Source organism: Nelumbo nucifera, chromosome 1 (assembly GCF_055504915.1).
Source record: "Nelumbo nucifera cultivar China Antique chromosome 1, China Antique-T2T, whole genome shotgun sequence".
Lineage (NCBI taxonomy): Eukaryota > Viridiplantae > Streptophyta > Magnoliopsida > Proteales > Nelumbonaceae > Nelumbo > Nelumbo nucifera.
The window spans coordinates 107578258-107650346 of record NC_142649.1 but is presented as its reverse complement, the minus strand read 5'-3'; the positions used below and the strand labels follow the sequence as shown (position 1 = coordinate 107650346).

Here is a 72089-nt window from a genome sequence, read left to right as displayed (position 1 = left end):
CGCTACATTGGGAAGAACCAATGATACTTTTTTCTGAGGAAGAGATTCAGAAATCTATGGATCTGATGGAGGGTGAGTTGACCCGACCTCATTATGAGGGGACACGTGGACGTGACTTGACATAAGTGATAGCTCAGCGTAACGAGCTCACTCCAACTCAGCGTAACGAGCTCGCTATAACCCAGCCTGACAGCTCGCCGTGAATGGCAACTCGCTACAAGATAATACTCCGTTGCCCTGAGCTAAGATTCTCTCAAGTAGGGAGCACCCCAAGCTAAGATTCTTCCAAGTCTGGAGCATCCCGAGCTAAGATTCTCCCAAGTAGGGAGCATCCCGAACTGAAGACACTTCGGGTTAAGCTCGTCAGCTCCCTTAGCTAGAATAAGCTCGCTCCTGTCCAAACCTAAGTAAGCCACCTCGAAGACCTGCCTCGGATAGAAGCACCTCGGCATATCACTAGCAGCTTGGTGTAAGGTAGCTCGCTGTAGAGCAACTCGACGTATCGCAGGGGGTTTTCTTCCTAACAACCGTACCTGCCAAACCTAGACACTATACCCACATCTCTCGCCTGGCGACGGCGTGCCTACCAACACTGGAGGTTGTTTCTTGTCTAGCAGGACCGTACTCTGTAGGGATCACCTTTGCCCGCCAGCTCAGCTCTGACAAATAATGATCAGCCACTCCAAGTCGTTATCTGACAGTAGATCACCGCAGCAGAGATTCAAAGGCGTTTGCACCTGATATGTTAGGATACTAGTATATAAGGACCTCGACCCCCAGGGGCGAAGGTATTGCGTGATCATCACTCTAGCTCTTTAATTTCTCTGCAACTCTCTCTCTCCCAACTTTTAGTCCGGTTACTTACTTAACCGTCGGAGTGTTCCCACCGGGTGAGCCCCCCGGGTTCCTTCATCTTCTTCCTCATAGGTATCTCTCATCCGTCGCCAACTAGGAGCGCAACCACTTCCAGCTAGGACTGACCAGATCGCGCACCATCAATTGGCGTCGTCTGTGGGAATATGCTTCGAAAAGCCTTTTTCCACCAAATCTTTCAAGTTCAGTTTCCATGGCTTCCTCCAGCAACGCCGAGCGCAGTGCGGACATGAATGCTTCCGGGGAGCAACCTCAGATCCCGATGGTGTGCGTTGGTCAGTTCACCCTACCACTCTCGGTGGATGGAGTTCCTACTCTGAACGTGCCCCAGATCATGGCACCTGTGAACGCTCCACTCCCCTCCACGGCGGGTGCAACCTTCACTGAACCATCTGTTGTTCCCCCGGTGACCGGACAAAACCAACTTGAAGACCTGGTACACAGCATGTGAGCTATGCAAGCTGAAATGCAACAGGTCCAACAATTCCAACTATATCAGCAGCAAGTGCTACACCAGGTTTATCAACATCAATACCAACAACAGTTTCCACCGCTGCCTCAGAACCAGCAACCGGTTCCACCCCGGCATCCGGCCACACAGCAAGCTAAGCTTCACCGACGGAGCGAACGCCCCTCTCGCCGGGGAGAGACCTCCCAGGCCCAGAATCCTCCTAGGAGCCAAGTCTAGTCCCGCGGCAGGAGGGAGAAACCAGTTACTCCCACCTCGCCGTGCATGGTCAAGTCGGGAGATTCTCAGCCTAACAAACCCGCATCACCTCAGCTTTTAGAGTTTGAGATCCTGCTCATAGAAAACCGTTTTGAGGTCCTCTATGCAGACTCTAGACAAGGTCCCTCAATCCACAACCATTGCCAGCAGTCCGAGCCACTCCCCGCGAGAACTGTGCCTGACAACACAGAGGCCAGCAGCACCAAAGTAGAGCCGACAAAGAAGCAACGAAGACGCCGCCGAGCTCACCGAGCTACAACCCAGAACTTGCCCGAACTCCTCAAAGGGAAGGAACAAGCGAGCTCGGGAGCAGTGAAAGCCACTCCATTCCTCTTTGTGCCATCTCCCCTGTCTTCCGAACTCCTGCCCGTCCCGATGCCAAATGATGGGTCATTCGATCTGAATGATCATGTAGATTCTTTTCAGTCCCAGATGCACTTAGCTGGGGCAGGTGAGTCCTGCATGTGTGTAGCTTTTATCTACTACATTTAAGGGGGTAGCTCACACATGGTATAGAAACCTCGTGCACGGGACAATCAAGAGTTGGGCGCAGTTGGTGCAGATTTTCACCTCACACTTTACCACTAGCAAGAGGTGTCCGAGGTCCCAAGAAAGCCTTCTCAGCATAGTCCAAAGCGAGGGGGAATCTATCCGCAGCTACATCAAGAGATTCAATGATGCATGTCTACAGATACCTGATCAAGACCCCGCAGTGAGGCTCACAGCAGCCAAAAGAGGCATAACGCACATAGAGTTCAAGTGGTACGTGGTTGCCAACAAGCCCAAGGACGTAACCAAATTCCTCAAGCTCACGGATCAGTTCATTGGAACAGAGGAGGAGATGAACCAGAAGAACGAGAACCCATTGGAGAAGAGGAAAAGAGACGGTGAGACCTCAACCAACGGGGACAATAAGAGGAAGAAAGAACCAGCTCAGGGAGGAAAGCCAGACCAGTCTTTTCAAGTTCCTCTAGATGAAAGGATGAACTACACGCCTTTGGACGCGAAGCGAGCAGAAATCCTCATGGTGATCAAGGATGCATCTTATGTGAAGTGGCCACCTCGGATGAGGGGAGACCCGAATACTAGAAATAAAAATCTATATTGCCATTTTCATAGAGATCACGGTCATAGCACCGAAAATTGTAAAAACCTTCGCGATGAGATAGAAGAACTCATCTGTGGCGGGTATTTGAGAAATTTTGTACAAAGTGATAATAAAACAGGATGGTAGGGGGAGCAAGGTAGAGATGCTCCCGAGTCCAGCAACAGGCAAAATGAGCAACCACAGAGGCAACCACCCGAAGAGGGGCCAGTTCGGGGAACAATCCAAATGATCATCGGCGGATCGATCGTCGCGGGCTGCACCTCAGCCGCAGCAAGGACCTCGGCTCGCGAGGTTGAAGAAGAATAGCGGAATCCCCCGAAGCGGCCAAGGGTAGAGGAACCAATTTTCTTCACCGAAGATGATGCGCGCGTAGTCCAGTACCCCCAAGATGCGCGCTCGTTGTGAAGATGATAATCAATGATTTCGAGGTAAGGCACGTCATCGTCGACTCCAGCAATTCGGCGGATATACTCTTCAAGGCCGCGTTTTACAAACTTCAGCTTCGGGAAAGTGATCTCAAGCCCGCGAACACTCCCTTGGTGGGCTTCAGCGGAGAGGAAATCAGGCCCCTGGGGAGATTTACAGTACCTGTGGAGGTTGGCACATGGCCTAGTCTTGTGAGATTCGACCACACTTTTCTAGTGGTCGCGACTCCCTCCCCGTACAACGTCGGCCAATCACCCACACTTTATGCGCAGTGGTGTCCACCTATTACTTAGCTATGAAGTTCCCAACGGACTTCGAAGTAGGGGTAGTGTGGGGCGACCAGCTCGAGTCTCGCAAATGCTACGTCGCCACCCTAAAAGGGAAAGCCAAGGTGACCGACGACCTCGAGTTGGAGCGACCTGCAAAGCAGCATGAAGAGCGAGCTACGCCCATAGAAGAGACAGTCGTTGTACCTACTTCAACAGACGATCCAGCTCAGACTCTCCAGATCGGCGCTTCAATTGAGGAGCCTCTACGATCTCAGCTGGTAAGCTTTCTACTTAAAAATTTAGATGTTTTTGCATGGTCCGCGGCAAAGATGCCCGGCATAGACCCCAGAGTCATTACTCACAAACTGAACACTGATCCTGTAGTTAGGCCCGTTAGACAGAAGAAACGCAACCTAACCCCAGAGCGTTGGGGAGTAGACGACGAGGAGGTTGGGAAGCTCCTCGCAACTGATTTCATTAGGGAGGTCCATTACCCGAGCTAGGTAGCCAACCCCGTTCTGGTAAAAAAAGCCAACGGTAAATGGCGCATGTGCGCCGATTATACCGACCTGAATCGAGTTTGCCCGAAGGACTGCTTCCCACTTCCCAAGATAGACTGTTTGGTGGACGCGACCTCAGGGCATGAGTTGCTGAGTTCTTGGATGCTTACTCGGGCTACAATCAGATCAGAATGGACCCTGCCGATGAGGAAAAAACGGCCTTCGTAACTGAACTAGGCCTGTATTGCTACAAGGTCATGTCCTTTGGGCTGAAAAATGTCGGGGCTACTTTTCAAAGACTTGTAAACCGATTGTTCGAGCCACTGATTAGCAAAAAAGTAGAATGCTATGTTGACGACATGGTCGTCAAAACCTAGCTTTCGAATGATTTAATAAAAGGTTTGCATTCTACTTTTGAAATTTTGCGCAAGTTTAACATGAAATTAAACCCGAACAAGTGCATTTTTGGTGTCACCTCAAGTTAATTCTTAGGTTACATCGTCAACCGACGTGGCATTGAGGCCAACCCTGATAAAATTAAGGCCATCTTAGATATGAGACCACCCCGGAAATTGAAGGAGGTTCAAGGGTTGAACGGCCGCATAGCTGCTCTGAGTCGCTTCATGTCCACATCGGCAGATCGCTGCATGCCTTTCTTCAAGGCAATTAAAAGAAGCAAGGGCTTCGAATGGACCGAAGAGTGTCAACTCGCTTTTGACGAGCTCAAAAGGTACCTCGCTAGCATCCCGGTGTTAACTAGACCCGAGGAGAGAGATATTTTGGAGTTGTACCTCTCCGTGAGTGACGAGGTAGTCAGTTTGGTACTGAGAAGAGAAGCAGATTGGGTCCAACGACCCATCTATTATGTTAGCAAAGTGTTGTGGGAAGCAGAGACGAGGTATCCAGAGATCGAAAAGTTGGCGTACGCGCTAGTTGTTGCAACTCGGAGACTTCAACTGTACTTCCAAGCTCATACGATCGTCATCCTCACCAATAAGGCAAGTCTTGCTCAAGCTCGAGGTCTCCGGTAGGTTGACAAAGTGGGCCATCGAACTCAGCGAGTACGACATCCAGTACAAGCCGTGAACTGCTATCAAGACCCAAGCCTTAGCCGACTTTGTCACAGAATGCACTTTCAGCACTGAAGTCCCCAGGTCGGACAAGTCTGAGCACAGCGAGAAGCTTCAACCAGTGCGGCCTCTCTTCTGGTCAGACCGAACCCGACCTGGGATGAGGAGCTTGGATCCTCCATGTGGATGGCTCGTCAAATCAGCAGGGTAGCGGGGCTGGAATCGTTCTGTACGGACCAAGCGGTGTGAAATTGGAGTATGCACTACGCTTCGAGTTCACTGCATCCAACAATGAAGCGGAGTACGAGGCGTTGATAGCCGGGCTGGCCCTAGCAAATGAAGCAAAAGATAAGCACATCGTTATCTGCAGTGACTCCCAGCTCGTGGTCAACCAGGTCACCAGCGAATATGAAGCTCGTGAGCCAACCATGGTCGCCTACTTAGCCAAAGTCAGAGAGGCTATGCTCAACTTCCAGTCCTACTTCATCAAGCAAATCCCGAGATCCGAGAACGCTGAGGCCGATGCCCTGTCTCGATTAGCCAGCACAAGCGATAAAACCATGAGAACCGTGTACATAGAGAACCTGCCTCGGCCTAACATTCTCGGGGGGCAGAGGAGGTCGCTCCCTGCAGATCCACTCGCGAGCTGGGTTGATCCACTCGCGAGCTACCTGCTACACGGGACCCTCCCTGCAGATCGTAATGCTGCCAGAAGTGTAGAGCGTCAGGCAGCCAAATACGTCATGATAGACGGACGGTTGTACCGATGATCCTACATGCTCCCTTATCTGTGCTGCTTACGACCTTCCGAAACTGAGCTCGTGCTCTGCGACACTCATGAGGGTTTGTGCGGCGAACACATGGGGGGCAGGGCTCTTGCCCAGAAGGCGCTACGACATGGATATTATTGGCCAACGGTGAAGGCAGATGCAATTGAGTTCGTGAGAAGGTGTGACAAGTGTCAGAAGCATGCCAACATCCACCACCAGCCCGTTGCCGACCTAAAGTACCTTACCAGCCCATGGCCCTTTGCACAGTGGGGGTTTGATATACTCGGACTGTTTCCACCAACGACAGGACAGAGGAGGTTCTTAGTGGTAGCAGTTGATTATTTCACTAACTGGGTGGAGGTCAAACCTCTTGCAACGATCACGGCGCGAAGTGTGCAGAATTTCTTCTAGAAGAATATAGTTTTCCATTTTGGACTACCCCGAGTGCTCATCTCTGATAACGGCAAACAATTTGAGGACATTAAGTTCTAGAACTGGTGCAAAGGCATGGGAATACAACAAAATTTCACCTCAGTGGCGCACCCTCAAGCGAACGGTCAAGCGGAGGTCACAAACAGAGCCATTCTCCGCTGACTGAAGGCACGTCTAGTCCGAGCTAACGGACTGTGGGTAGACGAGCTGCCCAGCATATTATGGGCTTATCGAACCACAGTGAAGACCGCATTGGGAGAGACCCCCTTCAACCTCACTTATGGCACGGAGGCAGTGATCCCAACCGAGATTGAGGTCCCTATACTACGCCTGGAAGCATACGACGACGAATCAAACAATGATGAACTATGCACCAACCTCGACCTACTTGATGATGTACGGAACCTCACATATATTAGGACCGCGGCCTACCAGCAGAGAGTAGCTCGGTATTATAACGCCAAGGTCAAGAAGTGGAACCTCCGCGTCGGAGACTTGGTTCTCCATAAAGTCTTTATACCTAAGCCCGATGTTGGTAAGCCCAGGCCAAATTGGCAAAGCCCCTATCGAGTAAAGAGGGTACTTAGGGAAGGAACGTATGAGCTCGAAACCCTATAAGGGAAGCAGGTACCTCGAGCATGGAATATTGTCAACCTAAGGCAATATTACATGTAATTACCGAGTTGAGTGGACCATAAGTCGCTCCTCGAACCTAAGGGCCAAAGTGTCGAACTAAACCTTGGCACCATATAAGACCCAGTCGCCTTCTTGGCATGGGCGGACTCCAGAAGAGGGTGGACCACAAGTCGCTCCTCGAACCTAAGGGCCAAAGCGCCGAGCTAAGAAAAGAACCTCGGCACCATATAAGACCCAGTCGCCTCCTCGGCATGGGCGGACTCCAGAAGAGGGTGGACCACAAGTCGCTCCTCGAACCTAAGGGCCAAAGCGCCGAGCTAATAAAAGAACCTCGACACCATATAAGACCCAGCCGCCTCCTCGGCATGGGCAAACTTCAGAAGAGGGTGGACCACAAGTTGCTCCTCGAGCCTAAGGGACAAAGCGCCTTGATAATAAAAGAACATCGGCACTATATAAGACCCAATCGCCTCTTTGGCATGGGCGAGCTCCAGAGAGTGGACTATAAGTCACTCCCTCAGCCTAAGCGTCGAGCTATTAAAGCTCGACATTAGAGATGCTACAAAGAAGAAATACCAGCTACCGAGTGGGCTCTTAATGGGCCTAACATTTACACTAATTGGTCCTTCGGTCCAGCCATCTTATGAAGGCCCAAGGACTTTGGGCAGATGCAATGTTAGCCCATCAGGTATAACCCTCAATGGTCTTACACTTAACCTCTCAGCCCTTAATGATCAAACACTACCCAACAAGAGAAGACCTCTCCTTCGGCTGCAAGGTACAGTATTGCACTCTCTACTTACATGGATTCCGAGAATTTAAACCTTTTGCAAACAATTTGAAACCATAATATATAAGTATATTTCTATATAATTATATTTTGCAAAACCAAATTTCAAATACTTTTGAAATCCACTACCGGCAGTTTAGGTTTCCATCAGAGAGAGTGCATTTCCCTGATCATTCAATCATTCACTTTGTCCGACAAAGGGGATGATCCTGTCACTATGATCACCCACTCAAATGAATTCTCGAACTGTCCCAACATACCCAGGTTTTGACTCCTTCTAAGGATATCACTGATTGACACATCAAAGATAGGCCAATCCAATTCCTAATGCAGTATCATAATCGAGTGTAGGGGTCAGGTGTAACATTCCAGTTTTGCCCATCTGTCTACAAGGTCCAGGGCAATACTGGAATTTTGTCCGGTTCAAGGTTTCAAAAAAACCCACACTACATGCACCTCAGGTCTCACCTTGGCAGCTAAGACAAGCCACCCAACCAACTTGGCGGCACATCAGTATCAACCTTGGCAAGATAAATATTCCCAGATCTATCCAACGGCTGTGAAGATTCTAAACTAACACGAGTCTCATATGTGTCCAGTTTAAGGGTATTACATAGAAACACACCACAATAACATGAATCAAATATGTACTTTATTCATTTACAATAAATGTCATAATGTACATCATGCTGATTGAAGCTAAGGGCATACACTATCTAACATTTCCCTCTCTCTGTCTTTTTTTCTCATCATATCCCCCATTTCCCTTCATCTTCTTCATTGTTAGTTATGAGTCCTGAATGCTATTAGATTTCCCCTTTGATCGCTTCATTACATTAGTATGACTATGTTTGTTCACAAGATATTTTATTAATAAAATAAACTAATAATGGCTTTAGTTAGACTTGATTTTATGAGCATTTGAAGAAAATATGATATTTATTGTTTTCTTTAATGAAATTTTATATTTAAATAGCTTTATCAATAAATATATGTTGATTTTATATAGTCATACAATTATGAGAGTCGAATCAAAATTGGATTTGATTGGGGGAGATTAGAAATGCAAATGCAGTTTGATCGAATCAAATTTCAAATCCAGCCGGACTTGGATAACCAGATACAATTGACGACCCTAGTTGAGTGTAAAATCCTTGAGTTTGAACATTAGAGAGAGATACACAAGAATTGCTGAAGTGTGGTGAAGAGCTTTGGTTATAGCAGAAAAGAGAGAGAGGGAGAGAGAGAGTAGGAGAAAGAGATGGAAACAAAATGATAAGGGAGTAGTCTAAAGATGGTTTTGTGGGATTGGATTGGAAGCCACGTTGATCCAATTCAATATTGTCTAAAGTCAATTCAGCCCCTTGGAAATACGAACATGCTTTTCAGGGAAATTGATCTCCTAGCAAAGAGATTTAATTCTAATTTTAGATGGGTAAGAAGGACTGTAAATGGGATGACAGATGTATTAGCAAAACAAGGGGTTGACAGGCCTCTTTTGTTTTGGCAGCATTGTAACCTGATGTAATTTGGGATGGTGGATTGCTTTATTAACTATATGAAGTTCTTAATATATTAATGAAATCTTTTTGTTGATCAAAAAACAAAAGAAAAGATCCTACCAAGTTGGAAGTTTGAAGAAGAGCAAGGTAGGAAGAACAAGTAAAAAGAAGGGGAAATTGGCTAAATTCTGTTATCCAAACAAGACTGATCCAAGAACACTGTATTAAGTAGAGAAAGCATTGAAAAATGGAAAAGCAGAAAACTTACCTAAGATGTCACATCTTAAATGCTTAATCATTATGTTTTTCAACTTTTAACCAATATGATTCATGCAGAAATAATGCATAGTCAGGTGTTTTGCATTCTTGATTCATGGTGAAACAATCAGTTGTTGAAACACATACTACAGAAAAAAATCAGGCATTTCAACAAAGACTGGTCCAAGAACACCATTCAGAAATAATGCATAATTAGGGGTTTCAACAATAATCAGTTGTTGAAACACATGCTAAGCGTCTAAGCAGAAGGTGTTTATCTCAAGTCACCATTTTGATGTGGCACATTGAAAGATGGAAAAGCATAATACTTATCCAAGATGTCACATCTTAAATGCTTAATTAGTTTATGTTTGAGCTTTCAACCAATATGATTCATGCAGAAATAATGCATAATCAGGGGTTTTATATTCTTGATTCATGGTAAAACAGTCGGTTGTTGAATGCATCTTGTCTAAACACCCTCATAAGTTTATCTAAGATGTCACATCTTAAATTCTTAACTAGTTTGTGTTTGATCTTTCAACCAATATGATTCATGCAAAAATAATGCATAATCAGGGGTTTTGTATTCCTGATTATGGTGAAACAATCAGTTGTTTAATGCATCTTATCTAGTCTGGTGCCCCCAATTTTAAAGCTGTTCTTCTCACTCTTTTTTCCTTTCTAGCAAATCAGTTATCATTGGCCGATCTTGGAGTTTACCCGAGTGAACTATTAAGTATGTAAGCCAAAACCTTAAGGGCTGTAATGAACAAGCCAAACTGAATGACATTTGCTTTGTTTGTAAATGAACAAGTTATTTAGTGGGTTGTAAAAGGCTAGGATATATCATGCACTTCTACAAGGACTAAAATTAGCCTAATCACTAGGATGGTCTAATCTGACTAGTGAAGGAGACTATAAGATAGTTTTGGGATGGCTGGAGAACAAAAATGAGGGTTCCTGGAGACTTTGGCAGCTGATCAAAGAAGTCATTGCTTTGGCATTCAATTTGAATTGCTCATTCAGGTAGACTCCTTGATCAGCTAATTCAATAGTTGATGCTTTGCCAAAGATTGGATTGACTAGGAAACAATTTCAATGGGGAATACCAAGTCATGGCATTACTGTAAATCTGAATTAAGGCCTCCTTTTACACCACAAGAGGGGGGAATACCACTTATCTAGCTAGCATTTTTTGACAAGGGGACATGGGAAAATATGTTTCCAACAAAAGAACTGCCTAACTGCAAACTCTTTCCTTGGCTTGTCAGTTTCATGTTGCTTGTGCAGTTTCTTTGCATCCTTCTGGATATATTGATTTCTTGAATTAATACAAATTATTGTTATTGATAAAAAATATAAAATTGACAATGAGATAGATGTCTTATAAGTTCCAACACTAATATGCATAGGGAATAACATTTTTTTGATAAATTGTAAAGAAGTATTTGTATTACTACAACTGAGGGTGAGAGATAATGAGATATAGGATAAAAAAATAATAGAATGCTACTGATATCTAATATTTGACAACTGAACCCCAACAAAAAGTAGTAGTCCCTGCCCATCTCATCAGGGACCACTGTATTTTACCAATGATGGCTTCCACCAGCAAAGGTTTCCCTTCCAAGACCCTACAATTTCTTTCCCTCCAAACAGCCCAACAAACAGAAAGAGGGAGAACATTCCATAGGAGTTTCACTTTAGTAGAGAAGGCAACAGCTCTCCACAATGAAAGCAGCCATTAGAGGAAGGAACAACCCATTGATATTGAAAGAACTTGATGAAATAGCACTAGATCAGGTAGGGAAATGGCAATGAATCAACATATAATTTACAGATTTATTCATGCTGCTTGATAATTGCAGAATGTTCTCGATGAAATTTTTTGATGTATGAATATGGTGATTAGAATAAAATCCCCCTTGGGGGAAGGTTTGGTATTAACGTATTAAAACATGTAGGCTGTTTTTGTTTTTGGTTAGACAAAAAAATAGAAGAGCAAGAAAAAGTTAACAGAAAGTTCTCAAGAAATTTCACAAAGTTTGTTGAGAACTTTGCCTCAATTCTCTATTTTTCTTTGACCCAATTAAAATTTCAATTTATTGTTCATTCCTATACAGTAATAGGTAGATAGTAGGTAAAGGAAACTGGCTTGGCCCTGACCCATTGAGGAGTACAACCCAATATTTGTTTCGATTGGTATCACATGCATGGTTCTTTTAGGTTACTATCAAGTTTTCTTTCAGTTTGTCTATTCTATGGTTTAAAATAGTTCCATTTGATCCACATAATGCTCACTTTTAGACCATTTCTTTGCTTATCAATTCAGCTTTAGCAAGCTTTATCCTTATTAATTCAAAATTTACTTATTTCTGTGTATGCATAAGGAATGGTGGAGTCGATTGAGAACCTTAGGAATGAAAAGGAATTTCCAGATAACAAAATGAAAAATAGATTCCCTAAAATAATAAGAGAAGTTGCAGATGTTCCAATGGAAGCGATTCAAAACATTGATGAAGATCAAGAGATGATTGCCCAAATTGATGCAATCACTACACCCACAAAAAGACAAGGAATTAATGGAAAATTGAAGGATGGCGTCATGAGTGATGAGGGGATGGAAAATTCTGAGACAGAGGATGGGTTTCAAGCGGTTGTGAAAAAGAAATCCAAAACACAAAAAGCAATATGTTGCCCCGGAACCAAAGAGATTCACTAGGTCGCAACTGCCCCAAGGTCAGTGATTTCCCCTCTAGAATGCTTGTTTTGGTAAATTCTCTTTGGGCAGAAAATTCTTAAAGAACATCAATTCTCCATGGTATATACATCTCTGTTTCAGGTTCAAATACATGGAAGAGGAATCTTGCTATGATGAATGATGTTATAGTTTTGAATCACATGTGGTTTATTGGCTATGGGAATGTCTGCTTTTGGTATGACCGCTTGAGCCTTGAGTAATTTAGGCCCTCTTATAAATTTCTACTTAGACATTAGGAGAATAAATCTCCATCTAAAGGTGAATGAAGTGCTCAATTATTCGGGTCAGTGGAACCTTATGAGTGAAAAACTATAAGTGGTTATGCAATAGCTCCATCCCCCCTAAAATTGCTTTTGGGGATTGGAGAGCTCTCAAGACTCAAGAGTAAACTCCCCTTGAATACTAACATTCAACACCTTGTTGTTCTGTTCAACTGGCCTCAAAATGTGTTTGTTGTAATCGACAAGTATGAAAGATATGAATAATCTTTTAGTAGGGAGTATCTTGGCATCTAAAATATGGATATCTTTTGCAGATTAGTTTGGTATCCAACGATTCATCGAAGAAACAATTGTTCATTTGACTTTTAGATGGTAAGCTATTTATTGGAAGAGCCCAAAAAAATGTTTGGGGCTGGTATATAGGGATAATCCCTATCATTATCATATGGGAATTTTGGAAGGAAAGATGTACTAGAAAAATGGAAGGGAAATATAAATATGCTGCTTCAATTATTTATAAAACCTGTTGTTGGCTTGCTAAACTCAAAGTTCCCTCGGATTTTGCTAAGTCATCCCATATATTGGGCTAGATTTAGTTTGAGGGTGCGGGCCTAAATGTGAACTTTCATATGAGAGTAAAATTTTCTTTAGTCTTCTAGCAGAAACCTTTTTATAGGGGAATAAATGTTTAACATGGATGGTCCTTGTAGAGGCAACTTGGGTATATGTGGAGGTGGTGACACCTTGAGGGACCAAAAAAACCAAATTTTATGTGCATTTTCAAATGCTTATGGTGTTGGGACAAATATTATGGCAGAATGTCGAGCAATAATGGATTGCTTGGTCTTGGATGAATAGTTCTCAGATTATGTGATTACAATTTGTTCACTCTCAAATCATGGTGGATATCATTAAAGGTTTAAGCAAATTGCCTTGACACATAAGCCATTGGATCAAGAGGATTTTCTTGTTACTTTCTCAGGTGTGTAACATTAAAATTACTCACAACTATCAAGAAGGTAACAAGGTGGCCGATAGCTTAGCAAAACTAGCTTGTGTTAAACGGTTTTGATTCTTACTTCAATAATTTTAATGATTTATCTTTAGATATTCAGAGGTTGGTTTGAGAGGATGGTTTTGGTTTTCCTTTCATACATTGTAAATAGGTTTTATTTAATTTTCCTACTGAGACCATTAGACAAAATTGTATTATATGAGCTTTTGGTCTCCTTGTATATGTTTTTGCAAGGGATTAGGTTTTTATTTCCCCCTCATAGACTTTTTGTGGTTTTAATTAATAAAATTTATTGGTGACCCCCTCCACCAGGAGTAAAGTTTGGGGTTAAAAAATGTAAATGGAAACTAGGATTATCGTTGTAAATGTTTACATCGTTTTTATTGAAGTTAACGTTTATATTGATTATCGATGTAAAACTTGATGTGAGTGGATTTTTACATCGATTTTTGGTGTTTAATTACACTCTATCCAAATGGCTACAGAACTAAATCGAAGTGTGATATAACACCAGTTCGTTATTTACACTGCAAACAAACACAACCTAAAGTGGCGTAAAGGAAAGAAAATCTTTTTTTTCAAGGTATTTTAGTAAATTTACATGTCAATGAAGTTGATTAAAGGTAAATTAAGTATTTAAACAAATTAATGCATTTCATCAGATTTTTTTATTTGGAATGCTAACAAAAGGAAGGTATTTGCACATTTTTTCAAAACAATAGGAGAGGTTTTTGTTAAAGTCAAAACATTAGAGAGTTTCATAGAATTGTTAGAAGACCCAAAGAGGTTTTTATAATTTTCCCTACTTTTAAATAGAGTTTAAGTTGATTTTAAATTAATGAAACTATATTTAAAATTAATAATTTTTTAATATTTTTGTTTTTATTAATCATTATTAGATTTAAATAACTATATTAAGTTTTTTTAGTGGAACTTAGGTTGGTTTTAAATTAGTAAAAATTAATTATAAAATTAATAATTGTTAGATAGTTTTTTATTAGTTTTTTATTAATTTTAAATTGATGTTAGTTTTTAATTAATCTTATTCCTTTATTAATTAAATTATTTTTATTATATTAATAAAAATATTTTTATCAATAACAATAATTAATAATTATTTCTATTTTATTTAACTTAATAAATTATTTTTACCATATTTAATTTAGTTTTATTATTTTCAAATGGAATATAAATGGATTATAATTTTTATGATGTTTTATTCAATGTTTCAACTTGTCATTGACTCGAACAATTGGACCATTCAAACCATTACTTGACCCTATTTTTTAATTCCAAGTTTCCTAAAACTTACCCTATTTGACATGGGTAGTTGAACACAAGGTTTAAAATTTTGTAACGTATCGGTCCATATTGGTATCGCTTTTGTAGGAGTTCGATATGTAGAACATAATGAAGTCAAGAGTTTCATTTCTTTTTGTCTGTATCGGTTCGATACATGCTTGTATCAGATCATTTCGGATCTATATCGGCCGATACAAACCCAATACATGTTGATACTATGTATGTATCGACCATATATTCTGAATTATTACCACCCCTCTCTCTCTCTCTCTAATAATTCCTATAATTACTATCTATAACCCCTACAATTACTCAAATCTCTCTAATAACTCATTTATTTAATGCTATACTAAACATGCTTAAATTAACTCCTTTATTTAATGTTTAAATTGAAATTCAAATTTATTATATGTCATTAAACATGACTTAAATTGACTACTTTATTTAATGCTACATTTAAGAAATATTTAAGTTCAAATTCAAATTTATCATATACATTAAACCAACTTTAAATTGACTATAAAAACTACAAGTCGAGGGTTCAAACCTTAATCATTAGCTTGTAATGATCATAAGTCTATCATTGATTATTAAAATTTAGGGTCATTTGCTAGAACACCCCCTATAGTTTTACATATTTACTTAAACCTACCCTATAGTTTACATTTTACTAAAACACCCCTTATAATTTTCAACCTATTTACTTAATAAACTTTTATTAAGAAATATTTATTTTGCCATCTGAATATCGTAACATGATCACCTAAATTAAGTAGAAAATGTTCCCCCATGGTTGTTTATTCCAAAAGTACTCCTAATATGAGTGAAAAATGTTCAAGGGTACAAATCCATGGTTGTTTATTCCAAAAGTACCCCTAACACTTTTGTATAGAAATCAAAATTGACCAAATAGAGAAGAATAGATTGGTTGTCCATGTTTTACTAGGGGCAAAATTGTAGTTTTGTTTTTAGTTTCTTTTCGTTAAATTTATTTGAATGGATGCTAGGTTTAAAACTGTTATTTTCCACGTTCATCTCATGGAAGGTGGGTTAAGTAAATTGATAACTATAAGGGGTCTTTTAGTAAAATACAAACTATATGATAGGTTTTAGTAAATTCATGAAACTATAGGGGTGTTTTAGTAAATGACCCTAAAATTTATATACTAATAAAAAATAATACAAACTATATTGATTTTATGAAAATTAATACAATAAATTTTAATTCTCCCATCATTTTTCAATGGTTATTAAATGTGTTCTGATCTCACAATGTATATAAAGTTATAAACCATTAAAATATGGTTTTTATGTTTAAATAACTTTATTATAGTTATTAAAATTATATTTGTTGTTATTAATTTATTTTTATGATTTATTTGAATTTTCTAGTGTATCTATGTGTATTTTGATTTTTTATCCGTATCCAAAGAGTATCCCAATATGCTTCTTAAAATTACCTTACTGATACATCTTGCATTTCTGATACTTTGAATAGGGGTGCAAATGGATCAGATCATGATCCAATCCGATCTAGTATCTGATCCTATTTGGTTCGGATCACCCCAGTCCGATCTGATATACGCTATATATTTATTTATATAAATATATAATACATATATGTGTTATTTATTTATTTATAAATATATTATTGCATTTTTGTAAATTTGGTATATTATTTATTATTTTATAAAAAACATGTACATATGATGAAAATAATTAAAAAAAATACTTGTATTTACTTTGTACTTGGTTGTCTAATTAGGGATGATCTTTCAATTTTGATTCTTATATTTATAAAAAATTAAAAAACAAATAGACCTTGTATTCTACATATATAAACGGATGATATGTCATGGTTTGACTCATCCAACCTGGATTGTTGAATCGTTGAATAGTGACATAGGGGCTAAAACTATTCATCCTCCAAGTCAATTTTTAAAATACCAATTTTATTTGTTGGGTGAAGTAAATAATATTTATTTTGAAATGCAATGCAAATTACTTGATTCATTAACTTAAAATTTAAAATTATATTCTAAATAGAATTAGATTGTTTAGCATTGAATATCTCCATTTCAATATAATTAATTTTTATTAAAAATTACAATACATACATACAAACATACATATATATATATATATATATATAGATAGATAGATAGATAGATAGATAGATAGATAGATAGATAGATAGATAGATAGATAGATAGACAAATAGATAGATAGATAGATAGAGAGAGAGAGAGAGAGAGAGAGAGAGAGAGGATAGAATAAAATGTATATAGATAAAGTTAATGGAATAATAGAGAGGAGAGATAATTAGTAGAATGAGTTATTAAAGGAGAGAGTTAATAACATAATTGATGTGGAGAGATAATTAAAGAGTTAATAAGAAAAAGGAGAGAGAATTAAAAGTATAAAACAAAATTACCCACTTGAATTATTTTGTTCAATTTTAAAATTCAAAATATTCAAAATAAAAACATAGAAAAGATAAATGCCTTTAAAAATAAACAATAAATAGGGGTGAGCATTTGATTTATTCGATTAAAAACCGAAATTAAAAAATGAAAACTGAACCGAAAACAAATTACAAGAAAACCAAAATAACCGAAATCAAAATTTTCGGTTCAATTTTCAGTTATTTTGGTTAAAAACCGAATTTAATTAATATATATAATATTATATATTATAACTTATAAATATTATAACATATATTATGAAATTGAATTTCATTATAATACATTATATATAATATATTAATATATAAATATATAGCATATTATATATTGTATATTATATATTACATATTATATAATGAATTTCAGTTAATTCGTTTTTTTGATTAACCGAATTTCTAACTCTAAAAAACTGAAATTCCTAAAAACTAAATTAGCCAAAAATCAGAAAAAACTGAAATGGAAATTTTCGATTTAATATTTTTAATTTTAACCAAATAATGCTCACCCCTAACTATAAAGACAGGAAAATAAGGAAAATGGATTAACTGAATGCCCCCTAACTATAAGGAGTTAAAGCTAAATCTTGCTCGAAAGAACTTGACAGTGCGTTCATGTTTGATTGAAAGGTCGCATGGTAGTTCTGTGACCTTAATTGCAGCAGTAAATGTACCTTCTACTTAACACCATGTGCGTTCACCATGTACCTTCAAAAAAACACCATGTGCGTTCACGGGTTCTACTCTGCCGTCCGTAATTCATTTAACGAGTTATTTAGCTGAACGTTTCACGGAAAACAAAAAGTAAAAGCAAACGTGGACCAATAACGTTTAAGCAACAGATCGTATCCCATACCGTGTTTCTGGACCACGAATCCTGATATGTATTCTTTTCTAGTTCTCTAGGCAGTCCTTTCTGCCGCCATTGTTTTGATACATAGCCACGTGTCGTCGCGCGCACGACACTCTTCTATTAATTTATCTGGTTAGAGAAAATAAAAAAATTATTACTCCGTAGTCCGCTCGAGACGATTAGAAGCTACCACTAATCTCCGGCGATTTCTAAGGGCAAGCGTTCTGGTTTTCCGGTCGTCATCGGGCTGTACTTGATTAGCTTGAAAGGTGGTTTCCCGGCAGATGTTTTTCTTTTTGGTTTTGTGGTAAACTTAGCACGAACATGCCGTTTATGGAATATAATGGTGTTTTCTTTATGACCTGTTAAAACAGAGAAGAGATTGCTTTGCTTCTTTGGAGCCTCTGCTATTTATTTTTAGGGGTCGAAGTTAGGGTTTGATTTTTGAGAGTAATTTTCTTTTGGGTTGTTCAACTCCACAACTGAAGATACTGCAAAGATTTTTTTCTTTTTCATTTTAATCTGTTGGCAACATGAGATCAGATCGAAGGGTTATGCATGTCTTCAGTGCCGGATAGAGGCTCTCGGAATGTCAGACTGGAATACATACGAGGTAAGATTTCTGTTTTACTTGATTTTCTTCATGTTATCTTGTACATTTAGGCTTTACATGCTATGAACTTGCTAATCTGGTTCTCAAGTTAATTAACAGTCATAAAACTATGCTTTTTCCAATGATTTTTGGAAGCAGTAAAATGGAAGAGCTCATTTATAGTTCTTGTAGTTAACAAGAATTCTATCCAGCAAATAGTGAGGTTATCCATCCAAAAGGGAATAAGTAATAGAAAGCACAGGAAAGAAAACCTTATTGTAAGATGAGGTTAGCAGTATTTCGGATTAAAGTTTTGGTCCTCAAGGTTCATATCCTGAGGTCATCTTGGTTATCTGCATGTATTTTACTTTGTCTTTATGGTCTACTCTTTGATTTTTTAATGAACTACCAACCTACTAGATAATTGTTCAGGTTTCTCAATCACTTCACGTTTCTTTTTATTCATTCCTGGATTCTGCAATTTCTGTTTCTGAACTTTTTCAAGCCTCATGTATGTTATGAGAAAGACCAAGCCATGCTTCCAAACACCTCTTGGCCTAGGGAACATCATTAATCTGACACTTGGTGTAGGAAGGTTTGAAGCCTATTTATAATAGGGCTCGGGGGTGAAGTCTGCAACTAACAAGTGGGAAAAATAGGAAAGACCTCTTGGGAATAATAATTTTTCTATCAATACCTCTTGGGAGTAATATCACAAGAGCATAATATGGATTTTGTTATTGGATGATGATAACAAATTGCCTCTAACACATCTCAATGAGCAGTATGTGTCTTTAACTCGGCATGTTCCAGAAAGTTGTAGTTGCTCCTACCAAGCTTAGGTTCCACTCCTAAGCTTGTATGCTATAGCTTAACTTTTTCCTTCTCTGAATCTCCATGTAATCAACAAACACCTCAGATTCTAGAAGGCAGTCGAGAACTAGCAGTGAAATTTGGAAGATCCACATTCATCACGCCATCTTTGAAATTCTAAGATCCATAATCCTTTCAATGCCAATTATCTCCTTGTCCTCCTAGGATGATGATATGGGTCTTTGATGCCAAAGAACATTTGTCACCATTCAACTACAGAAACATCCCTTGTAAGAATAGATTGGCATGCCACCGGAGTCATCTCCATGCATGATTCGACCAATACAAAACCACCCATGATTATGGAATCATCGATAATGATTAGATGTTGGAGTTTGCCACAACTGAGTCATGATATTTCTATATATATATATGTACTCACTTTATTGTTAATGAAATCATTATCATATTAAACCTCTATTTTTTGACCAAACTGTGGCCTTTGTGAGTAATGCCCTTTGGTGCAATAGCTTGGGGGTAATCCTAAACTCTTTTCTCAACAATTTTTTTTTGAAGAATCAGAAAAAAAGATTTTATTAAAAAGAAAAAAGAGTACAAAGGAAAGGTGATAAGATATCACCTGAGAGAGAGAGGCACATCCAAAAGACCCTTACACTGAGGCAACAGTCAACCCAAATCCAACCCAAAGCCACAATAAGAGGAGGTCGTTAACATTTTGGTATCAGAGTCATTTGATCCACCCAACAGAGGGATATTGGGATTAGAAGCAAGGATGAATACCTAGAAGAAGAGTCAACAGGAGGTCCCCAATGGCTGGCGAAGTTCGTAGAGAAGTTGAGCTCCTTTAGCCCTTAGGAAGAGCCTAGTCATTGGTTAAATACAGGTAATTCTCATCAATGGTTAGCTGATGCACCTGCTCCACCGACAGACCTACCAACCAACCTTCCTTGAAACTTAAAGATTAACATCCCTAGATTTAACAAAGCTAACCTTGATGCTTGGCTCCTCCTTATCGTCAATATTTTGATCTTCAAAAAATGCAAGAGGAGCATTGGGTTCTTGTAGCTAGTATTGGGTTCAAAGGGAGAGTAGTGGAATGGTACTGGTGGTTTCGGGAGAGCAATCCTCAGCCCAATTGGAGGTAGTTCGTGGCTGCTCTGAGTAATTGCTTGCAAGGTTCCAAATCAGTAACATGGCTGGCCAATTGTCAAAGCTTGTGCAGACAACAACAATACCTCACTATATAGAAGATTCCCAGAAACTCTGAACTATGGTGGGAGTTGTGTGGGTAATCCAGATCCTTCAGGCATTGGGGGGGGGGGCATTAGAGATGAAAATGGAAAAATTATTTGCTCTGTACTCTGGTCTTGTGGAGTAGGGTGATGTGGCAATGGCAGAGTTTCTAGCTGCAGCATATGGGGTTGAGAAGGCTAAAGAGTTGGATATTAATAGATTGATCATCGAGGGAGACTCAAAAACTGTGATAAAATGGTTGCAGAAAGGGGAAGGAGTGACATGGCAGTTGAAGAATGAATTCCGAAGACTTAAATGGATGTCAAGGAACATGTCAGTCCAGGTGGGATGGGTTAGGAGATCTGCCAACAGTTTGGTAGATAGCTTAGCAAAGCAAGGGGTTCAAAGAACACATATGTTTTGGGCACATTTGTAATTCTGTCCCGGGTCAGCTTACTAAAGCTGACTTCTTTCACAACTTCTTGTTGTATCCTAAAGTTTTCTAATTAATGAAATCTTTTCAGAGTTGTTGATCAAAAAAAAAAAAAACACCGATTAGCCTGAGTCTTCATGGATGGGATTTTTCAGCTCCGCAGAACGCCTACTTCAATCATCAGTTATGAAAACTATTTCACTAGCTAGTCTTGCAAAGAGTTGTTTCACCTTAGGGAACTTAACTAAGTATGAATTCGGCTTATCACTGCCAAACCAACAACTAGATGGAGGTGTTAAATTGAGCCCCTGAAACATATCTTTGTTGCTTTGCCAACCTACAACCTCACTCATGGAGCAAATGGCTGCCACTAGTAAAACGGTGGTATCACACTACTCATCAATATGCTGCCAAAATGACTCATTTTGAAGCTGTATACGAAATCAGAGAAGACCGTTAACAGATGACCTCACTGATCTCCTTGTCACTTGATTCTTACTCATGGGCTTGTAGCTTATGTCGAGCGTTAGGTGCATTTCTATGAACAGGATGACCAAGAAGCCCATAACTGGTTTGAGGCCTTAAGTGATCATGAATTTGATTGTGCTCTATGACTTCCATCAACTATGTGATAGCTGTTTGCATCTCCTGCATAAGTTATTTGTTTTCATGTTGGTGTGCTTCAAACATTGCCATTCATTATGGTTTGATCCTGTGAGCATCAACACAGTTGTTTGTTCCCAATTTGTTGTTGGGCATTGAACCAAGAAATCCTTGCACTGATACCAAGTAATTTATTTAACAGTAAGGTGAAAAGGTGAAGAACAAGATCGCTGTATTGTTCTAGTTAATAGCACTCTTGAATCCACAAGAGAAGTTTGAGAAAGCGATCAAAGAATTAGCATAAACTTCGTTCAAAGGTTAAACCTGTGCCATTACAATGCTATTTTTATACACTCCAGACTTCCAGCTTGACTTTCCTAGAATACCGAGTTTTGCGAAAAATAATAAAAGCTTGTAATTTGATCCCAAACATCCTAATTGACCTTGAAACACCTAAAATTGACATTACAAAACAAACCAGAACTTTGAAAGCTCCTAGAACGCAAATATAGAAATTTCCTGAAAATAACATGTTTGATTGAAAATTTGATATTTTCTCCTGAAACACCAATCTTCATCTTTGTTAGTTTTTACCTAATGGGTCTCTAACCATTTGCCCCCAATGTAGTGCCCATTGAACTGTTTATTTTGATATATATTTTTCTTTATGGTTCTTCAAATTAAATAAAAATTAGAATAAAATAAGAGGGAACACCAGTAGCAATCTTCCCTAGAAGTCTCAGCTTGAAAGAGAGGGTAGAGAGAGGTATGAGAAGAACTAGGGCTAAAAGCAGTAGAGATCGAAAGTCCATTTGTCTCTCTAACTGCCGCCCACTTTTGTTGATTTACTAATAAATAACAAATGATAACTTTAACCCTAACTAAAAAATAAGAGAAGAATAACAAAATATGAAATCCCAACTATGCCCCTGCCAACCATAAATAGAAAAGAGGGTAAATAAAGACAGTTCAATACTCCCCCTCAAGTTGGAACATAAATATCATAAAGCTCCAATTTCTACAAATAGAATTCATTCTTGCATGATTTACACCTTTGGTGAAGAGGTCAGCTAACTAATCTTCTAAGATTCTAACTTCACATAGGGTGTAACAACTTCTCCAATTGCAACCTTTTCTCTCACAAAATGGCAGCCCACTTCTATGTGTACGGTCCTCTCATGGAATACTGGATTAGTGGATATGTGGATGGCAGTTTTCTTATCACAAAACAACTTCATAGGAGAGGGTACATCTATCCCAAATTCCCAATTTCCTGCAACAAGTGCTTTAACCACACCAACTCACAAGTAGTATAAGCCATTTATACACTAATTCTAGCAACTATATTTTGATTCTTGCTTTTCCAAGAAATTAAATTTCCTCCAAGGAAGTTGTAGTAACCTTGGTAACCTTCTGTCTATGTTGGACCTTGCCTAGTTTGCATTTGAATACTCTTCTAGGGGCAACTAACCTCCCTTCTTATATAACAACCCTTAGTCAGGAGCACCTTTCACATACCTCAATACCCTTATAACTGCTTCCCAGTGGCTGGTTATGGGATGTTGCATGAACTGACTAAGCACACCCATACTGAATGAAATGTCTAGTCTCATAATGGTGAGGTATGAGCTTGCCAACTAGTCTCCTGTACCTCCCTTGATCATCCAAGGGCTCTGCCTCACCATATAATATCTTCACATTTGGATTAATAGGTGTGTCAACTGGTTTAGCTCTTAATAATCCTGTCTCCTCTAGTAAGTCTAGAACATACTTACATTGGGAATGGGAGATTCCAAATCTATCTAGTAACTTCAATACCCAAGAAATATTTCTAGTGTCCCAAATCCTTAGTCTGAAATTTTTGTTGCAAAAACTGCTTCAACTCCTTATTCGAGTTGTCATTGCCTGTAATGATTATATCATCAACATAAACTGCCAATATAATTTTCTTGGCTGGTGTGTCTCTGCTAAACACTAAATGGTGCACACTACACTACTTTAAACTGAACTGTTTTACCACACTGCTTAACCTGCCAAACCAAGCTCATGGTATCTGTTTCAACTCATAAATAGCTTTCTTGTGCCGACACACTTTACCTTTCTCCCTCTGAGCAACATACCCTGGAGGTTGCTCCATATGCACTTCATCAAGATCACATTGTTAACATCAAGTTGAAACAATGCCCAATCAAAATGAGTGGCTAGGGAGATAATGACACGAACAGATACCATCTTGGCCACTGGGGAGGTCTCAGTATAATCTACTCTGTTAAATTATAGTGTTTAGTGTAGGGTCTTTTTAGTGCTTTTCTATTTTATTTATGTTTCTCATAGTTTCTTTCTTAGTTCACTTAATCAAGGGTAATAATGTAATTTTGAATATTCATTAACATAAATAATAAAGTGGGCAGAAGTTGAGACTCTCGGTTAGAACTCTTCTATCTTCAGCCCTATTTCCTTCTCAATCTTCTTCTCTTCTATTTCTCTTTGTCCCGGGATTCTCCTAGGATTTTTCTCCATTTATTTTGTGTTTTTTATAGGTCTGATCACATGGTATTAGAGCCAAAGTGCTCAACCTGCTTTGTGAAGGATGCCCTATAGATGTTCGACTGGAAGTCTCTCTCGATATACATTAAAGCAAGGAGGAAAAACCTACAAGGACTGATTGCCCAAAGGGATAGGAGGCTTCTGTGCCTCAAGTTGTAGTTTTTGTGGAGTCATTGATGGTGTTCTAGATTCCCTCTATTTGGTAGTTTGAAGAGGGACTGTTTGTGGATGGTACGGGGCAATTGTTTGGGTTTATGATTCTTCTGTTGAATGGTGAGAGGAAACAACTTGGTAATATGAGGTTTCTTGTTTTCAATTGATGTGGTTGAGGTTAGTTAACTTTTAGAAGGTTTTTTTCTTGCTTTTTTTCTCTATTGCGGCTAGGCTATTAGTCAACCTTTTGTTGACTAATAACAGAATTTATTGGGTGAGTTTTTTGATCAATAAGTCAACCTTTTATTAATTAATATTAAGGAAGATACAACACATTAAATACAGTCGGATTGTGAGAGATAAAACCTCTTATCTCTCCCCCTACAATCAGATCCCTTACAGTTGTGCCCAGAAAAGTGAACCTCTCTCCCCCCTTATTTATCTAAGGCATCTGCTACAGAATTAGCAGATCTCTTAACCTACCCAACCACTATTTCCATATCTCTGGTCAGCCACTTGATCTTCTTCCTTTCATTGTTGAAAAACCACAGTTTTGACTCCACATCTTGTAACCAGCTAATCACCAGTTTGGAGTCTCCTTCCACAAATAGCTTTTGAATGTTCATTTGCTTTGCCTTTTGAATGCCTTCCACTACTGCTAACACTTCTTCTCTCAGGGAGTCTCCTTTTCCAACTGGCCCCAAGAACATAGCGATGAAAGTGCCCTCCTCATCTCTAAAAATACCCCCAATTCCTGATGGTCCAGGATTCCCCAAGCTGCTACCATCAAAGTTAAGCTTGATAAAACCTCTGTTTGGAGGTGACCAAGTGTGATTGATAATTGTCTTATGGGGCTGTAGAATCTGCTACTTCCTTCCAACTTCTCATTAGATCATTTGTTGACACATGAAGAAGGCTGTCAAGGATTTCAGCTAATGCATCACTTTAACTTTGATTGTTTCAAAGATATCACTTTTGTTCATTTCTTTATCTGTGAAGATTCTTGCATTTCTTTCTTCCCAAACAGTTCAAAGAACAGCAGCTCTAATGCAGTTCCACATTAACCTCCCTCTCTTTGTTGGCCATCCAAAGGTAGTTGTGTCAAATAGGCTTTGAATATCCGCTGGAGGATTCCACCTGCATCCAAAAAGTGAAAAGCACCAATCCCAAATAGAAGTAATGAAGGAACAAGAGATAAAAAGGTGGAGGCAACTCTCACCATCAGCCTTACACAATACACACCAACGAGGGGATACACACCAATTTGGCCGCTTTCTTTGGAGTAGGTCAAGAGGATTGATCTTTCCATGAGCCACTTCCCAACAAAAGGCAGCAACCCTAGGTGGAACAGCTTTGCACCACACCTCTTTTACTGGAATAGGAGGCAGACCACTATAGGATGGTTGTAGTAGAGTTTTAAAGAAGGAGGCACATGAGAAGGACCCCGATGGGGTACAAGTCCAAATTCGACTACCAGGTCTTGAAGGTTCAATGAAAACTCCTTCCAATAACTTTAAGAGGCTAAGAAGACATTGAAATTGTGTCTCGAATACCCCTCCGGGAACCCAAGCCCCAATTAACCTCATCGAGTGAAGGTGGAGATGGGACAAGGAACAAAGAAATTGGCTCATTTTTAAAGTTTGAGAGGGCAAAGAGAGAGGGAAATTGGTCTTTTAAAGGAGAGTCTACTAGCTAGATATGTTCCCAAAATTTAACATTGTTACCATTACAAAGGTTGTATCTGATGGAAGGAAGGAAGAGAGGCAAGATTGCACTAATGGCTTTCCAAGGTGAGGATCGGTTTGCTCTAGGTAACACACCAACATCCCATCCATTATCCAAGAGCCCATGAATACTTACTATCACCTTTGTCCACAATTTGTCCCTATCTTGAGGCAGTCTCCAGAGCCACTTTCCTAACAATGCTATATTCCTTTTTTGTACATTCCCTAATCCCAAGCCTCCTACATTCTTATCCCTGCACACTATTTCCCATTTATTCTATGGTCTCTCTTTTCCTCCTCTGGCTCCCACAAGAAATCCCTCATTGTCACCTCCAATTTCTTGCTCACAATCACTAGAGTTTTGAAGATTGACAAATGGTAGACATGTAAGTTAGCTAGTGTTTATTTAATCAAAGTTATTCTGCCACCTAGAGACAAATATCCTTTCTTCCAACTAGCCAACTTCCTAGAGAATTTTTCTAGCACTGGATTCCAAAAACCCACTTCTTTTGGATTTGCTCCAAGAGGTAACCCCAAATAGGTCAGGGTCTAGGACATGACACTGGAGCCTAGAATGCTTGCACACTCTACCATTTCCCCATCATGCATGTTTATTCCAGCTAGGCAGCTTTTTCAAAATTTATCCATAAGTTTGACAATTTTTCAAACAGCTGCACTGAGAGTTTCAAATTCCTTATCCAACCCAAGTTCTCTCCTTCGCAAAAGAGAATAGTATCATCTGCAAATTGCAGATGGGTAATTGGTATCTCTTCTCTTCCCACTCTCCAGCCTCACTAGCCCTCTCAAGTATGCCTTCAATAGGATTCTGCTCAGAACATCCACTATCATTGTGAAGAGGAAAGGGGAGAGAGGATCTCCTTGTCTTAGTCCTCATTCAGCTAGAAAGCAATCTACAGCTGTGCCATTTACTAATACTAAATATTGGCAAGTTCTTTAGCACCCTCAAATCCAATTGCACCATCTCTCTCCAAATTCATGATGTCTTATGATCTCAATCAGGAAAGTCTAATCAACTAAATCATAATCTTTCTCTAAGTCCAGCTTGCAAAGTATGGCTTTCTTCCCGGATCTCCTCATATCCTCAACACACTCATTAGCAATTAGAATTTGATCCGTGATTTGCCTCTTTTGAACAAAGGCCCCTTGGTTGGAAGTCACCAAAGAGGGGAGAACTTCCTGAATCCTTAAAGATAAGACTTTTGTTAGGATTTTATACAAACTATTCACCAGGCTGATGGGTCTAAAATCTTTGGGATGGTTAGCTCCCACTTTTTTAGGGGTCAAGGCAATGAAAGTTGATTTCAACCTTGGATTTATTATGCCCCTTTCAAAGAATTCCCTAAAAACCTCTAGTAAATCTTCTTTGAGAACATCCGAAAATCTTGATAGAATGCCATAGTAAACCCATCTGGCCTTGGAGCTTTAGCTTTGTCCATGGAAAACATTGCTATCCTAATCTCCTCCTCCTCAAAAGATCTTTCCAACCACACTTTCTTCTCAACTGATACGATTGACCAGTCCAAACCCTCAATCCACAAAGTTGCATCTAAAGGCCTCTTGTAAATTGATTTGAAATGATCCACAAAAGCCTGTGTTATCTCACGCTGATATGTAATAACTTCATCTCCCATCTCCGGTTTGGAAATGAAGTTTTTCCTTCTCTTAGCATTGGCCATTGCATGGAAGAACTTTGTATTTCTATCACCCTCTTGATGCCATTTTACCCTTGATTATTTATTGTGTGAATTTTGTTTTGGAGGGTATTGGCCTTTGGGTGTGGATTGCTGAAATAGCATACCAGCTCTACTTCTTGAGCTATGGCAGGCTTTGGAAGTGAAAGTAAAACAAGTGTGATGGTGCAACCAAATTTTATGACTGTCCAAATGACTTTGGTCAAACTCAATGGTACAAAGTACATACCATGGGCAAAATCAATTGAAGTAAATTTGACAACTAGGTGTAAACTGAAATATATTAAACAAAATAAGCCAGATTCTGGGGCTGCAGGGTATAATGATTGGATACAAGAGAATGCACAGATTATGACATGTCTCTGGAGCAAGGTTCTAAATATCGACACGGGTCGATACGCCGGTAGGGCGTATCAGCCTATGTCGGTGCCTTTTTTTTATGTTTCACTTATTTTTTTTTTTGAAATTAGTTCAGAGGGGCCGGTTTAAGGCCCGACTACCCTCTAAACTAGTGGCTGACCCGATACAACCCCTATAGGGGCGTATTGGGAAGCCATCGACACAATATGTATCGGCCGATACGGGCCGATACATGTCGATACTTTGAACCTTGCTTTGGAATTGTATGAAACCTCATATTAGTATGAACTTAATGTTCATTGACAATACTAAAGGAATTTGGGAACATGCCACGCAACTCTATTCTGGACAGGATAATATGACTAGAATTTATCAATTATACCAAGAATATTTTCAATTACAAGGTGATAGGAATGTGGAGGAATATTATGCTGGTTTAGAGTTTACACAATGAGCTGGATTCATATTAGCCTCTTTCAAATAATCTGAAGGTGCAACAACAATAAAGAGATCAACTGGATGTGGCTAGATTTCTCTTTGGCTTGAGGTCTGAATTTTAACCAATGCATGCCCAAATTTTAGGCAGTAGTGATATAGCCACGTTATCGGAAGTTTTCTCTAGAGTCAGAATTGTAATTAGCCCACATATAGATAATTCCCCAGTACTTGAGAAGTCTACCCTAGCCGTAACTAGAGGTGGTAATCCTAGAGGTGGTGATCATGGAGTGAGAGGAGGTCGCGTTGGTGGTAGAGATGGGAGCATTAGAGGTCATGGTGTTGGTGTTGGTGGTCGTGGCATAGTTAGAGAGTGTAGTTATTGTGGATGGGAAGGACATATGGTGAATTTCTATTATGATTTGCATGGCCCCCCATTTACTTGAGCTAACCATGTTGCAATAGGAGAGGATGGTGGTACTACAGGTGATGACTCACTGTTTTAGGTACTGCGATGGAGAAGGAAAGGGTTTCTATTACCTGAGAAAAGTATGAAAAGCTTCATCTATCTTCTTCTTCCCTTGGCACTGCAACTCTTGCAAAGTCAAGTACAACATGCCTTGTTTCCTCTTCTAAGCCATGGATTATTGACTCTAGGGCCTCAGATCACATGATTGTGTCTTCAAACTTGTATGTATCTTTATCTCCTCCCTTTACCTCTCAGTTTGTTACACTAGCTGATGGTACTGCATCTATTGTTTTTGGTACCGGTAATGTGGCTCTACATTTTAATTTGATTTTTCCTTCTGTGTTATATGTTTCTGAATTTCTTTTTAGTCTTATGTTTGTTAGTAAGTTGACAAAATCTTTGAATTGCTCCATTTCATTCTTCCCTTCTTATTGTGTTTTTTCAGGATTTTGAGACGATGAAGAAGATTGGTGGTAGACATGAAGATGGAGGATTATATATCTAGATGGTGGTGGTTCTTTTGCTCCAAGGGAATTTAATAGAGTCGGTTTTTTTTTTTTTTTTTTTTAACTTGTTCATTTAGATGTCTGGGGTCCTTGTCCAGTTGAGTCTTATAATGGTTTTAAGTATTTTGTCTCCTTTGTAGATGATTTCTCAAGGATGACTTGGATTTATTTAATGAAATCTCATACAAGAGTGTTTGATATCTTTCTCTCTTTTTATGTTGAAGAATCAATTTGGTGTTTCCATTAAATATTTTCGTTCTGGTAATGCAAAAGAATATATACAATGCCTGTTTTATACATTCTTTGAATCTCATGGCATTATACACCAATCTTCTTGCTCCTTTACTCTACAACAAAATGGAGCGGCCGAATGGAAGAATAGGCATTTGCTTGATATTTGCTTGGGAACTTTTAATTCAAATATCAGTCCCTAAGAAATATTGGAGTGATGCTATTTCTTACTTCTTGCTTCCTCATTAACCGTATGCCTTCATTAGTTTAATGTGGTGGCACTCCTTTCTCTCTTGTCTTTCCTTCTCAATTCTCCTTTTCCTTTGCCTCTATATGTCTTTGGTTTCCTTCTCTTTGTCGTTCCTTTGTTCTTCTAGATTCGCCCTGTTTTGAGAATGCTCTTTTTTTTTTCTTTAGCCGAGTTATGTTCTACTGGTAGTTTATCCCCTCCTCCCCTTCCTCTTCTTGTAGAGGAGGTGCTTGTACTAGCTTCTATTGTTGAGGAGCCCATTTGACCACCAGTTCATAGAGTGTACACTCATGACCCTCGTGGAATAATATATTACTCTACTCCAGCTTCGCCTTAGCCATTATTGACTCCACCGTCAACGGATCCTTTAGACCTTGACTTTCCCGTTGCTCTTCGCAAATGTAAACGTGCTTGGATTGGCCCATTTCTCGTTATGTTTTCTTTGCACATTTATCTCCATCATATCAGAATTTTGTTTCTCTTTTTTTGTCTGTGTCTGTTCCCAGGTTCATGATGCTCTCCTCTCTCCAGAATGGAAGAAGGCAATGGATGATGAATTTCATGCTCTTCGGTCTAATCACACTCGGGACCTTACTCCTCTTCCTCATGGAAAGAAAGCAGTTGGTTGTTAGTGGGTTTATACAATTGAACATCGAACAGATGGTAGTGTGGAGAGGTATAAAGCACGCTTGGTGGCAAAAGGGTATACACAAACTAATGAAGTTGATTATACTAGTAGAAAACCTTATGTGCTGATTTCGGCCAAGCTTCTTGTGTAAGGAAGAGTAGAAAGTTGGGGATTTCAGCAAGAGACAAAGGAAAGGGAAGAAAAGAGAAGAAGGTCGACTAGGATAGATTGACTTAACCCTAGCCGCCAACCCCTCATTCTATTTATAATTAACTTAAGTATGAGATATTACAAAGATGCCCTAAGTAGGGCGGCAACTCAACCTAAGTAATTACAACTCTTTAAAAAATAAAGACTAATGGGCCCAAGGCCCAACAACATCTTAATTTAAAAGGAAATAAACTAAACACAAGTCGGCCCACTCAACACTCCCCCTCAAGTTGGGAGTAGATGTCATACATCCCCAACTTGCGTAGATCATGCTCCAGCTTATTCTTTGCAACGCCTTTTGTGACGACATCAGCAAGCTGCAGATCAGAAGAAATGTATGGAAGACAAACTTCTCCAGAAGTTACCCTTTCTCTGATAAAATGTCTATCTACTTCAATGTGCTTAGTTCGGTCATGCTGGACTGGATTATGAGCAATATTAATTGCTGCCTGGTTATCGCAGTATAGCATCATAGGTTCTTCTGCCTGAACACCGATTTCTTCTAATAGAGAACGGATCTAGAGAAGTTCTGAAACTCCATGTGCCATGGCCCTATATTCGGCTTCTGTACTTGATCTTGCCACAACTGTTTGTTTTTTACTCTTCCATGAGACTAGGTTGCCCCCAACTAGGGTGCACACTCCTGAAGTTGATCTTCTGTCATCGAGGCATCCTGCCCAATCCGCATCTGTATAGGTCTCTAGCTTGAGCTGTCCATGATCAGTAAACAATATGCCTCTGCCTGGATGTCCCTTCAGATAAGCAAGGATCCTGTCAACTGCCTTCCAGTGCTGGTCTCGTGGAGCATTCATGTATTGGCTCACTACACTTACTGCATAGGAGATGTCCGGTCTTGTCATGCACAAGTATAGTAGCCGACCCACAAGTTTTTGGTACCTCCCTAGGTCCTTTACTGGTTCACCTTCTGATGCACTGATTCTGTGGTTCTGATCAATGGGGGTGCTAGCTGCCTTTGTTCCAAGTTTCCCTGTTTCTTGGAGAAGGTCCAAGACATGCTTCCTTTGAGAGAGAAAAATTCCATGTTTCGATCTTGCAACTTCAATGCCTAAGAAGTATCTCAGTTCTCCAAGGTCCTTAGTCTCAAATTCCTTATGCAGGTTCCTCTTCAGACTATCAATCTCACTCAGATCATTCCCAGTGACAACAATATCATCCACATAAACAATTAGGATTGACACCAAGGATCCCCTGCGCTTCACAAACAAGGTGTGATCAGATTGAGTTTGAGTGTAGCCAAAAACAATCAGGGCCTTTCTGAATCTGTCGAACCATGCTCTAGGGGATTGTTTCAAGCCATATAGTGACTTCTTCAGCTTGCATACCTTTCCCTCTTTAGCATTATCATAAAAACCAACTGGAAGATCCATATACACCTCTTCTTGCAAATCCCCATTTAGGAAAGCATTCTTCACATCCAGTTGAAACAAGGGCCAAGAGTATGAGGCAGCAAGAGAAAGGAGTATCCGAACAGAGGTCATCTTTGCAACTGGTGCAAAAGTCTCTAGATAATCAATGCCATAGGTCTGTGTGTATCCTTTTGCAACAAGTCTTGCCTTGTACCTCTCTATGCTTCCGTCTGCCTTATACTTTACTGTGTAAACCCATCTGCATCCAACTGTCTCCTTGCCTTCTAGTAGGTCCACTATCTCCCATGTCTGATTCTTAATCAAAGCCTCCATCTCTTCTTGCATAGCTGCCTTCCACTCAAGTTTGGAGAGAACCTCACTAACACCCTTGGGTATAGACACGGAATCAAGAGAAGAGAGAAAAGCACGGTAGGAAGGAGAAAGTCCACTGTAGGATAAGTATTGTGATATGCAATGAGCAGTGCGCTTCCTCTTCCCTTTTCTAAGAGCAATAGGGAGATCAAGGTTATTTGTAACAGTGTTAGTGGGACCAATGGGAACTGAAATAGTAGAGGGATCAAGAGGAATACCTGGATCAGCCGAATCTGGAGTCTCCAAGGGATCGACAGGAAGTGGTGTGAGTTCTGCTGTAGTGGAATCAACCTCCTTATGAAGTCTCTGCCGTGAGTAATACTGTGAGACGGAACGCAAAGGGGGGGCAAGGTAGGTGACATCGAATGGTTGTCAAGCATAGTAGTAGGCACAGGAACTGGAACTGGGAGACTGCTGACTTACTTCCCCAAAACACTCCTCCTGAGAAGGATTCCTTGAGAAGAAGTATGTAGATTCGAAAAAAGTGATGTCCATAGTAACAAACCGGTTCCCAGAGACTGGATCATAGTAGCGGTACCCTTTCTGATTCTCTGCATATCCAAGGAAGACACATTTCTTTGCCTTGGGATCAAGCTTCGAACGGTAAGGACCAAGAATATGTGCAAAGCAGACACACCCAAACACCCTTAGAGGAATATGAAACATCTCCCCCTGAGGAAAAAGAAGGCTGAATGGAGTGCTGAATCCAAGTATACGAGAAGGCATCCTGTTAATCAGATATACTGCCGTGAGAACAACATCACCCCCAAAACGAACCGGAACTGTCGCTGTGATCATCATGCTTCTTGCCGTCTCAACAATGTGTCTGTTCTTTCTCTCTGCAACACCATTCTGCTGTGGACTGTAGGAACAACTACTCTGATGGACAACACCATACTCCAACAGATATGAGGCAAGATGTCTCTCAAAATATTCCCTAGCATTGTCAGATCTGAACATCTTGATTCTAGTTCCAAACTGTGTTAATACCATCTGATGGAATTGTCTCACCAAGGATGGTACCTCATCACGTGATTTCATCAAGTAAATCCAGGAATATCGAGAGAAATCATCCACAAACAGGAGAAAATAGCGATAGCCGCCCATAGAGGGAACATGATAAGGGCCCCACACATCCGAATGAATAACATCAAAAAGAGAAGAACATCTTTTATTACTCAGTTTAAAAGAGTGTCTACAATGCTTTCCAAGTTCACAACCTTCACACTTCAACCTTGACAGACTCACAGACTCAAACAGTTTTGGAAACAAAGAACTTAAAGAAGAAAAAGACAAATGGCCCAGACGATTATGCCAAAGTATAATCTGATGCACAAGTTTTGACTCACTGCCCTTGCAAACATGATGACTTTGGTGAATTGGAAGAGAAACCCTAGACCAGCTATAGGGCAAACAGATCCACCAAGAAAATCCAAAAACTGGGCTTACCTAAAAGCTTCGATCAGCCTCTTAAATCTCCATGTAGTCGGCCGATCTAGGGCTGCATGAACGAATCTCTTCAAGAACCTTCAACCCGCTCTGATACCAAGTAGAAAACCTTACGTGCTGATTTCGGCCAAGCTTCTTGTGAAAGGAAGAGTAGAAAGTTGGGGATTTCAGCAAGAGACAAAGGAAAGGGAAGAAAAGAGAAGAAGGTCGACTAGGATAGATTGACTTAACCCTAGCCGCCAGCCCCTCATTCTATTTATAATTAACTTAAGTATGAGATATTACAAAGATGCCCTAAGTAGGGCGGCAACTCAACCTAAGTAATTACAACTCTTTAAAAAATAAAGACTAATGGGCCCAAGGCCCAACAACATCTTAATTTAAAAGGAAATAAACTAAACACAAGTCGGCCCACTCAACAATACTGATACTTTTTCATTGGTAGCTAAAATGGGTTCTGTCCATGTGATTATTTTCCTGGCTGCTCACTTTGATCAGATGTTGTTTTAATTGGATGTAATAAATGCTTTCCTTGATGAAGAACTCAAAGAGGAAGTGTATATGGAGCAACCTCTTGGATATGTTGCTCAGGGGTAGGAAGGAAGATTAAAGAAAGCATTTTATAGGTTGAAACAATTTTTGAGGGTCTGGTTTGGGAGATTTAGTAGTGTGGTGCAGCAGTTTGGGATGAAACAATGTAGTGTTGATGACTCTGTGTTTGGTATAGAGATGTGGTTCAATCCAATAAACTTGAAAATACTCATATTTCAGCAAGAAAAGAAGAGAAGATAAACAAGAACAACAAGAAAAAGGAAGAAGATGGAGGAGAAGGGAAAAGGAGAAAGAAGTTCGATGTCCTCTCTGTTTACTCTCTAATCTTTTATTGATCTCACTTAATTAGAGATAACTACTGTTCTGCCCTTAAGTGGGCGGCCAACTCATAAACTCACTTAAAAGAAATACAAAAGATTAACAGGCCCATAAGGATGAGGCCCATTATCAAACAAACACATGTAAGAAACAATAATAACAAAAATAAAGCACTAGGACCCATTTGGCCTAGTCTCTCTAGTCTCTACGTAGAGATACTACCTGTGGAAAGATTGTATTGGCAGTCTATGCTGATGACATTATTATTATAGGGAGTGATGAACATGGCATTGAAGAGCTTAAACAGTTTTTACAAAACTAGTTCCAGACTAAGGAGTTGGGGCACTTGAAATATGTTTTAGGCATAGAAATAGCAAGGTTGAAGTAGGGAATCTCTCTCTCACAAAGAATGTATGTGATTGACTTGTTGGAAGAAACTGGCCTATTAGGAGCAAAATTAGTGAATACTCTTGTAGATTTGAATGTGAAGATGTCTGATAGTGAGGGGAAGCCTCTAGTTGATCCTGTTATCTTGGACAATACGGGAGATTAGTAGAGAAACTAATTTATCGAACCATCACAAAGCCAGACATTTCCTTTAGTGTTGGACTAGAGCCAATTTATGCAGAATCCAAGATCGACCCATTGGGAATGTATTATTTAAGTACTCTACTACTTGAAGGATGCTCTAGGTCAAGGGTTGTTGTATAAGAAGGGAGGGGAACTTTCCTTGGAGGGATATACAAATGTTGATTGGGTAGGACCGATTATAGATAGGGAATCAACAACTAGTTATTGCACATTCTTGGTAGGGAACTTGATTACTTCGAAGAGTAAGAAGCCGAGTGTGGTAGCTAGAAGTAGTGTTGAGGCCGAGTATAGAGCTATGACCCACACTACTTGTGAGTTGGTGTGGCTAAAACAGTTATTACAAGAAATAAGAGTCTCGGTTACAACTCTCATTTAGTTGTTTGGTGACAACTGGAAGGGCAAATCCAGTGTATCATGAGAGGATTAAACACATAGAGGTAGATTGTCACTTCGTAAGGGCAAATGTTGTTAGTGGAGAAATCATTACCCCATATGTGAAGTTTGAAGATCAACTAGCCGACCTCTTCACCAAAGGCTTAAATCGTGCACAGATGAAAGTCATAATTTATGTTTCTCATTGTTTCTTTCTTAGTTCACTTAATCAAGGGTAATAATGTGATTTCAAATATTCATTAACATAAATAAAGTGGGCGGCAGTTGAGACTCTAGGTTCAAACTCTTCTATCTTTAGCCCTATTTTCTTCCCAATTAGGGGTGCAAGTTGGGTGGGTTGGGCCGGGTTTATGGTCAACCCAGGCCCGACCCTAAAACTTAGGCTTAAGTCTCAGGCCCGAACCGAGCCTGATTTTTCCAACCCAAGCCTAGCTTGCATTGTAATTTGATGCACTTAGGTTGGGCTCGAGCCCGGGCCAGGCTTGGGTTGGTCAATGAATCCACTCTAAAATTATACATATATAAATGTATTTATGCATATATATATATTTATGTATGTATGAAAGATATGTTACAAATGTTATATATACAAATATGTATGTATATATATGTAAATATGTATGCAACATTTACATATATATACATATGTATGTATAAATGTATATAGTTGGGCTAGGCTCGAGCCAGGTTCGGGCTACCTAAGGACTAGGCTTGACCCAGCCCAAAAATAAAAAGGCCCGACTTCTTGGGCCCGAGCACCAAAAATCCAAGCCCAGCCTGTGTAAAATTCCGGGCTGGGCCCGCTCAAGTTGCACTCCTATTCCCAATCTTCTTTTCTTTCTTCTCTTCTATTTCTCTTTGTCCTGGGATTCTCCTAGGATTTTTCTCCATTTATTTTGTGCTTTTTACAGGTTTGATCACATACTCCATATGATTGAGTGTAACCTTTGGCAACTAGTCAAGCTTTGTACCATTCCACACTATCATCAAGATGGTGTTTCACAATATAAATCCACATGCAACCTACAAGCTACTTCCCAGGAGTCCAAGTAACAAGATCCCATGTTTGATTAGATTCCAAAGAAACAAACTCATCATCCATCACCTTCTTCTAGTTAGGAGAAACAAGAGTTTCTTGGAGAGAATGGGGATAGAAACAAAAGGCAATAGAGACACAAATCTCTTATAGGTAGGAGATAGATGTGCAAATGAAACATAATGAGATATAGGGTGATTAGTACAAGCATGCTTGCCTTTGAAGTGCAATGAAAAGATGAAGGTCAGATGGACTAGTCAATGGTGGCAAAGTAGGTGCTAGAGTGGAATAAACAATTCCTCAAGGTCCTCTGATACACACTCTTAGAAGGTGGTTCTACTTCTCTTGCATCATTATGACTACATATTGGAATAACAACATCCATTGAGGCAACAAGGAGAAGTAAAGAAGATGTACGAGAGGACTTGGTACTAGAACAAAACGCACAATCCCAAAACATGTCACATCATGGAGTACAAATGACTTATAGAGCTGAGGATGATAGCACTTGTAACTTTTATTAGTACGGGAGTATCTCAGGAAAATACACTTTAAGGCTTTGGGATCAAGCTTATCCATTTCGGGTCCTAACTAGTGAACAAAATAGACACAACCAAACACATTAGGGGAAAGTGACAAGGGTGGAGTAGACAGAAACAAAAAGGAGAAGGGAGAAACTCCACCAAGAAGTGATGAGGGCATACGATTAGTTAAGAAACAAGAGAACTGCATAACTCTAGTAGATTTTAGGAATAGACATTTGAAACAACAAAGCAAAAGCCATTTCCAATAAATGTCTACTCTTCTGTTCAGCCACACCGTTTTGTTGTAGTGTGTGAACAAGAAGATTCATGAATAATGCCATGAGAATCAAGGAATGACCGTAGATGACTTTCAAAGTATTCTTTTGCATTGTTTGAGTGAAACACTTTAATATAAACACTAAATTGATTTTGAATTTCAGCATGTAAAGGACAAGAAATATGAGGCAAATTCAGAACAAGTTTTCATTAAATAAATCCATGTCATCCTTGAATAATCATCAAAAAATACTTGAACCCGTTATATGACTCGACTCTACTAGGACTCCAAACATCAAAATGTACCAACTCAAATGAACTAGATGCTCTTGCATCATCTCTAGAACAAAGGACACATGATAATGCTTATTATAATGACACAACTCACACTGTAATTGAGAAATGGACCGTAGTGATGAGACAACTTCTTGAGCACTGGAAGTGAAGGATGACCTAGCCAACAATGCCATTGAAATGGAGATTGGGAAGAATGTAGTGCCTTTTTGTGCCACCACCATCCAGATGGTACAATCCTCCAACTTCATGCCTGCGATCAATCGTCCTCCCCATCTTGAGGTCCTGAAACATACAATGAGAAGGAAAAAAGGAAACAAAACAATTCAATGCCTTGGTTAATTTACTAACAAACATGAGATGAAGGGGAATTTAGGAACATAAAGAATAAAGGGTAATGGTAAATTAGAATCAAGAGTCAAATTACCAGTACTAGAAACTAAGTAGTACCATCGGCCGAAGTAACATATTGTGATGTGGAAGAGGGGGGAAGGAAAGAAGACACATTTGGAGACCCAGTCATATGGTTTGAGGCTCTAGAGTCAATAGTCTATGTGGATGGTTTGGACTGAGAAACTAGTCACGTAATACCTGATCTGGCAAGGGTCGCTGTACCATTGGAAGTAGATGATAGATGAAGTTTCTCATACTCCTCCCATGTTATAGAATTCCTTCCTGAGGTGACAAGTGCCCCCCCACTTAAAGTGTTGGAGGAGGGAAAATAACTCTTTCCCCTAGGGTGGCATGTGTCCCCCTCACTTAATTAAATGGGCTCTACTACAGGCCCATTAAATGCTTATTGCATTACAAATAAGGCCCAATTAACTTAGGGCCTGCTGTTCACTAAACTGGACTGCAGGCCCCTTTTTTTCCTAAATCATTTCAGCCCATCCGTAGGACTGACTGGGCTTAAAAAGCTAGTTTTGAAAGAAAGCCCATTTTTCTTTTTTTCTTTTTTTTTTTTTAAGCTGTAAGTGGGAGTAGCTTAAAAACATATTCCCAGTCCAGCAAAATTTAGGACTTAACAGTTAGCAGCCAAGTAAAACCACCCTCCACCATCTTGAAGTTCAGAGACACAGAGAAGTTACCTACTAATTCCTCAACTGCTTCGACAACATCTTCTTTCCACAAGGTGATTATACCCCTTGAAGCTCCCCAAGAGGGAGTTGAAACCAAACTAATCTCTCTTGAATTCCAAACACTTCTAGCCCATCTTCTGTCCAGCCCTTCTAATTTGGTCTCTTGTAGCATTACAATGTCCAGCCTTTCTCTTCTAAGCATCTCCTTTATTAATCTTCTCTTCCTTGCACTTCCTAAACCCCTCACATTCCAGCTTATGATTTTCATCAGGAAAGAATGGAAAAGATACCCTCCCAAGCACCCCAACCCAAATTTACTTAGGACCATTCCTTCTTTCCCCTTGACCACCGAATTCAATATCACCCTCAATATCTGAGATTGGTCTCTCCACCTTTGATATTTTCATTTTTTTTCCTACTTTTATCTATCCCAACACTCCTCAGACACTCTCTATTTTCCTTCTTCTGTTCAAATTTTGTAGGGGTGACCTCCATTTGCTCTTCTTTCTGTTTATATTCCTCCAAGAGAGCACAAATCTGCTCCTAGATTCTCTCTAACTCTTCTTCCTGCATCCTTTTCAAGAAAATCTCCCCCTCTTCTTCTCCACAACCCTTAACCGTGGTCCCATTTTCCCCTTCCTTGACTATTCCTTCTGGTTGAGAAGCCAAAGTACCTGTTTCAGGCATAGGACCCTTGTTAGTACCAGAAAACAAAACAACAGACGTACCTGAATCAAGGGGAACTGGAAGAGTGGGAATAGGAGCAAAAGTTGCTAACAGAGGTGTTGAATATAGGCCTGGTCCCCCTGTCTGATTGATCTTTGGAAGTTGGCTAGGTTCAACCAAGTCTGTGTTAACCAATGCAGCCGAAGCTACCTTTGTAGATTGCCCCCTAATCGGTGACTCTGCGTGGAGCGACAGTAATGAATTTTGGCCCTCTAAACAGATACTCTGAGCAGGCTGCGTTCCAAGGGAGGGTTTGCCTGTTGGATTAGATGTACCCTGTGCAACTTCCTTAAAAATTGTTGAATCTATCAAGACCTTGTGTGAAGTACAAACTGGGGAGGGGGAGGGAACTGCTGCTTGAATCCCTGTCATTGAACCGCAAACATCTTCCTCCAGGAACAACAACAAAGTTTTTAAACTGTCATCCACCAATACCAACATTTTAAACCTTGATCAGGTTGGCATCCTTCTCAAGTTACTCCTAACCCATGTTACCTGGAAATGGCAAGGACATGGCTGGATACAGTATCAGATACGAATTTTACACAAAAAAAAATGAACTATCTATACTACATGATATGGCACACTTGTACAGGTATCCTTGTAGCATAGCTCCTTACTAGCCAAATCTTCATTGATCTCACTGACTCACTCCCTGAAGCCTGTTCATTTCATTGATACATTGTGGATCCTGAGCCTATGTTGGGATTGAAAGTTATGTCTTCTTGAAGTTGAGGTCCTCTTTCCATCCATCTGATTCGCTTTCTTCTAATCTTCACACTCCAGAGACTCTTCTACAATGTGATGTACATCACTAGTTTATCTAGATATCCTTGTCTTTATCCACAATATACATTTAAAATTGGGTTACTGATTCTCCCTTCAGTACTAATAGTAATTTGATCATTGGCTTTACCTGACACAAGGAATGTTGTGTTAACACTATTTTATTGACATTTTAATGATGTTTGTAGTGTATTTTAAAACAGAGAATTGTTAGTAAGCCTCCTTTGTTCTCATTAGTTTTTGTAAATATCTTTGAAATAAGGAGCATGTCTGAATTTGAGATTTGGGTATGTATCCAAGAAAAAACTAGCTTCCTGAATGGTGCCATAGCTTGCTATTTTCATCTCCCACATGAAAAACTAAAAAATTAGAAAAAGAGCATAGAAAAATGGCTCATTTACCTAAAGGCATCTTAGCTTTTTATTTTTATCTCTACGTTGAACCTTATTGGTTGCTAAATGCTTTCTTCAAGATTTTATTGTTATTTTGTTGATATAAATTGCCTCAGTGATGATTATTGCGATGAATATGATCTTAAATGTCCATTGTGATCAATAAGATTTGCTTTCTTTCACACTATGACATCAACTCTTGTTTCTTAAGTTTATTACTCTTTTTTCTTCTTTAATTATGATCTGTTAATTTTATAGTACATATATGTTTCTTATTAGCTAAATGCTCTAATTGGTTTTACAGCTTGAAGATATTGTTTGGGATGAACTTGGTGGAGGTGATGATCATATAGTGCCTCAACCTAGTGATGGACAACTGGATGATTGTGCACCTGAAGCTGATTGCCACAAGAAGCCACGCTTTGAAACAGCAAGTGCCTTAACAAAGAATGCAGATAGCAAGTATATTTCTGAGGATGCTATTCGAGAAAAAAAGAAAGAAAGGTTTCCAATTCTAAAGGATGGAAAGAATCCAATGTTGGAAAGGGGTTCTTGGTCTTGCACACCTGATGGTGTATTTCATGCTTCATGTGACACTGATTCCATTAATGAAGTGACAAGTTTAACTTCCGATGACACCAAGATACTTGGTAACTGCTTCAATAACTGCAACGTAGATTCAATTGACAATGGGCTCTGTGCAGATGATCCAATGCTTGGCAGTAGAAGTTCTGGAATGGATGGCAGCTTGTGCCACTTCCCACTTGGTGATATTTCTCCAGCAGGCAGTGACCTTGAGTTTTTCAGAAATGAAAATGAGGATAAGGAGAATGGTGACCTTTTGTATTATGGGTGGCCTGACATTGGCAATTTTGAGGATGTTGACCAAATGTTTAGGTAATTACAAAGAATTTGTCTTTTGTTCTCCATGCTGAAGTTCTATTTACCAGATTTACACGGTTGCATGCCTACCTGTCCTGTTTTGGCATCTCTTTTGCACCTTGGGATAACGACCTAAATCATTAGAAACAATCTTACCTGGTGGCAAAACCAAATACTTAACTACTTGCCCCTCCTTGCCTTGCCCAATATCAATAAAATGATATATTTCTGACATTGTGAACTTTATGTGCAAAGATAATTAACAACAATGTTTCTTTCTGATGTACAGTGCTTTCATTCATTCTTGCAGAAGCTGTGATTCTACATTTGGGCAAAGGAATCCTGGTAATGGTGATGAAATGCCATGGTTTTCTTCTTCTTCTCATGCCATTGACAGCTCTGGAGATCCTCCAAAGGCAGGCTTCAAATCTTCATATTTAGAATCAAGTGAAGTGAAAAGTATATCAAAACATCATCAACCTGATCCAAAATTTAAGCCTGACACTCCCAGTTCTTTGATTACTGATTCTGATAATCCCAATAATTATGAAACAAGTGTTCAGGCAGTACGTGCTGGGGACCCTGGTACTCTAGATCATTCATCATATATTGATTGGTTGGGTACAAATGCTGAGAATAGGGATGAAAACATGTGCAGGGGACAGGTTACTGAGAAAAAACACATAATGCTACATATCATCACATGGTTCAATATGATTATGCATTTTATTTGTTTCACAAGGTTTACCTTTTCTCTTCATTTGTATTTTTTTTCTCCGAAAAGTGTTTGTGCTAGTGGTCTTTGCTTTATGTTTCAGGGAAATGGGATTAATGGAGCAGAGGACAAAATTTCATCTGTCACTAAAACCAAGAATGCAACTGGCATGATGGTATATCAACAAACTAATACAGGAAAATTGCATAATTTCTATTTCCTCTTTACTTTATTATGAGTCTATAGTTACAGATCTTTATTTACCAATCAATTCATGATGGCATGCACTAAAGAACAAGGACTTACCATTGTAATCCACAGAAGTTTTCATAACAGATATACAGCACTTGTACAGAAATGAAAACCATGCTTCTTTCTATATCACTTTGCTTATGATATATCTATGGTATATTGACAGAAATGCTTGGTCATTGCACCAGCTTTACATCTGTTTTAAAATATGAAGCATCGGTTTTTATATCTTGTCATCTTAACCACTTTGATCCATATCTGATATGGAAGTTATCTGAACGTGATTGTTTTATATTTACTATTTTCATACTTATGTATGATCCTATGGCAGATTACTTTGCAAAGCAAGCATCCAAAGCAGCAAAACCAATTTATGAATGTAAGACCTCCACTATCTGTGCCCTCAGCTACAGAGAATTTTCATTCTCCAGACGGTCTAGAACCAAAGCAAGATATCAAACCTGATTTTTTGAGTTACTTGCATACATCCACTCCTTTTTTGCCCCGTGAGTATGCTCATCCTTTTCATGAATCACATCAAATCCCTGTCTCATAAATGACATCCAGTATTAAATTGTAGAACAGAAGTTTTCCTTCTCTTTCTTCAAAGTTGTCTTCTTATGTATCAGATCATGCCCAGCCTATGGAAGGATCTAGTGATACTTCACCAAAGGCTCCAGCTATTAAATCGGAGGAAAAGATGGATAAACTTCATCTGCAACATCAAGTGGAGGACACATTAGTTAGAGATACTCAGCATGAGGAATCAGTGCAGCAGTCTTCATTTACTGATCAAATTACTTCCCAGAGGTACATGCAATGGATTCAAGATGAAGTTGGAGGTAATAGTGAAGTTGAAGGAGTGAGTACAGAACTTTTACCAGTAGAAGTAGATTCTTCAACTGTACAAGAAAGCTCTTGCATGAGCTCTGCATTGCCAAATGAAGTATCGGTAGATGAAACTAGTTTTCAACAGCTTCAATATGTTATGGGACAGGTACAATAGTTTCTTAGAATTATTCTTAATACAAAATTGTCTTCAGAAAACATTAGGAAAATCATCTAGACATGTTTCTGTGCTTACGCATGTATATGGTCATGCATACATGGAAATTAAAGGAAATGCTAATATACAATGGAAATGAGGGGTGTACTCTTGGGTTTGGAGTTGCTGGAGTGGTAGCTAAAATCTAGGGGAGCGTTAACTCACAATCTGTTGCATATTCAGGTTGGACCCCACAACCGAATGGGTTTCACTAAGGGAAGCTCAGACATTGATTTTATAAATATGGGACTCATCACAAGTTATGGGGCCCAAACTGTTTTATTGGTCCTGTAAGTCCCAAACTAAGTGGCTGTCATATGATAATGGGAGTAGTTGTATTCATGGTGTGAACCTAAGAGAAAGGAATGCACCTAATGAATCTGAATTCTGCTGACTCTTTTATTGTTAATTCAGATTATTAGAAAGGAAAAACAATATTGTTGAATTCACACTTTCCTTGGTGAATATGTTGCAAGTGCAAGGTCAGATTGCATTACTGCTTCAAATTCTTGTTCCACATTCCTTTATGGTTAGAGATGACCATGGTGATTGGGCAAATGTGATAGGACCAGTGAATTAGAAGCTATGATTTTGGAAAGCTTGACATATGTATATAAGATTCATATTTACAATCCATAAACGTTTTTCTGTCCTTTTTTTATTACTAATGTTACCAGTGAATCTACCATTTCTGTAATTCTCCTTGACATAAACTTGGCACTGACTCAGATAAACTTGTGTAAATTCAGTTGGATATTAGGACAAAGCTGTGCATAAGAGATAGTTTGTACCGCTTGGCTAGAAGTGCTGAACAAAGACATAATTTTGGAAACTCAAATTATGGCAGCAGAGATGTCATTGATAGAAATGGAGTGCTGAAGACTGAAGAATTAAATAAGTATGCCTCAGCACAGTATTCTTTTCATACATTTTATATGTTCTTTTTAAGGATAAATGATATTCTTGACAGAGAAGCTGCTACTTTTCTCATTGCCTGTACTAAAACATGAATTTGGAATTTTCACATCCTTTGAGTATAATGTTTGTCTATATATAATGACTTTACTGATCTGCGTTGTGTTCTGCATTTTGTAAACTTGTGCTAGGATCAGCATTAGCATACTATCCTGTTGATATAATTAAGAAGTTGGTTTAAAATCAGTGCTAATTTCTCAGAAGCAGAAATAAGTCTTGATTCACTTTCTTTGCTTGGACAAAAGGTTTGGAAATTTATATGTTGTAACAGTGCAACATAATAATTTCTGATATAATTTACAAAAGAAGATACTTTTGAAGGAATAAGAGATCCATCATATGGATGCCCAAATCTTGTGGAAAAAGGGGGCGAATTTCAAAAATTTTTCTCTCCCTTCAACAGGGAATCGCATTCCCTATTTAGAAAAAATCATATTTTCAAGGATCAATCTTGAACCATAAACTGAACCAGATCTGAACCAAAAGGAGTAGGAGAGGATTATACTTGATACGGAGAAATAATATCTCCCAACGAAGGTGTTCACGCCCAAGGAAGGATCCAAAGACTTTTCCCACTGAAGATGGCGCTGAAAGAATAGTAGGATCCATCTAATGGACGCCATAAAGATTGCGGAATGGGTGGGCGAATTTCAAAAATTTTTCTACCTTCTCCCAACTGGGAATCATATTCCCTAAATTTAGAATACAATATTCAAGGATCCTACTTGAACCATAATCGAACCAGATCTGAACCAAAAGGGAATGGAGGAATTATACCTGATCCAGAGAAGCAGTATCTCCCAAAGTTGGTGTTCACGCCCAAAGAGGACACCAAGATCCGCTCCTGCTGAAGATGACACAGCTGTATGTGGAACGGAACCAGCAGAGTGCGTCCTACACACTGGATCCTTCTCAAGAATCCTCTGGAAACTCTGAACCCAAAATCTTTTTCAGTCTTTTCTGCAAGACTGATGTCAAGAATTGATTTCTTGATTTATTTCTTCTTCAAAGATCTAACCTTGCCAGGAAGAATGGCGGCGACTGGAGGAGAACTCCTGTGACGAAGATGGCTGAATTGCTTCTCTTATCTCTGGAGTGTGTATGAGATCCAATCTCAGTTCGCAGGATGATTTCTTGCACACAACCCTAGGTTCAAAATCTGATTATTATCTCTTAGGGTTTCTCCTCTTTTCTTCTTGATTAAGAAACCTCCTAATTAGGAGTTATCCCAATCCAAATCAGTATTTGGATAGAGGATGATCTTAATCCTATCTGTAGATTAAGTTAGCTTACTCCTGATCTTATCAGGAGGTTACCAGATTCAAATCTAATTTGAATTTGGTCTCCCAGAGTGGATAAGGTTAAATGCCCAATCCTTTTGCTAACATTAATCTCAGATCCGCCCCATAAATGGGTGATCATATCAGCCCAGTTCGAAATGGGCTTTAGGCCCATTAAGTGTTCAGTGCTTAACTAGTTTCCAATCTGCTGCCTAGTTGGGCTTCTTTGTATGGCGTGGGACCCAAGCATTGATCTACACACCAACCACATTGGTTCGGTCCAGCCTTTATTACAAGGCCTAGCCGAATTCACTGAAAAACTCAGTGAACCCCTGAGCCCATCACATGGACCCTATGGGCCCAACACTTACATTAAGTGGTCCCTGGGCCAAGCCATCTTATAAAAACCCAAGAACTGTGGGCAGGTGCAAGATTAGCCCATCAGGTATTATCCTAAATGTTCTTACACTTAACCTCTCAATCCTTAATGATCAAGCACTGCCCGACAAGAGAGGACCTCTCCCTCGGCTGCAAGGAACAGTGCCGCACTCTCCACTCACATGGATCCCGGGAATTAAAACCATTTGCAAACATTTTGAAACCATACAAATATATATATGTATATTAATTTTGCAAAACAAAATTCCAACGATTGAAATCAACTGCTGGCAGTTTGGTTTCCATAAGAGAGAGTGCCTTCCCGATTATTACCTTTGTCCGACAAAGGGGCTGATCCTGTCACTATGATCACCCACTCAGATGAATTCTCAGACTGCCCCAACATACCCAGGTTTTGATCCCCGCTAAGGATCTCACTGATTGGCATATCAAAGACAGCCCGATCCGACACCTAGTGAAGTGTCATAATCGAGTCTAGGGGTCAGGTGTAACTTTCCAGTTTTGCCCATCTGTCTCCAAGGTTTAGGGCAATACTAGAAATCTGGTCCGGTTCAAGGATTCAAGTAATCCCATACTGCATGTGCCTTGGGTCTTACCCTGGTGGCCGAGACAGGCCATCCCAACACTTGGTGGCACACCAGTATCAGCATCGGCAGGATAAATCTCCCTAGACTTATCCAGTGGCTGTGAACATTTAAAACTAACACGAGTCTCAATAAGTGTCCAGTTTTAGGGTCTTACACAGAATTATACCAAACAACATGAATCAAACATGCACTTTATTTATTTACACTAAATATCAAAAGTACATCAAATCGGATTGAAGCTAAGGGCATACAAAACTGTCTAACAGCTCCCACTTGCACTTAGATCCAATCTGGTACAAGCCGGAGTCCCATACTTTCCACGTGTTTCTCAAACACCTTCTGTGTCAGTGGCTTAGTCAATGGGTTTGCCACATTATCCGCTGATGCTACCTTCTGAATTAGGATGTCCCCTCTACCAACGATCTCCTGCAGTACGTGGTACTTCCTCTCGATGTGCTTTGACTTCGAGTGGGCCCGAGGCTCTTTAGCCTAGGCGATCGCTCCATTGTTGTCACACAACAACGGGATGGGTGATGTGCTGGACGGAATCACTCCCAATTCGTGTATGAATTTCTTCATCCACACGGCTTCCTTGGAAGCTTCACTTGTGGCAATGTACTCGGCCTCGGTTGTGGAATCTGCAGTGGACCCCTGTTTGCTGCTTTTCCAGCAAACAACACACGATCCTATCGTGAAAACATACCCAGATGTAGACTTTCTATCATCTGGATCCGACTGGAAATCGGCATCAATATACCCTAGAACTTGTAGTGAACTACCATCGAATACCAGACAAAACTCTTTTGTCCTTCAAAGGTATTTGAGTATGTTCTTCACAGCAGTCCAATGTCCGGGCGATTGCACAGCATTGCACAGCATGGCATACATCTTCTTGGAGAGAGTGACTCCGTGCCTGAAAGGAACGTCCTTTCTTGGAGTTCTCCATGCTGTATCTTTTGACAATTTTGTCAATGTAAGCAGCTTGGGATAATCCAATTATCCACTTCGATCTATCTCTATAGAGTCGAAGACCCAGTATATATGAAGCTTCTCCAAGATCTTTCATGGAGAACTGCTGTGATAGCCATACCTTGACCGAAGTGAACATTCCTACATCATTCCCAATGAGTAGGATATCGTCCACGTACAACACCAAAAAGGTGATCTTATCCCCACTGGACTTCCTGTAAACACAGGGTTCATCCGGATTCTGCTCAAAGTCAAACGTTTTGACGGCAGAATCAAAACGGATGTTTCAACTCCTAGAAGCCTGCTTAAGTCCATATATGGATCTATTAAGTTTACATACCATGTGTTCCTGACCAGCAGCAATGAAGCCTTGCGGCTGCTGCATGTAGATATCTTCACTAAGATCTCCATTCAGGAACGCGGTTTTGACATCCATCTGCCAAATCTCGTAGTCATGGTATGCTACTACAGCTAGCAGGATCCTAATGGATTTAAGCATGGCCACGGGCGAAAAGGTTCTCATAATCGATGCCTTCTTTCTGAATATTCCCTTTTGCCACCAAACGAGCTTTGTAGGTCTCAATCCTGCCATCGGGGCCCTTCTTCCTCTTGTAGATCCATTTGCAACCAATTGCTTTTACCCCAGAGGGCGGATCTACTAGAGTCCAGACTTCATTGGTCTCCATCGAGTCCATTTCAGCTCTCATGGCCTCCACCCACTTCTGGGAATCTATGTCTAACATAGCTTCCGCGTAAGTTACGGGATCCTCCTCACAAGTCGAGGCTTCCACCAGGTAACTATCCTGGTCATAACCATATCGGACTGGTGGCCTGGATGACCGAGTGGATCTTCTAGGTTGGTCATTACCTGGAACTTGTGGGACATCTCCCACTGCTCCTGAGCTCTCCTCATCAAGAACTTTATCCTGACGATGGGTGTCCATGATGTATTCGGTTTCTAAGAATTGGGCGTTTCAACTGCAGAGCACTTTCTGCTCACTTGGGTCATATAATAGATAACCCATCGAATCTTTTGGGTAGCCTATAAATAGGCAACGACTGGTTTTTGATTCTTTCTTTTAACGCGAGCAGGACAACCCCAAATCTTCAAGTGTCTTACATTTGGCTTCCTTCCGGTCCATAGTTCGTATGGAGTTTTCGGAACCGATTTGGTTGAAACCCGATTCAGCACGTAGATAGCAGTCTCTAATGCATATCCCCAAAAGGATGTGGGTAATTCTGAGCATACGAGAAGTGACCGGACCATGTTCAACAAGGTCCTATTCCTCCTCTCTGAAACACCGTTGAGTTGAGGTGTGGCAGGAGGAGCTAATTGTGACACTATCCCGTTGACCTTCAAGTAGTCCCTGAATTCGTCAGAGAGATACTCACCACCTCGATCCGATCGAAGGGCCTTAATTTCTCTCCTTAACTATTTCTCGACTTCCTGTCTGAACTCTTTGAACTTTTCAAAGGATTCAGACTTGTGTCTCATTAGGTACACGTAACCATATCGTGAAAAATCATCTATAAAGGTGATGAAATACATGTGTTGATTCCGTGTCCTAACACTCAGGGGACCACATACATCAGTATATATTAGGTCAAGTGTGCCTGTACATCTTTCAGGCTTACTGTCAAATGGCCGCTTAGTCATCTTACCTTGGAGGCAAGGCTCACAAGTGGGAAGATTTTCTACGGTTAGAAAATCCAAAGGACCATCCTTTACCAGCCTTGTGATTCGGTCAACACCGATATGGCCAAGTCGGTAATGCCAGAGGCACGTGGGATTTACTGTATCACGAGTCATTTTCTTGGGATTTTCTACTGACGTAGTTTCGGTTAAGTTAGTTTCCAGAGAAGGATGTAGAACATAGAGACCATTCCCCAGTTCCCCGCATGCGATGAATTTGTTATTCCGTTTAACAGTAATCATATTACTAAAATAAACAGTATATCCATCAGCACACAGTTTAGAAATAGAAATTAAATTTTTTCTTAAGTTCTGTACATAAAGACAATCTTTAAGTACAAATACTCATTCTCTAAAGACTAATTCTACGGTTCCTATTGCCGCAGCTGCAACACTTGCAGTCGTTCCCAAGAATAGTGTCACTTCGCCTTCACTCAATCTTCTGCTAACTTTGAACCCCTGCAGTGAGTTACACGCATGAGTTGAAGCCCCAGAGTCAACACACCAGGACACAGAAGTAACTAACATATTAGTTTCTATGACACAAGTTTCGACGTTACCTTTCTTAGATTCCAGGTAGACAGGACAGTTCCTCTTCCAGTGGCCGGTCTGCTTGCAGAAGTGACAGACATCAGATGCCTTGTTCTTCTACTTCTTGGGCTTGGCAATTTTCTTCTGGGCTTCTTTGCCTTTCTCTTTTTCTTGTCCGATTTGTTAGCTTCAGCAAGCATAACCACAGGCTTATCCTTCTTGAGTAGATCCTCGGCCCTCTGCAACATATTGTTGAGTTCCTGGACATTGACATTCAGCTTATTCATGTTGTAGTTCATTGTGAATGCATTGAAGGAAGAGGGCAAAGAATTCAGGATGGCATCCACTTGCGTGACAAGATTTAGCCCGGATCCAAGGGCTTCGAGTTCGTTAATGTAGCCCATCATCCGGAGACAACGGTCATGAACTTTCTGCCCTTTGGACATCTGTGCGGTCATGAACAGTTTCAGGACCTTCTGTTGAGTAGAACGGTTCTGCTCTTCATACATTGTCTTTAGACTATCCAATATGTCCTTGGCTAGTTCGATCTGATCGAACTGCCTCTGTATTGAGTTGTCTAGTGAGGCAATGACAAAGCAGCGGGCTAGGGAGTTCTTATCCTCCCAATCTTGGTAGTCCCTCCTACGGGCCTCAGAAGCCCTATCACCCGGACGCTCCGGGGCAGGATTTTTCACCACCTTATCTAACTTTTCAGAAGTTGGGACCAGCATAAGATTTCTGTACCAGTTGGCATAGTTTGGGCCCTTAAGCTTGTTATCGTCTAGAAGCTTTGTGAATTGACCGTTTGCCATTTTCTGATAAAACAGCAAAGATGTTAGTCCACAACCTTAGTTTGATTCATGTTACCTACATAGATATGGTTTTTAATCTATGTTCCATTCCCATTTGTTCATCTTTGAGATTTCCCTCCTTTCTCAGTGACGGAGACGGCGAAATGTCTCTGGAAATGTGAGAAATCACATAGGGTGCGTGAAGCCAACTGTTTTAGCTGCATAACCCCAACACTTACCCTAAGTGGTCCTTGGGCCAAACCACCTTGTAACACCCAGGGACTGTGGGCAGATGCAAGATTAGCCCATCAGGTATTATCCTTAATGGTCTTACACTTAACCTCTCAGCCCATAATGATCAAACACTGCCCGACAAGAGAGGACCTCTCCCTCGGCTGCAAGGAACAGTGTTGCACTCTCTGCTTATATGGATCCCGGGAATTAAAACCTTTTGCAAACATTTTAGAAACCATAATATATATACTTTTATATCTCATATAAAATATACTTTGCAAAACAAATCTCAACGATTGAAATCGGCTGCCGACAGTCTTGGTTTCCATCAAAGAGAGTGCATCCCCGATCATTACCTTTGTCCGACAAAGGGGCTGATCCTGTCACTATGATTACCCACTCAGATGAATTCTTAGACTGTCTCAACATACTCAGGTTTTGACCCCCGCTAAGGATCTCACTGATTGGTACATCAAAGATAGCCCAATCTGACACCTAGTGCAGTATCATAATCGAGTCTAGGGGTCGGGTGTAACTTTCTAGTTTTGCCCATCAATCTCCAAGGTCCAGGGCAATACTGGATATCTGGTCCAGTTCAAAGATTCAATTAATCCTACACTGTATGTGCCTAGGGTCTCACCCTGACAGCTGAGACAGGCCACCCCAACCGACTTGGTGGCACAACAGTGTCAGCCTTATCAGGATAGGTCTCCCCAGACCGACCCATTGGCTGTGAACATTCTAAACTAACACGAGTCTCATTAAGTGTCCAGTTTAAGGGTATTGCACAGAAACATACCAAGGGAACATGAATCAAATATGCACTTTTATTCATTTACAATAAACTCATAAAGTACATCATTCTAATTGAAGCTAAGGGCATACAAAACTGTCCAATAGCTCCCACTTGCGCTTAGGTCCAATCAGGTATTAGCCGGAGTCCCATGCTTTCCACGTGTTTCTCAAACACTTTATGTGATAGTGGCTTCGTCAATGGGTCTGCTACATTTTCCGCTGACGCTACCTTCTGAATCAGGACGTCCCCTCTACCAACAATCTCTCGCAGTATGTGGTACTTTCTCTCGATGTGCTTTGACTTCGAGTGGGCTCGTGGCTCCTTAGCCTGAGCAATGGCTCCATTGTTGTCACACAACAACGGGATGGGTGATGTACTGGACGGAACTACTCCCAACTCGTGAACGAACTTCTTCATCCACACGGTTTCTTTGGCAGCCTCACTTGGGGCAATGTACTCGGCCTCGGTCGTGGAGTCTGCAGTGGACCCCTCTTTGCTGCTTTTCCAGCAAACAACATACGATCCTATCGTGAAAACATATCCAGATGCAGACTTTCTATCATCTAGATCCGACTGGAAATCGGCATCTGTATACCCTTGGATCTGTAGTGAGCTACCGTCGAATACCAGACAGAACTCTTTTGTCCTTCGAAGGTACTTAAGTATGTTTTTCACAGCAGTCCAGTGCTCCTGCCCCGGGTTGGCCTGAAATTTGCTTACCACACTCACTGCTTGAGCAATGTCAGGACGAGTGTACAACATGGCATACATGATGCTCCCTACAGCAGAGGCATAGGGAACGTCTTTCATGCCATCAATCTCCTCAGAAGTCTTGGGAGACATTTTCTTGGAGAGAGTGACTCCGTGCCTAAAAGGAACATTTCCTTTCTTGGAGTTTTCCATGCTGTATCTTTTGACTATTTTGTCAATGTAAGCAGATTGGGATAATCCTATTATCCGCTTTGATCTATCTCTATAGAGTTGAAGACCCAGTATATAGGAGGCTTCTCCAAGATCTTTCATTCAGGAATTGCTGTGAAAGCCATACTTTCATCGTAATTAACATTCCTACATCATTCCCAATGAGTAGAATGTCATCTTCAAACAGAACCAAGAAGGTAACCTTATCTCCACTGTACTTCCTGTAGACACAGGGTTCATCTGGATTCTGCTTGAAGTCAAACGATTTGACAACAGAGTCAAAACGGATGTTCTAATTTCTAGAAGCTTGCTTAAGTCCATAAATGGATCTATTAAGTTTACATACCATGTTTTCCTGACCTGCAGCAATGAAGCCTTGAGGCTGCTGCATATAGATATTTTCAGTAAGATCTCCATTCAGGAATGCTGTTTTGACATCCATCTGCCAAATCTCATAATCATGGTATGCTGCTACAGCTAGCAGGATCCTAATGGATTTAAGCATGCCACAGGCGAAAAGGTCTCCTCATAATCGATGCCCTCTTTCTGAGTGTACCCTTTCGCCACCAGACGATCTTTGAAGGTCTCAACCCCTACCATCGGGGCCCTTCTTCCTCTTGTAAATCCATTTGCAATTGATTGCTTTTACCCCGGAGGGCGGATCTACCAGAGTCCAGACTCCATTGGTCTCCATTGAGTCCATCTCTGCTCTCATGGCCTCCACCCACTTCTGGGAATCTATGTCTAACATAGCTTCCGCAAGTCACGGGATCCTCCTCACTAGTCAAGGTTTCCACCAGGTAACTATCCCGGTCATAACCATAACGGACTGGTGGACTGGATACCCGAGTGGATCTTCTAGGTTGGTCACTACCTGGAACTTGTGAGACATCTCCCACTGCTCCTGAGCTCTCCTCATCAAGAACTACTTCCTGACGATGGGTGTCCAGGATGTAATCTGTTTCCAAGAATTGTGCATTTCGGCTGTAGAACACTTTCTGCTCACTTGGGTCATAGAATAGGTAACCCACAGAGCCTTTTGGGTAGCCTACAAATAGGCAACGGGTGGTCTTGGATTCGAACTTGTCTGCACTCGTTCTTTTAACGTGTGCTGGACAACCCCAAATTTTCAAGTGTCTGACACTTGGTTTCTTTCCTGTCCAAAGTTCATATGGAGTGTTCGGAACCGATTTGGTTGGAATCCGATTCAGCATGTAAATCGCAGTCTCTAACGCATAACCCCAAAAGGATGTGGGTAACTCTTAGTGTATGAGAAGTGACCAGACCATATCCAATAAGGTCGTATTCCTCCTCTCTGAAACACCGTTAAGTTGTGGTGTAGCAGGAGGAGCTAACTGCGATACAATCCCATTGTCCTTTAAGTAGTCCTTGAATTCGTCAGAGAGATACTCGCCACTTCGATCTGATCGAAGGGCTTTAATTTCTCTCCCTGACTGTTTCTTGACCTCTTGTCTGAACTCTTTGAACTTTTCAAAGGATTCAGACTTGTGTCTCATTAGGTACACGTAACCATATCATGAAAAATCATCGGTGAAGGTGATGAAATACACGTGTTGATTCCGTGTCCTAACACTCAGGGGACCACATACATCAGTATGTATAAGGTCAAGTGTGCCTGTACATCTTTCAGGCCTACCGTTAAATGGCCGTTTCGTCATCTTGCCTTGTAGGCAAGGCTCATAGGTGGGAAGATCTTCTACAGTTAGAAAATCCAAAGGACCATCCTTAACCAACCTTGCGATTCGGTCAATACCGATGTGGCTAAGTCGGTAATGCCACAGACATGTGGGATTAACTGTATCACGGGCTCTCTTCTTGGGGATTATCCGTTCTCCAGTTCCCCGTATGCGATGAATCAGTTATTTCTTTTAATAGTAATCGTATTACTAAAGAAGACAGAATAACCATTCGCACACAGTTTTGAGACAGAAATCAAAATTCTCCTTAAATTTTGTACATAAAGACAATCTTTCAGTACAATAGTTCATTCTCTAAAAAGTAATTCCACGGTTCCTATGGTCGCGGCTGCAACAGTTGCAGTAGTCCCCAAGTAGAGCGTGACTTTTCCTTCACTCAGCCTTCTGCTTACCTTGAACCCTTGCAGTGAGTTACACGCATGAGTTGAAGCCCCGGAGTCAATGCACCAGGACGCAGAAGCTACCAATAAGTTGGTTTCTATAACACAAGTTTCGAGATTACCTTTCTTGGATTCCAGGTAGGCAGGACAGTTCCTTTTCCAGTGGCCGGTCTTCTTGCAAAAGTAAGAGGCATCTGATGCTTTGTCCTTCTTCTGCTTCTTGCCCTTAGTGGTTTTCTTCTGAGGCTTCTTTGCCTTCCTCTTTCTCTTTTCTGTCTTGTTGGCTTCAACAAGCATAGCTACAGGCTCATCCTTTTTAATCAGTTCTTCAGCTCTTTGCAACATATTGCTGAGCTCTTGCAAGCTGACATTCAGCTTGTTCATGTTATAGTTCATGATGAACGGATTAAAGGAAGGAGGCAAAGAATTAAGGATAGCATCTATCTGGGTTGCAAGGTCCAGCCCGGATCCAAGAGCCTCCAGTTCGTTGATGTATCCCATCATCTGAAGACAATGGTCGTGAACTTGTTGGCCCTTGGACATCTGTGCGGTCATGAACTGTTTCAAGACCTTTTGTCGAGTAGAACGATTCTGCTCTTCATACATCGTCCTAAGACTGTCCAATATGTCCTGGACGCCCAAATCTTGCGGAAAAAGGGGGCGAATTTCAAAAATTTTTCTCTCCCTTCAACAGGGAATCACATTCCCTATTTAAAAAATTATATTTTCAAGGATCAATCTTGAACCATAAACTGAACCAGATTTGAATCAAAAAGAGTATGAGAGGATTATACCTGATACGGAGAAATAATATCTCCCAACGAAGGTGTTCACGCCCAAGGAAGGATCCAAAGACTGCTCCCACTGAAGATGGTGCAGTGCAGGATGGAGTAGAATCAACAGTATTCTTCTCCAAGAATTCTGTCATTCGCAAGAAACAGCAGGATGGCACGTGAGCACAGCTTTTTCTCGGAGAACTGATGTCAAGATCGAATCTTGACTTCTCCTACAACTGGAGATCGAACTGGATGTCTGGCGGTTGCAAGAAGGAGACGGCAAGAAAGATCTTTGCATGGATTGCAGAAATCTTTCTTCTGTGATTTCAGTTTTGAAGAGGATCTGATTATCTGTCTTTTCTAAAGGCTGCCGCCCCCTCCTTTGTAACCCCAAAGGATCAGCTCCTAATCCAATTAGGAGTTGTTGATCCAAATCTTATTTGGATCAAAACATCTCTTTAGGTGATAAGGATAAACCCTTATCTTATTTGCAGATTGGATCAACCTTCTCCTAATCTTATTAGGAGGTTTCCAGATCCAAATCACATTTAGATTTGGACTCTCTGAGTGGATAGGGTTAAGGCCCTATCCTATCTGCTGATCCATCTCAGAATTCACCCATATTTAACTTATTAAATAAGTCCAGTTTGAAATGGGCTTTAGGCCCATTAAGCTTATGTGCTCACTTAGCCTTCCTAACTGCTGCCCAGTTGGGCTTCCTTGTGTGGCGTGGGACCCAAGCATTGATCTACACATCAGCCACATGGGTTCAGCCCAGCCTTTGTTACAAGGCCTGGCCGAATACACTGCTATGGACAATGCACCCCCTGAAACCCATAAAATGGGCTCTATGTCCCCAACACTTACCCTAAGTGGTCCCTGGGCCAAGCCACCTTGTAACACCCAGGGACTGTGGGCAGATGCAAGATTAGTCCATCAGGTATTATTCTCAATGGTCTTACACTTAACCTCTCAGCCCATAATGATCAAACACTGCCCGACAAGAGAGGACCTCTCCCTCGGCTGCAAGGAACAATGTTGCACTCTCTGCTTATATGGATCCTGGGAATTAAAACCTTTTGCAAACATTTTAGAAACCATAATATATATACTTTTATATCTCATATAAAATATACTTTGCAAAACAAATCTCAACGATTGAAATCGGCTGCCGGCAGTCTTAGTTTCCATCAGAGAGAGTGCATCCCCGATCATTACCTTTGTCCGACAAAGGGGCTGATCCTGTTACTATGATTACCCACTCAGATGAATTCTCAGACTGTCCCAACATACCCAAGTTTTGACCCCTGCTAAGGATCTCACTGATTGGTACATCAAATACAGCCCAATCCGACACCTAGTGCAGTATCATAATCGAGTCTAGGGGTCGGGTGTAACTTTCTAGTTTTGCCCATCAATCTCCAAGGTCCAGGGCAATACTGGAAATCTGGTCCAGTTCAAAGATTCAATTAATCCTACACTGTATGTGCCTAGGGTCTCACCCTGACAGCTGAGACAGGCCACCCCAACTGACTTGGTGGCACAACAGTGTCAGCCTTATCGGGATAGGTCTCCCCAGATCGACCCACTGGCTGTGAACATTCTAAACTAACACGAGTCTCATTAAGTGTCCAGTTTAAGGGTATTGCACAGAAACATACCAAGGGAACATGAATCAAATATGCACTTTTATTCATTTACAATAAACTCATAAAGTACATCATTCTGATTGAAGCTAAGGGCATACAAAACTATCCAACAACTTTGTTTTGTTTTGTTTACATCCTTTATTATTGCTAGGAGATAACTGTTGAGGATTTTGTGTAGATTTATGAATTAATTTTATTGATTATTTGTTTATATAGATTGTGGGGACCACAACACACTTGTTGGGACCCGTTGGAGTCTTTTGGAATGCCTTTTTAAGTTCTTTATTGAGTTTTTATGTTCAGCCACCATATAAGGGCATACTTGTCATTATACCTGTTTTTTACCTTAAGTATAAATAATAATGAGAGGGGGCAGCCAGCTGATTGTTCTCTCATTCTTTTCTCTATTCTTCTTCTTCTCTTTTCTATCAAGAACACTTCCTTTTTTCATCTTTTCTACTGTTTTTTTTTTTTTTTTTTTTTTGCAGATTTCTACTTGGTACCAGAGCAGGTTTTGAGCCTTTTCTGTGCCCCCATTATGTAGCCATAGATCAGCCGACTGCATGATGAGTTAGAGGACTGATCAAAGACTTCAAAAGTGCCAATTTTTGGATTTTTTGGTGGATCTAGAACCCTTTGTGGTAGATATAGGGTTGATCACCAAAATCAAGAAGAACTGGAGAAAGGGGAAGAATCCTGATTGCAATATAACTCTTCAATTTTGACCTGGGAAGGGGTGATCTGGATTTCTTAGTTTTCTTGGTGAATTCTGAAGGGGGTGGTTCAATTTCCAGTGATTTCTAAGGTCTTTGGAGGGAGCGGCAACATTTTCTCTTCTTTCTACTTGCTTCCACAAAGACGAGAATATTGGTGGCAGGATGTTTCTGAGTACCAGAAGGGGGATTGAGGCCTCTGAAGGAGATACATTTATTTTTTTCTCACCTATAATTGTTTTTCTAATATATTCTGTGATTTATGGAGGGCAGGAGCACTGAGCGGAGCTCAACTAGTGACGTGGGACTGGATGGAGCAGTCTCTGGAGAATCTTTTGGACTTAGGATCATTGCCACAGTTAAGTTAGATGGTACAAAGTATTTAGAGTGGGCACAATTAGCCAAGATGGCTATTGGATCTCATGGGAAACTGGGATACCTTACTAGGTTGAGAAGAAACCTGATACAGATTCCTCCCGATGGGTACATGAAAATTACATGGTGATGGGTTGTGTAATTCATTGTTACCACATATTGGGAAGAATTTTTTGTGGAAAAATACAACAAAGGAGATTTAGGATGGAGTGATTGAGACCTATTCTTAGAAACAGAATGTGGTCAGGGCTAGTGTTTTAAAAAGCGTGGGAGGCGTACGCTTGGAGGCACTCCCAAAACGCCCTGAGGCGTATGCCAGAAGCGCTGACACCTCTGAGGCGTATGCCTCTTGCGTTTTTTTCATGAGGCGTGCTAGAGGCATATGCCTCATGCGCCTCATGCACATCTAATATAAAAGAGAAAAAAAAGGAAAGGAAAGACCCCTCTTTCAACTAATGTTATGCATCTTTATTCTTCTTAATATAAAAGATTTTTATTAAAAATAAATAAAAAATGAGATCCCCCTTCCTCTTCATCCTCCTCCTAACCCCCCTCCTCTTAAGGAGGCGTAAAGCCTCCTTGTGTTCGGGAGGCTTACGCCTCTTGCGTTCTGAACTACTCCTCACACCTCTAGGTAGTGGAACACCTCCCGTCATGCCTCCGCGTTTTAAAACATTGGTCAGGGCCTATCAGTTGAGGAATTAGGTGATTAATACAAAACAAGGAGATAAGCCTCTTTCTATATATTTCTCCATGTTGAAAACAGTTTTGCAGGAGAGATCACTTGGTGTGGTTTGGAGAGTACAAAGACTGCAACAACTTATCAGAAGTTGGTAGAGTAGAATAGGGTCTTTGAGTTCTTGGCTGGATTGAACCCTGAATTTGATATTGCTAGACAACACATCCTTTCTAGAGATCAAAGATGATTTTTAACATAGTTGTCAATCTAGAGATTTTATTAGATGGTTTTCTAAGAGGTGTGTGTTTGTTCACACCCTCAAACTTGATATTTATATTTAAGGAAAGAAAATTACAAGAAAGCCCTTACTTGGGTGCAAAAATACAAAAGGATGAGGAAAAGACTAAAAACACCACTGCCAAAGCATTCTCAACAAAGATGACTCCTAAAGAACAACCTAATGAGCTTGCACCATTAAGGGATGTCCAATGCCATCGATCTTGTGTTGGAAACTTGGAGTCCATTTTTCCTAGTATTGAGCATGCAAGCTGAAAAGGTAGGTGGGTGGTTTACTCAACCAAGGCTTTATTTAAAAAATCCTTAGTCCTTATATGATGCCAACGTTCTTTTGACCTGTAACAATTAAGATTTACTAATTTCTGATTGAAAACAATCAAGATTTATTAATTATGAAAAAAGAGTTGTATACAATAGTTTAGGAAAATCAAGGTTATAAGGAATGGAAACATTGAAATGAGTAGGAATAGTTAGATCAACTAAAATAGGAGCACCAGAAGGACCAGGTGAATTATTGAGTCCAAGGGAGCTTCTTGGGGTGGTGGTTGTCCACTTGGTGATTTCTTCCTCCCAAAATAAATTTGCAGCCTTTTTTGTTTATATCTCACCCTTGTCTTTAGGAGTCATAAGTACATTGTAGTCAAAGAAATAAGGTTGGATAGGAACAAAAATGGGTAAACTACTGAGCTCTATTAGCTAATAGACTATTCCCTCCGAAGAGAGGTTCCCTTAAAAGCGAATAAGGGAGTAGATTCAAATAAAGGTACATACATAGAGCCCAATTCTTTTGAGATGCAAGATGATAACATTTATACCCTTACTGAGTAGGAGAATACCCCAATAAAATGCACTTTGGAACTCAAGGATCTATCTTGGGAGAGATGTGAACATATGCTATATTACAAAAGACCCTGGGAGTAATGTCAAACAAGGGATAACCAAGACGAAGAAGTTCAATGGGACACTAAAAATTTGTAGAGATGTAGAACAATAATGTGGTCTGCACTGCTGTATGTCTGTTATGTTGCTTAGTTGGTAGTTGGTAGTTATTTTCTGTTATCTTTTAGCTTATGTAAGCAATAGGGGTAATTCTGGTTTTTACCCCGTTTTAAACCATTAATATAAATAGTTGAGTGGGGCGACAATCTTAGTTATGACCCACACTCTTCTTTGATTTTCTCCTCTTTGTATTTTCTCTTCTCCTTCTCCTCTTCTTCTCTTCTTCTTTTATTCTCAGCTTTATTTCTTGTTTATTTTACATTAAAACTAGGACTGGTTGCAGTCTTACTAGACAAGTTGGTATCAGAGCCAACCTAGGGCTTCTCATGTGAGTCTAATCAGGCCAACTGCATGAGAACTTCCTAGGGTTGGAAGTTTTAGCAAAGATAAGTCAACCGGCTAGTTCTTGGAGATTGCTGCCAGAGTGCAGCAGATGCCCAAGGGATCATAGAGCTCTGGAAGGTGTCTAGTGATCAGGAAGAATCAGAGGAAAGGAAGAAAGTTCAAGATTAGGGTTCAGACTTTGGATTGGAGGTGGCGGCCAGACTTTTCTGAGTAAGTTTGTGTTTATTTTTGAGATCGACTTCAATCAAAGCTTGTTTAGAGTAATCTGGAAGGAGCGGCTGGGAGTTTTCTATTTTCTCTGACATTTTTTAGGGTTTTCTCTTGACCTACAACCAGTTCTCAGTTTAAACCCTAAATTTATGACTGTTGTCACTTTCTGGGTAATAGTTAGACCTGTTACAGTATTTCAGACAGTGATATTGGCTTCTGGGAGATTATTAGGCATGTTCCAATATTTCTAGGTGATCGCTGAACCTATTTCATCCTTCTAGGTCGGCTGTTAGCAAGTTCTGGGTGTAATTACACCTGTTTCAGCACTAAAGAGGTTTCTTTTTGATCAATCTCTTGAAAGAGATGGCAGGAATGGAGTTTAAGAATCAAGGGGGAAGTGTTTTGGGGGCTGGTGGTACTGGAAACATGTTTGAGAACACATTTCAGATTACCACTGTCAAATTTGATGGATCAAATTACTTGGAATGGGCTCAGTCAGCCATGATGGCTATTGGGGGTAGAGGAAAACTGAGCTATGTGATGGGATATGTGAAGGAACCAACCAAGGAAGACCCAACCTATGCCAAATGGGTTCAGGAGAACTATTTGGTTATGACTTGGCTGTGCAACTTCATGCAGCCTTACATTAGCCAAAATTACTTGTGGGCAAAAACTGCTAAGGAGATTTGGGACATCATGAAAGAAACCTAGTCTCAACCACTTAATGTTGCTAGGGCTTATGAGCTGAAATGTGAAGTAAGCAATCTTAAGCAAGGAAAGAAACCAGTCTAAGTTTACTTCTCCACTTTGAAATCCTTGTGGCATGAAATTGATCACTTAGAGACAATTGAGTGGGAAAGTCAGAGGGATGCACAAACCTACAGAAACCAGGTTGAAACCAATAGGGTCTTTGAATTCTTAGCCGGTTTGAATTCAGAATATGATATTTGTGAGACAATAACTCCTCACTAGAGAAAGTGTGACCTTTTCACAAGCCTACTCTTTAGTGCACAGTGAAAAAAGTAGGAGAAAGGTTATGTTGCAACATCAACCATTGGAATTAGCCTTAGCAGCAGTGAAACCAAAGATTGGGGGTGACAAGGAGAGGGATATGAAGGAGGATAAGAGGGAGCTAGTGTGTGAACATTACAAGAAACCAAAGCATACCAAAGACACTTGTTGAAAGTTACATCCACATCTAGTTCCAGTAAAGCTCAAAAACAAAAAGGGGAATGCCAATGTGGCTATCACTACTGATGGTGCACCTTCATCCAGCACAAGAGCCACATCCCTAGACACCTTAGCTGTTGTCTGAGCTGCTCTGACTCAGTTAGAGAGTGAAGTTGGCAATTCAACATCCTTATCTCATCCACTAGTTACAACATCTGCTACTCCCACTTCAGCATTTTCTCATTCAAGTACACCGTACACGGGCTTCAGCATATCATGCCTTAGCCCTAGGTAACACTGAACCTTGTTGGGTGATATAGATTCAAATGCATCCAACCATATGATTGGCTTGTCCTCACTGTTTACTACTTATTATTTATCCTCTGGCAGAGACAAAGTGTCTATTGCTAATGGCTCCCTTGTTCCTAATTGTGGCAAGGGAGACATTAAATTGTTTAATTCCATCTCCTTGTCCTTAGTTTTGCATGTTCCTAAACTTAGTACTAACTTGCTTTCAGTTAGTAGCATCACTAAAAACCAAAATTGTTCAATGACCTTTCTTGATCGATGTGTTTTTCAGGATCTGGAGACAAGGAAGGTGATTGGTATTGGTCGTGAGACGAATGGAATCTACCTACTTGGAGGGAGAGCTCACATGGGGAAGATAGAGAAGTTGGGAGGTCTTTTGTTTTTCAGCCTGTGAGTCAGGTTATGCTTTGGCATAATCATTTAGGTCATTTATCATTTATTTCTTTGAAGAGTTTGTTTGAGTCAACCCAGATGTCCAGTTTGAAATGTGAAAGTTGTGAACTTGCAAAGCATTGTAGAACAACCTATCCTTTGAGCAATAAAAGTAGTACTTCTTATGAAATTGTGCATACTGATGTTTGGGGACCATACCACATCACTGCTATGGGGGGATACAGATATTTCTTGTTGTTTGTTGATGACTATACTCGTTTTTCATGGGTTTACCTTATGTGTTCTCGAGATGAGGTTCCTACCTTGACCTGGATCTTCCATCAGATGGTTTCGACCCAGTTTGGGGTCGAAATCAAAATTTTCAGATTTGATAATGCTAAAGAGTATTTTGCAAAACCATTGGCTTCATATTTCCTTGACCATGGAATTATCCACTAGAGCACCTGTCCCCATACACCTCAGCAAAATGGGGTTGTTGAGAGGAAGAATAGGCATATATTGGAGGTGGCTAGAAGCATTATGCTTAACTCCTACGTACATATACCTTTCTGGGGAGATGCTATTCATACAGTTGTGTATCTCATCAACCGAATTCCTTCACGGGTTCTAGACATGAAAGTTCCATTCACCCTATTATATCCTGATAAGGAGTTGTTTACTATTCCCCGACTTTTGGATGTACTTGCTTCGTTCAAATTCTTGAACCTCATCGTTCCAAATTTGATCATAAAGCTTCAAAATGCATTTTTCTTGGGTATGCACAAACTCAAAAGGGATGTTGTTGCTATGAACCTACTTCAGGGAAACGATTTGTTTCTATGGATGTCACTTTCTTTGAGGATGTACTCTATTATCCTAGAGTTTCTTCTCAGGGGGAGAGCAGTAAGGTGGGGTTTCATTCATCAGAAATTCCATTACCTCTCCTAATCACTGAAGAGGAATGCAGTGAGGAGGGGTGTCAAAGGTGTTGGGATTTGAGGGTATATCACAGGCGGTGGAGGAAGGTTGATTTCGATCATTAGTAGTCCAGGCCAACTCCAATTCCCTCTACGGATCCAGATCCAGGTACCCCAATTCCTTTGTCTTTCACTATAGATGAAATACCTTCCATTGTTGAGCCTTCTCCTCCATTGGATGATCTTGATCTACAGCTCATTGTATTTCCTAGTTTCTGTCTTATGACCAGTTGTCTCCATCCTACAAGTCTTTCTTGGCATCCATTGCTGCTATTTCCATTCCTAGAACAGTACAGGAAGCCTTGTCAGTACCTAAGTTGAAGGATGCAATGAAGGTAGAAATGGATTATCTTCTAAAGAACAATACATGGGAGTTAGTTGATCATCCTTAAGGGAAGAAACTGGTTGGGTGTAGATGGGTGTTTACAGTGAAACATAATGTTGATGGTTCCATTGAAAGATATAAGGCCAAATTAGTTTCTAAGGGGTTTACACAAACATATGGCATAGACTACTTGGAGACATTTGCACCAGTAGCAAAGATGAACACTATCAAAGTCTTACTATCTCTTGTAGCCAATTTCTTGTGGCCATTGTTTCAGATGGATGTAAAAAATGCTGCATTCCTCAATGGTGATTTGCAAGAAGAGGTGTACATGCAGTTACCTCCTGGGTTCTATAGTGCAGAAGCATGAAAGAAGGTCTAGCAGTTTAATAAGGCCTTATATGGACTGAAATAGTCTCGTAGAGCTTGGTTTGATAGATTTAGATAGGCTTTTGAAAAATTCGGTTATGTGCAAGCCCAATCAAATCACACCCTTTTTATTAAGAAAGTGGATTCCTCCTTAACCCTACTTACTGTATATGTGGATGATATTGTGGTGACAGGGAGTGATACCAATTGATTGACTCTCTTAAGCAACTCCTTCACCAAGAATTTGAGGTCAAAGACTTGGGAGAGCTATGTTATTTCTTGGGTATTGAGGTAGCACAGCCTAAACATGGGATTTTTGTTTCCCAAAGGAATTGGGAAGCTTTGAGAGAGCTATGTTCTTGATCTTTTGGAAGAAACTGGGAAGCTAGGTGTTAAACCTACTGACACACCTATTGGACAAAATCATAAGATCAGTGTAGAAGGTGGAGAGCCTATTGAAGACAAAGTTATGTTTCAACGGTTGGTTGGGAAACTTCTCTACCATTGCCTCACATGACCAGACATTTCTTATGTAGTCAGTGTTGTTAGCCAGTATATGCATTCCCCCAGAACCATTCACCTACTTGTAGTTGAGAGGATACTGGCTTATTTGATGAGATGTCCAGGTAGAGGTATACTCTTCAAAGATAATGGTAACATGAAAATAGAAGCTTACACAGATGCTAATTGGGCTGGGTGTGTTGATGATAGGAGGTCTACCTCTGGGTATTGTGCTTTTGTAGGAGGAAACCTTGTTTCTTGGAGAAGAAACAAAATGTTGTTACTCGCTCCAGTGCTGAAGCTGAATATAGGTCTATGGCGAATGGTGTGGCTGAAGTGTTATGGTTGAAATCCCTATTTGAGGAGTTGGGTATTGCTTATGAGAAGCCCTTGATGCTGTATTGTGATAATTAGGCTTCTATTAACATTGTTCATAATCCGGTACAACATGACAGTACTAAGCATATTGAAGTGGATCGACAGTTCGCCACTTTATTAGAGAGAGAGTTGCTTCCCAAGAAGTGTGCCTTCCATATATCACCTCCAGCATGCAACTTGTAGATCTCTTCACTAAGGCAATTACAAAGACAAAGTTGGAGACAGACTTATGCAAGTTGGGAATGACTAATATCTATTCCCAACTTGAGGGGGAGTGTAGAGATGTAGTTATTTTCTGTTGCTTAGTTGGTAGTTGGTAGTTATTTTCTGTCATCTTTTAGCTTATGTAAGCAGTAGGGGTAATTCTGGTTTTTCCCCTGTTTGAAACCATTAATATAAATAGTTGAGTGGGGTGACAATCTTAGTTATGACCCACACTCTTCTTTGATTTTCTCCTCTTCGTATTCTCTCTTCTCCTTCTCCTCTTCTTCTCTTCTTCATTTATTCTCAGCTTTCTTTCTTGTATATTTTACATTAAAACTAGGACTGATTGCAGTCTTACTAGACAAATAAATTTAAAACATGACAAGGAACATTTTGCTGAACAGAATTAAAGGAATGCTCTGCTCATGATTATCAGTCTACAAGGACTCTAGAGGATTGACCTACAATAGATTTTTTGACAGGGATATTTTGTTCTCTTGTTAACGTGTTAAATGATCTATAGGTCCAATGGTTGTAAATGTTTATAGTTATAATCTTTTTGGTTTTTAATACAATACCTTACCTTTTCAAAGAAAAAAAAAAAAGAAAAAAGGTGTTTGATGTTCTATCCCATGTATAGAGAAATATGTTAGGAGACCTACTCTACTTCATTATCAGAATGAAGCACTTTAAAATAGGGGTGTTCAAATTTGATTATCAAACCGAAAGCGAACCGAACCAAACTGAATAAGCCAATTCGGTTTGGTTACTTTGAGATTGGTAGTACCAGATAAGATATTTCTTCATTGTTTGTGGAACATATAATCTTGAGTTTATTGAATAAAGTGAGTACTTGTACAGGTGTTCACGGTTTATGGACATTGAAACTGAGACAAACCCTATAGATCGGTCTATAGCACACTTACTTTTCCACAGGCCTTCCAATCTATCTACAAGTGCTGCAAACGAATCCTTGTCACAGGAGTCTCGAGCCAGAGTATGATTTCATGCACATAATTGTAATTCAAATTTAATGTTCATCCTGGTAATCTGAATCCTGTATATCATTGGACAGGTTCATAGTTCTCTTACTAGTCAGCCTGTGACTTCTGAGAAGCCTGTTTCTTAAGAGAGGTTTCCTGGTCAAGCAGATACAAAGACACAGAAGTGGCAACTAGTAAGAAATCGTCATCTCCAGCTATATTGTTGTTTGTCATGTATTAATAATATCTGTTTAGGAGGCACTAGTGGATAAATCAGGTTTAGTGTCATCATTTGGATATGTTGTTTCTGTGGTGTAGCCTTGAAGCTAATTTTACTTTATATTCTTTGTCATAATAGCATGCATGATAAAATTATTTATCCACTTTGTCAGGGGCTTGTGTGTGTATGCTATTAGTAAAAGATGTAAATGGGTGGTAGAATTGATTCATATTTTTCTTAAGAGTGAATATGTTCATTACCTTTGTTCAATCTTCTGTAAGGAATAAGTGTAGGGATTAAGGTGGATGTGTCCATAGATTGGAGGTAGATCACTGAAGCGGGGATACACTTCTGGTTTGTTCTGTGACTTCTGAATATGAGTGAAACTGAACAATTTTTTTAATGATATATTATAATCCTACTTTATGGAGTGGAATGTTCAGAAATGAAGAAACAGTGGATCCATTAGCTGACACAGCAAACAGCAAAAATGAGGATGTGGTGGTTGAGTCAAAACAATATGAGTAGCACATTCATGGGAACTTATAGTTAGCACTTCATTTTCTAAGTTTTTTCCCTTGTTAATATGTTTTGACACAAGCACATGTCAATGCAACTCCTTGGGAGGTAGGATAACACCCAGAAAATTCCACATTCAGTAATATTTGCATGTATAGATTTATAAGAGCACTCTAGATTGACAACTAGAGTCCCATCCATTCATGTGGATGTTATACCTTTTCTCAATAATAAATTCCAAAGAAATATTTAAACTCATAGAAAGTGCAAATGATTCTAATAATCAATCAAATATCTATTGCACAGACAAAAACTAAGATGTAACTTCATGTTTGAAAAAGAGTTTAAGCTGGATTAAAGTGGTAATCATGTCCATTAGATGGACAGTAATATTGCTAATTCACATTATCTACAATGTTGCTGCCAACTTTATAATACCATCTCTTGTACTCATAGTGTCCGTAGTTTTCGTCAGGGAATATGTTGATTCCAGTAATATTTTGTGTCAGTATGCATGGAAATAGAAATATGTTGTCAAAATATAAGGAAATAGATGGACATTTTAAACCATGTCCTGGGATTCACAGCCTTAAAGGAAATCAGTATTTTCCACACATTGATACTGAAACCAATGGAAACACTAAGCATTTTCAAATTACGTGATCCATGTTCAATTATAGGTAACCTTGCAATTCCCAGATTATTCCCTAGAAGAACATGTTTATTATTGCCTTTGAATGCAATGACTCTAATACATAAGGATTCACTTGACTTAGTTGGGCACCAAAGAAACTACGTTCTTATAAACTAGTTTTAGAATTTTGTAACCCATTAATGGGAAGAACTTCGATAACAAGTTTCTTTATAATAGGCACTGAAGAGTTTGTAGTTATTGAATTTAATATAGATTTTTCTATCACTTCTTTGCAAAAGATTGTTGAAACCAATTGTATTACCCATAAATTGATGGTAAAGCACCACTTCTTCTCAATATACCAACAGGCAAAGAGGTAATATCAATTAAGACTTTTTCTAGAGCTTAACCTTTTCTTCTAATCATTTAATCATTTATTTATTTATTATAAATGAGAAAAGAGCACGCAGCTATATACAAAAGGAAAACCAAAAAGAGAGACAAAACAAGACTGGAAACACCAGAACATATAAAAAAAACAAAAAACAAAAACTAACCACTCAATTTGAAAATAAAACAGTTGCAAAATACCACAAAACAGCCATAAAGGGCAACTTGAAGCAGAAGATTTCCAAGCCATGACGAAATCATGACCAAACCACACAAAACCCTTCATTTCCACCTTGTAATGTTCTTCTCCATTTATCTATCTTCCACCCTTGTAATGCTCTCTCGCTGAGGTATTTCTTGCTTCTCTATGATTACTGAGCTCTTTTTGTTGCCTTATTATTCATGTTGGTACCTTGCTTGAAATTATTGCATACTATGCAAATTTCGTAATATTAGTGTTTTGTTCTCATCATTGTACTTGGATAGGGCCCTTGAGCATGTTGGTACCTTTTATCCTATTAATATTCATGTTGGTACCTTATTATTCATGTTGGTACCTTTTATCCTATTAATATTTTGTTCTCAACTTGGATAGGGCCCTTGAGCATTGTGCTTCAACTTTATGTCATGGTCAGGATCCAGTGTTGAATGATTCCCTACTAAGAGGTTATCTGAAGTCTGAACTTGATCAAGCATCTTTTAACCATCTTACATAGATTATCTGAAGTTTGAACTTTGATGAAGTATCTTCTTCAACTTTGAGATACGGAGTAATGGTTGTCCAACAATATTTTATCTTCTGCTTAAGTGATGCTTTTAGGAAGCCTCCTTTAATATGTCTGAAAGTTGAGCTTAAGAACATTTGCACTGCTTACATTCTATCTAGTGTACTTTTAACTATTTGTTCTCTATGACTTGTCTTAGAGAATCTCTGCATGATGTTTTCATGAGAAAAATGAATGGTATGAGATGGCAATGATTGGTATTAAAATATCTTTCTCCCGGATAGAGAAATTGGTGCATCAGTTAAATAAAATTGGTCCCCGGAACAGAAAGTACTCCCAAATTCAACATGATCCCTGAATTTAAACTTTTCCAAGCCCTCAGGTCTAAAGATGAATTTGCCATTTGCCTTTTAGCTAAACGTAAATCCCACCTACTTGTCACTGCTCCCCTCTTTGGTACTTTCAATGTTTATGTTTGAAAGCAACTCGATGGTAAATTCATTCATCAAAACCATCGTGCCAGAGGATAATAATGTGCAATAACGAGTCACTAGAGTGATGGCAGAGTGGATAGGTGACAGTATCCAATTGTGGCAATGTAGTTATTAAGAACCCAACCAACTTCATCTTCATTTTCGTCCCATTATGTCCGGAGTTGGCAGACTCAGCATGCCAAGTCATACTAGATTGATCAATGAAATGAGCTAGCCTCTGCTGATTTGGTTAGCTCAAAGCAAGCTCCCTTAAAAATTTCATTGCAACACCAAGGGTCATCAAGCACATCGAAATTCCATCCATTGCCTAATCCACAAAGCACCCTTTTTATCAACTCGCGACACTTAATTAACCCTGTTCAGATTAAGGAAGCGCCATTCTTGGTTCTGTGGTGGGACACATTTGATCCATGGAAATGGAAGTATCCATGTATATTACCAATATGCATTTATTTTGAAACGGGCGGTATGATACAGAAGTGGAATCTCGATACCTCAGAAGGATTCCACCGTTATGCATTGATTTGGACTGATATGTACTGAAGTACAGATGCAGATCGACATTATAAGGACTTTATATGGACAATAGAAATTCGTTCATATCACCTTTTGTTTTGAAAATTGGTGGGAAGCTCCCTAAGGCTTGATATTTTCTGTAGCATTATTATGATTGCCATCACTTCACTCGGTGGCAGTAGCCTCCAAATTCCGAAGCCATCTCTTCCTCCTTTATATTTGGTGTGGCATTAAGCACCACGCTAAAGCTGAAAGAGGAAATGGATATTAATGCCTGTTTGGGTAGGCTTTTGGGCAGCGGCTTCTGGTGTTCTGAGGTGGGCCCTATATGGAAAGCCCAAAAGTTATGTTTCGTGAAAACCAGAAAAACTGGAATCAACTCTCTTTGAGCCCATTTTTCGATTGTCACATGAAACTATTCTGAGTAGCTTACCCAGAACACATCCGCTCAACCAAAGCTGCTTCTATGTAGCCGGCCAGCGGCTCAAGCACAATGCAGAAGCCCTCCCAAATGGGGCCTTACAAGAAATCTCCATACACAACACTACAGCAGTAAGCAGCTTTACTTCAATATCCTTGTTCCTCGACATCTAGCCTAGGTAGGGGTGCAAGTTCAATTTGGGCAGAGGCCTGGATTGGTTGTTAAAACTTGAAGGGCCTCGGCCCAAGGACAAAGGACCTAGGCCCGGTTGAATGTAAAGGAGTTTTCTGCAGGAACAAAATCTTGGCGATCCTAACATCTTTAAAACCGTATGTTTTATTAAGGTGGCGTTTGACTGCACTATTCAGACGTCTGAAGTCTGAAATAGTTGCTTTTCAGACGCCACAGCCGTTTGGGTGTGCCTCTTAATATTAGGTCTGAAATGCATTTTCAGATCTTAAAATTAAAGTGGTTGAGCGAGTGCGCGAGTGCTTAATGCGCTCAAAGGCTATTCAGACCTCGGTAAAAGACGACATTATCCTCATAAAAATTTAAATGTGTCCTTCAAATAAAACCCAAAAAATTAGGTCATTCACCCTATTTTTGAGCTGAGAAGAAGCTCACCACCATCCTCTCTGCGAGCAAGCTCCACCACCATTTCTCTGTAAACTTCCACTTCGAACCGAATATGCTCTCTTCTTACTTCAAACTGAAGAACCTTCTCTTCGAACCGAATCTGAAGAAGCTCCCTCAAAAACCCTCGCAATCTTCAGTTTTTTTCTTTTTTATTACCATGCTTGTTGGATAAACAGGAATGTTTTATGCTACTCAACCATTCAGATTTATGTTATTCAACCATTCGGATTCATTTTCTTTGTGTTATATGGATAAATAGGAATGATTTTCGTTTGATTTGCTTTACCCAGATTCTCTGTAAGATTTATCATTAACCAAATGTATGTTGGGGAGAAGAACTGACCTAGATTCGTTTTCTTTGGAGTTTTTTTTTTTTTTCTTTTGATTTTCTGTAGTTTTCTTCAATTTATTGAATATGGGGAACAACCCATCTTTAGATTCCTTGAAGTATGTTGGCGGAAGACAATTGGGTATCTTCAAAATCATCTCGTTGAAACTAGTTTAATCGCAGAATTGCATATTTTTTTAGGGAAAGAACTCCCTGTTCCAGTGTTCTTTGGTCACGCAGTTTGTATTATCGGGTTACTTTACTCATTGTATAGGGAGGGAATGGGGCTTTTTCAAAGAACTTGTTAACTGTGTTATACCACCTCGCTTCTACTTATAACATTTTACTTTTGGCC

At 39.9% G+C, this 72089-nt stretch overlaps 1 protein-coding gene across 18 annotated transcripts; it reads left to right on the top strand.

Annotated features, from left to right (window-relative positions):
* Positions 1-18042: 18042 nt before the first annotated feature.
* Positions 18043-69605, top strand: LOC104605973 (protein LNK1-like). Of its 18 annotated transcripts, none has more exons than XM_088891714.1 (12): positions 18107-18246; positions 18352-18590; positions 29518-29580; positions 41357-41949; positions 42245-42599; positions 42753-42824; positions 43233-43407; positions 43531-43898; positions 44696-44844; positions 66730-66865; positions 66944-67045; positions 69210-69605. In XM_088891714.1, exons 3-11 carry the CDS (start codon positions 29578-29580, stop codon positions 66995-66997), a joined length of 1905 nt encoding a protein of 634 aa, XP_088747840.1. In that variant the 5' UTR covers positions 18107-18246; positions 18352-18590; positions 29518-29577; the 3' UTR covers positions 66998-67045; positions 69210-69605. The 18 variants fall into 18 exon arrangements, with proteins under 18 accessions (XP_010269247.1, XP_088747868.1, XP_088747831.1 ...); XM_088891754.1 differs by having other exon boundaries at positions 42224-42350; XM_088891726.1 differs by having other exon boundaries at positions 42224-42500.
* The last annotated feature ends 2484 nt before the right edge of the window (positions 69606-72089 follow it).

Coding starts and splice junctions, on each gene's coding strand:
- LOC104605973 (XM_088891697.1), top strand. CDS start 18,567: ATGTCAGACTGGAATACATACGAG. Junction 43,408..43,530: donor ATCCACTCCTTTTTTGCCCC/GTGAGTATGCTC, acceptor CTTATGTATCAG/ATCATGCCCAGCCTATGGAA. Junction 44,845..66,729: donor AAGACTGAAGAATTAAATAA/GTATGCCTCAGC, acceptor GTACTTGTACAG/GTGTTCACGGTTTATGGACA.